Source organism: Balaenoptera musculus, chromosome 9 (assembly GCF_009873245.2).
Source record: "Balaenoptera musculus isolate JJ_BM4_2016_0621 chromosome 9, mBalMus1.pri.v3, whole genome shotgun sequence".
Taxonomy (NCBI): Eukaryota; Metazoa; Chordata; class Mammalia; order Artiodactyla; family Balaenopteridae; genus Balaenoptera; species Balaenoptera musculus.
The window spans coordinates 46,544,373-46,605,320 of record NC_045793.1 but is presented as its reverse complement, the minus strand read 5'-3'; the positions used below and the strand labels follow the sequence as shown (position 1 = coordinate 46,605,320).

Sequence of the window (60,948 nt, the reverse complement as noted above, 5' to 3'; positions counted from 1 at the left end):
CCCTCTGGCTAGGGACCTTGCAGCAAAGGGAGAACAGGTGAAGGGAAGGGGTGTGAGCAGAGGACGGCGGGTTCATTCCTGTCCACTGGCTGCCCAGGCAGAGAGGAAGGGGTGCCCAACCTGCTCACTGCCCACACCATGACATACATCCGGGACACAGAACAGAGGGCAGGGGATCCAGAGCCCAGAGAGGGACCTGGAGTATGGAAAAGGGAATAAACCTGGAAATGAAGGCTGACTCAGAGCCAAGGGTCCTCATCCGGCGGCCCGACCATTGACATTCCCAGGGACAGCTGGCCTGCTGCAGGTGACTCTGATTTCCACCCTTCCTCACACTTCATGCCTCCAACGACCCGTGCCCCATGCTCCTCTCCTGACTCAGAGATTGCCGCAGCCCCTCCTTCCCCCTCACGACGTTTCACAGTTTACAGAGCACTTTCACACACAGCATCTCATTTGATCTTCAGATACCCGGGCTGGAGACAGATGAGAGTAGGCTCCCAGGGGTCATGGCAACAATCTAGAAAGGGGTGTACCCAGGACCAGGGGGAAGTCCTGTCCATCTTGTCTGTCTGACTCCAGCAAGGCACCAGGCCCTCTTCTTTCCAGAGGGGTCTCACCCTATACTGATACAGAGAAGAACTAACATTCTCCTCCTCCAGGAAGCTTTTCTGGACTGAAAGAAATGTGATCCGTGAAGACCAACAGTGTGGTATACAGAAGGGGGCAGGGTTCACTGTGCAGTAAAGAAAAATCATCAACTCACTGAGCGGACCCAGGGAACTCCTCGCATCTTTCCAGATACTTCCTTCGTTTTCGTTATGGAGTCCTGCTCCACGCTCCAGTTCTCTCCTCCTCAGCTGGACTAGAATTCCCAAGGAAAGGCTTAAGTCTCTTTCTCTTCCCTCCTCTTCCTTGAAGCTTCCTCAACAAGGTGGCCACACCCAAAACTCAGGCCCACAGGGAAGCTGAACAATGACTTGAATAAGGAAAGACAGAGCCTGGTTGCAGAACTGTGGATGGGGGTATGGAGGGAGCCTTGGGATGCTGACACCTGGGGTAGTGACCAGAAGCTGTGAGCAGGGGCAGGTGGGAGCAATGAGTTGGCTGGTGGGAGAGGGTAACTGTCCTCTGTTGGGCTTTGGCTCCACCACCAACTGGCTACATTGCTTTGACCTGTTTAGTTCCCCACATTAAGCCTCAACTTATCCATCTGTACTAGGAGGAGGCTGAGTGGTACTACAATAACAGTAGCAATAGGTATTAACTCATTAGTGAGGAAATAAAATCAGTGAAAACCTACTTTGGGATGTGTGTACCATTCTTGTTTAATGCTGTTGTTAAGAGGTGGGGGGTAGGTACTATGATTCCCACGTACAGGGAAGAAGTTGAGGTTCAGAGATGCCCAGTCCCCTGCCCCAGCTCACAGAGCTAGCCCTGGCACAGCAGGGACTGAAGCCAGGCAGTCTGACTCCAGAGCACTGTCATCTTAAGTTGCTGTAGGCCGCCCCAGTAAGGCCCCCACCTCCCTTTTCTGGCCATAGAGGCGTTTTCTAGGGGATCACATTTGAAGACATCCAGGCAGGCATCCTGGAGCTAGCTGACTTTCCCAGGCCAGGGCTGTGTGGGCAAAGAAAATCCCAAGGGGAGTCTGGGACTTGCCCTGTAAGGAAGGCTTCCTGGAGGAGGAGGAGCTGGCTCACACAGGGAATCAGGAGGACGTGGGAGGGAGAAGGCAGAGGGTTTCTCGCTCTGGGTACCTTGGGAGGGTTGAAAGGAGGGCGGTAAGCGAAGGCCCGAAGCCGAACTACAGAGGGGAATTGTTGCCTCCTCATCCTCCCCGCCAGGTCTCTGCGCCGAAGCTCCTGCTCCCATGTGCGGCGGGCGGGGTCCCGCTCCCCTCCATCCCCGGCCTAACCCCTCCCCCGGGCGCCCATTGGCCTGTACCCCACCCCCAGCCTGAGAAGTGCGCGGGGGAAGGCGGTGGTCGGCCGCCTCCCTCCTGCCCCCGGCCTGCCTTCGCGGCGGAGGCGGCGCCTCTCCCGCAGCGCAGACCCAGCTGGGCGGGCGCGCCGCGCAGGGCGGGCGAGGGCAGGCGGGGGGCGCAGCGCTTGGGCCCCGGGCGGCGACTGACGGCGGCAGCGGCGGCTCCAGGCGAGCGCGGTCCCCGCGTGCGCACAAGCTCACTCTGCCGCGCAGGGACCCACGGATACCGGCAGCTGGCGGACACACGGACGCGGAGACCCGGGCTCGGCGCGCGCTGCTGAGCGCACACGCTCTCCGTCCTCGGGCGGCTCGGGGCGCGGACTCGCCGCTGCGCGCCCTCCGCGCGGAGTCTGCCCCGGGCCGACCCGCAGCCCGCGGCCCCGCGGCGAGGCCCCGCTGTGAGCAGGTAAGGGCCGCCCCGCAGCCCCTGCCCCTCTAAGCCCTGTCCGCCCTCCCCCGACTCCAGAACCTTCGCCCCTTGGGGACCACGGAGCCCCTCCTCCAGCTCGGCTGTCTCCGCAAGCAGCGTCCTTCACCGACGGAGAGCGGGCCAGGGCCAGAGCGGGGCCAACCTCCCGAAACCTAAATGAAGCCGTCTCCCGCCGCTGCTCCCATCCTGCGCGACTGTCTGATACCCTCCCTTTCGCCGCCCCCCCCCCCCCGCCCTCCCAATATCTGGGATCATGCTCAGGGGCGACCGATCCTTGCAGCTCGCAGGGGGTGGGGTCAGCTAGCTACCTCGTGCCCCTCTCCGTGCCAGAAGGGAGGACCAGGGGCAGGGAAGGCACTGCGGCCGGAGGGACCCACAGGGACCTGTCTCCCTACTCCCAGGGCAGACGGACGCGGCTAGGCGAAGCTGGAGGGTCCCCAGGGGGCTGGGTACCGCAGTCCTCACGGGATTTGAGGGGTGGGCAAGCGATGTGCTGTGTAGAGGGTGGAGTATGGGCCGGCGGAGAATGTCCCCCTGTAGTGACACCTTCGGGATTGTTCAAAAGCGTCGTCTCTCGGTTTCCCGCGGCGCAGAGAGGTGGGGGTCCGGATGCCTGCGCTTCTGCGGTCCCGCGAGGAAACGCCCCACGGGGGCGTGTGGGAGAAACGCGTTGGCCTCCCCTGGCTGAAGCGGGCTCGCCTGAGATGAGACCCCTGCCCGGTGCCTTAAAGGCACAGGCTCGTGCTGTAGCTGTGGGAGGCTAGGGCCCACATCCTGGGCAGGCAGGACCTTTGCAGGTTGGGTGGGGGGTGGTCCGAAGGGGCCAGGGTGCCAATGGATGGAGCTAGACGCTCAGGGGAGAGCCCAGCCAGGAGCTGATTGTATTTCACGCGGAGCTTCGAGTGGAAGCTCACCCTGGCCCGTGCTCAGAGCCCCTTTGAAAGCTGCTGGGGGAAGGATGGAGGACCCCTGCTAAATTCTCCAGATGATTTCTATGCTTTTAGTGCAGGTGCTTGTCTCCTTTATCCGCTCCCCCCGCCTTCCCACACACACCAAAAGAAAATACACAGCATTTGGCTTTTCTAGTGAGCAGCACTGCTTGGGGGGCGGCTGGGGGATGGGAGGGGGCTACACAGTCTGTGGAGGGCACCCTGCCTTGGGACCCTCTTGGGCAGAGGCAGACAAGCATTGTGAAGGTCAGGCTAGAGGCTTTGAGAGGCTGTGGGCTTCTGAAGGGGATACAAAACTATGTGTGGGCCTTAGTTGGGGGGCAGCAGCACTCAGATTTTCTCAGGGGCCCAGTCTGAGTTGGTGCTGGGTGCAGGTTGGGTTGGCAGAACCCCCAGTCCCCAGATGAATCTGGGGCTCCTGCTCTCCACTGACTTTGGGGAGGGCAAGCAGAGGTGCCAGTCTGGACACAAGTCAAAATTTGAGTGTATGAATTAGAGATAGAACACACTGGGGCAGGCCCTGTCCAGATCTTTCAAACAATTCATCAACAAGTGTGTGTGGGGTGACCAGGGAGGCGAACCCGTTGCCTTCCCTCCCCTGTGGTGGGTAGTTCATCCATGATTCTGTGTCTGGGACAAGACCGTATGATTCTGTTTGCCCCTATGTGCAGTGAGAGGGGTTATCTCTGGGGAGCTTCTTGAAGGACTCTTTCCTACATTCTAAGAACTAATCAGGCTAAAAGATTCATTAAGGTCCTGTTTTGTGTAAGGTTCAAGCTGGCAGGGCGTTGATTGGAGAAACACTTTGGAATACATCCTTTTTCTTGCGGCCACCCCTCTTTGCCATGCTCCTACTTTGGGACACTTCCTCAATTTGTGTTGAATGAACAAAACAAAACAAAATGGGTGTTTAGAGATCAGTATCTACACCTAAGAGGGTAGGAAAGACAAGAGCTAAGGCCATGAGGTGGCTTTCTTCCTGGGGATGTGGCCTCAGGTTCAGTGTCCCAGGTCTCTGGCCTCTTAGGGGTGAAGATTTCATTGACCCAGGGCTGGCAGTGTTAAGCAGAGGACACCTTGTGCTGTCTGCCAGAGGGCAGAACCAAGGTGTGCCAAGCACAGAGCACGAGCTCAGCTCAGTGCCAGGAAGGCCTTGCTTCCCCAAGAGCTACCCAGTGTGGAGCCGACACTTGGGGTGACAGTGGGTTTCCTGTCTGGGGAGGTATGTGAGCAGAGGTCCCATGCCCCAGACAGGTGGGACTAGAGGCCCTGGAAGCCTCGGCCACCTCTGAATGGAGGAATCTACAAGTCCAGGGTCTGACTGGTCTGGGCCTAGTGGTCCAGCTGCCTGGCAACATGCAGGCTGGAAACTCTTCAGCTGCGGCGTGTTTGTACTGAGCCCTGGATGCCGTCAGAGGCACATGGTGACAGCCACCTCCACAGTGACACACAGAGAGGGAGTGACACACTGCCGGGGTGGCATAAAGGTTTCCCATGACACCTGCCAGAGAGCTGGGGCAAACATACAACAGCAGAGCACGACATACATACGGACAATGGGACACACCCTCTCACACAGATCTTGACACACCTGGGGACTCAGACGTCTCCCCAACGAAGATCGCAAAGTCTTCCTTAATGAGCGCCCAGATGCACGTTGCATTGAGTGGAGAAAGCGTGTGTGTGTTGTTGCGTGAGGGTGGAACGAGGGTGGGTAGGCTTTTTCTGTAAAGGGCCAGATAGTAAATATTTTAGGCTTTGCTGACCATACACTAGGTTGCAACTGCTTCATCCTGCTGTCGTAACGTAAAAGCAGCCATAGATGATACTTATGCAAATGAGCAGGGCTATGTTCTGATCAACTTTATTTATGGACACAAATTTGAATTTCATACAATTTTCCTGTGTCATGAAGTATGAGCCTTTTAATTTTTTCCTGACCATTTGAAAATTAAAAAACATTTTTGGCTCACTGGCTGTACAAAAATAGGTGACAGGCCAGATCTGACCTGCTGGAAGGGTTTGTGAACCCCTGGGCTGTAGGTTAGCGAAGAGAAGTGGTTTAAGAGGTGGAAGAAGGGAGGGGCTTAGTCCTGGGGGCCCAAGCCGCCCTAGGGGGGGCCTTGGATGCTTCCCTTCACCCTGCCTGGAGCTCAGGGTGCCCATCTATTTAATGCCTGGCCTCAGCATCCTACCTTAGACAGGACTCTGCTGTGTTCATGTGATAAATCTCCTGCACTAAGGACACCCAGAGACAACATTCATGCCTGAAAATGAAAGGACATCGTGTCGCTGAGCTCACCAAACAGGTCCTGAGCCCCCATTCCCATTCACTCTCTTTGGCCAGGGGCATGCCCATCTCCACCAGTAGGAAAACCTCAGGGAAACCTGGACATGCCCCTTGTTCCCAGACAGGCTTCAAACTCACGAAGAGAAGGACGAGACCTGAAACAGCCCAGGCAGGAGTAAGGGGCTCCTCATCTAGGGCTGGTAGTTCTTAGAGGAGGGTGAGGCCAGTGGAGGTGGGTGCAGCTGGGGTGGGCTTCCTGGAGGTGGTGGTAGGAGGTTGGATTGGCCTTGTGGAATATCTTGACGTTCTCATCCCAGCTCCAGGCATTGCCTTAGCTGTCACCTTTCCCTCGTGAAAAATGGGCATCAGAGAAGGGTGGCTGAGACAAAAAAATAAACATACAGTTCCTTTGCGGGCACTTCCGATGTCCCAGTTTCTGATTTAAGGTCGTGTGGTGAGTCGGGTCCTGCCTTTGGTTTCTTCCTATCCCTCCTGTCTGTACTCTTCTGACACTTCTTTCCTGCCATTTCCCCGGAGGGGTGGGCCAGGGAGACTTTCTTTTCCCACTTGCCCAAGCCTCTGGATTCTGTCCCCCACTTTCCATTCCAGCTGCCCTTCCCTGCCCAGGCCCCCATCACCTCTACCCTGAATCCAGGATAGGTTTTCTGCCTGCGCTTTTCTCGTTCCACTCAGCTCACCAGCCTTCTGAGGAATACTCCCTAAATGGGAAGCTTAGCACTTCACTGCCCTGCTTAACACTCCTCAGTGCCCCCAGCCCTCTCCCGTGGAACTAGGCTGCAGTGTCCCTGGCATCCGCAGACTAGCACCAGCCTTCCACCCTCTCGTCCACCCCCAACTCCTGGTATCTTGCTGGGTTCCTTGACACCCTGCATTCACCTTCCTAAACCCGTCCACCTGGCACTCCTCAGGGTTTGAGGGTCCCCACCGCATGCTCTACCTGTGCCAGGTGCCAGGGCACCTGCCAGTCAGAGCTGGCCCACCCTTCCAGGGACTCACAGCTACTCTGGAGGGACTGCTGGCTAGCAGGGCTCAGCGCAGGTGGCAGTGCTCTCCATCCCACCTTGCCCCAGCCTCACCCCCGGCCTGGGAGGTGCTCAGTAAACTATCCACAAGCCAGAGCCTGCTTCCTGTGCCCTCCCTCCTGCCCTCTCCCCACACACCTCCCACCGCCTTCCATCACTTCCCGCCCCTCCTTTCCCCTTTCTGGTATCTTCTGTTTCCTCCTTCCCATTCTTCTCCCCTCATCCTCTTTCAGGCCCTGGGGGGCAGTCCCAGGCAGAGGACTCCCAGGACCCCTCCAGCACAGGAGATGTGCCTGAACTAGCCAGTGTGGAAGGGCTTTGCACCGTGACCTTGGGAAGGGCTCTGCGTCTCTTTGGGCCTCAAACCCTCACCTGTGAAATGGGATATTACTACCCGTGTGCATGTGTGCCCAGCCTTTTCCTACCCTGAGCCCAGGTTCCCTATGTGTAAAATGCAGGGCCTGGGTGGAATCATCGTAGGCCTTCCAGGGACCTGGCTTCTGTCACCTGCTGTGCACAGGACTCCGGGGACCAGGCTTTGAAAGGGGAACATTTGAACATCAAAGAGGAACGTCAGCGTTAATGATTAATCTGTTGATTGCCAGAACACCCCTCACTCCGGCATTGGACACTGACCTTTATCAGCTCTGACCTTATTGAGGAGGAAAGAGGTTCTTGTTTCCCAGAAAGAAGTCAGGTTCCCTCCCTTTGAGGGGTGAGTTGGAGGGGCAGTGTTTCATCTTTCAGGCTTCCCTCTCTGGTCCTCTGTACTAGGCGGGCGAGGAGGAAGTGGGAGGTGGGTGCTGCTCAGGTTTCGTTAATAAAGGGAGAGTGTGTAGAGCAAGGGAGGTGAACGACCCACCTTGCCTGGGTCATCTTCGGTGTGGTGTCCGGCTTGGCACTGCCCCACGGTGGAGAGGGATGCTGAGCGGCCAGGGGAGTCCAATAGGAGAAGCCTCAGCTCCATGAGGGCAGAAGAGGGACCCAGGGCTGTGTGGCCCCATGGAGAGGAGGAGTGAGATGCTGCGCTCCCACTGTGGGGGGCTCCCAGGAGGCAAAGGAGCCTGTGCTGCTCACGGCTGGCCTGGGAGGGTGCAGCGGAGAGACATCAAAGCTTCCCCTGAGGGCCCTGCACTAGCTGCTGGAGAGGGGTGAGCGCCCCAGCCCAGGAGCTGGACCACCCTCAGCTGGGGGGCTGCAGAAAGGGTCCTGCAGGGTGTGGGGCAGTGTGGGAGGTGGCTGCAGGGTCTCCGAGTCCCCTCCCACTCCACGCGGAAAGTCAGAGCCCGGTGAGTCACCGCCGGCTCCGGTGTGCTGACTGATGACGCCGTCTTCCTGCGTGCCTGGCGCAGTGGCTCGCCGGAGGACACAGCTGCTCTTTCTGTTCCCACCCCAGGCCAGTCGCTGGGCTTATGGGGCTTGAGGAGGGCAGGTCCTCCCAAGTCTGTAAGGGGGACACGTGCGTTCCCGCCAGGCAGGGCTCCAGGACTCTCTCCTGTGTGACCTTGGGAAGTGTCTCCCCCACCCCCCGGCCTCAGTTTCCCCACAGGAAACTCAGTACTGTGGGGGAGGTGACCTTTAAAGTCCATTTCAGGTCTGAAATGCTGTGTCTATAATTCACTCTTCTTAAGGAGGGTGCTTCAGATATAGAAGTGTGGGCAGAGGGGTAGCAGAGGGCCTGGCCAGTCCCCAGGGATGTGAGAGGGTACTAATAGGGTACCAATGGACTCTGAGCTGGTCTTCCTTTTACCAGTAACAGAGAGTGGCAGGAGCATAGGGGTGGAGTGCGCAAGCTTTGGAGCCAGGCTGCTTCGGTTCACTTCCCAGCTCTACCGCATGCTTGCTGTGTGTCCTTGGGGAAGTTGCTTAGCCTTTCTGTGCCTCAGTCGCCTCAGCTATAGAATGAGGATAATGCTAGGAACGATTGCCTGGGTTTGGGGCAGGTGAAATGAGTTAATGCATATTGATTGTTTGGAAGAGTGCCTGGCATGTACCAAGTGGTTAATAAATGTTAGCCGTTAGCAAATAAAAGTGCAGCAGGCCTGATGTTCCTATTTTGAATATGACGGAGGGCTTATGGTGGTGGAGGTGGCAGCAGGAAGGTGGAAAAACCTGAACACAAAGTGGTAAGATAATAATAATAGTTAACACATGTATAGCCCTTATTGGGAGCCAGGCTATACTCCTCTCTCCATAGTTTACTTATATCAATTGGTTGATGCCTCCCAGTAACATCTATGAAGTAGGTATTACTGTTATTCCATTTTCACATATAATTGAATTGAGGCACAGAAAAGTTAAGTGGCTTCCCTGAGGTCTTTAAGCTTAAAACCCTAGCAAAATGGTTCACAAGTCCACCACACTAAATGCCAGGAGGTAGTTTAATTGTCCTCAGATTAGTTGCACAAGCCAGTTTATCCCAGCAGAGCCTGGACCCAAGAGAGAGCACCTGGGAATATCAGTGACCAGGTCATCCAGAGCCACACGCGTGGCTGGGCTGAAAGAGCCCAGCATCCATCCTCAGGGAGGGGAGAGTCCAACCCCAGGCTGCAGTGGCCAGGCCTGGCCCTTAGGAGGGTCACTGGCAGCTTGGGGGAGTCCAGAGGAAAGAGGCAGCTGGGACAGGGCGCAGGGGACAGGGCTGGGAGTGGCTGACCCAGGGGACACATCTCAAAGTGCTTTCCTGGGACAGAGGAGCCAGGCATGTGGTCCAGAGGAGCATGAGGTTTGGGACAGGTGGCCTCAGACCGTAAGCTCTGAGCATTGTCCCGCAGGGGCTGTGCCCAGTGGCCTCGGGGCGGGGGTCAGGGGAGAAGAGCTGGGGGCTGAGATCACCATCCTGGAGAGGCTGCAGGAGGTCGTCCCTGAGGTTTCCAGCTGAGGTCGGGAGTGGGAAGGTCAAGGTCTGGGAGCTCCCAGCTTCCCTCTTTCCACCTCTTGGCTAGTGAGTGTCTGTGTCCTGTTGGGCAGAGGGTGGACTGTAGTTGGGGAAGGTGAACAAGAGGGGGCAAAAGTGGGAATCAGGAACCCGGGTCTAGTGCCAGAGGAGGCCTCGTGTTGAGAGTACCCCAACCCCTCCACCCTGGGGCACTGGGCTGGGGGCACACTGCTCTCCTGGTTCACCGCGTTGTCTGAGCAGCCTGGTGACAAAGCAGAGAACGAGGGGATGGTTAGGCGGGGACCTCTGCTTGCTCCAGCTTGTTTTTAATCCACTGCAGGGATAAGCATCCCGCAAGTCTGGGCATCGTGTGTGTGTGTGTGTGTGTGTGTGTGTGTGTGTGTGTGTGTGTGTGTGTGTCCGCGCATGCTCATATGTATGTGTACCTGCAGCCACATCTGAATCCAAATAAATCTCACTGCCGCTGAATATCTCAATGCCTTTGCAGAATGAGTGTGTGTGTGATTATATGCATCAATAATTTGATAAACATATGTGAAGATCTAAATCGCTGTGTGATGCATCTGCACATACCTTTGTGCTGTGCTCTGAGTGTGCCTCTGCATTTCTGTGAAGGTGTGTGGAGCTGTCTCTCAGTCCCTGAAGGAATCTCCACCTTTGTGTATTCCACACATGGGTGTTTGTATTGATGCCTTCAGGTGCGTGCCCTGGGGATAAATGTCTCTCTCTGTGGAGTTGACGTGTCTTTATGCTCTTCTCTGTAGACCTGTTTCTGTGTGTGTGTGTGTGTGTGTGTGTGTGTGTATGTGTGTATGTGTGTCTGAGAGAAAGAGAGAGAGCGCGCCAGTCCTCAAAACACAAACTCCTTCTCTGCTTGCCCGCTGACACCCGCTTGCCCTCCAGAGCACCCCCAGCTGGGCAAGCCACTAGCTCTTCCAGGCCAGCCCTCTTGGTTCTAATAAGTTAAGGTTAAAATGGAGGCTTTATAATCCTATCTATACATGAGAATCACCTGAAGAGCTTAAACAACACTGATACCCGGTCCCCAGCCCAAGGCATTCCGACTTAGTTGGGCAGGGGTATTTTTTTAAATTATTATTAATTAATTAATTAATTTATGGCTGTGTTGGGTCTTCGTTTCTGTGCGCGGGCTTTCTCTAGTTGCGGCGAGCGGGGGCCCCCTCTTCATCGCGGTGCGCGGGCCTCTCTTGTTGCGGAGCACAGGCTCCAGACGCGCAGGCTCAGTAGTTGTGGCTCACGGGCCTAGTCGCTCCGCGGCACGTGGGATCTTCCCAGACCAGGGCTCGAACCCGTGTCCCCTGCATTGGCAGGCAGACTCTCAACCACTGCGCCACCAGGGAAGCCCTGGCAGGGGTATTTTTAAACAGTCCTCGGTGGTTGTGCTGAGCAGCCCACGTTGAGGACTGTGTTAAGAGGTCAGAGCTCACCTTGCGTCCCGGGTCAGGGCTCGGGGGAGGAGGCCGTGAGTCTCCACTTGTGGGAACCCAGTCCTGAAGGAAGGGGGTAGTGCTCTTGCCATCTCAGGGGGCCCTGAGCACTCTTCCCTCTTCCCAGGCCTCTTCCTCCAGGAAGCTTGCTTTGTGTCCCAGGGCAGAGGTCTCTCCCAAGAGATGTGTTTCTGGTGGCACGTTGCTGGGAGTACAAGGGCGACGGCCTCCAGGAAGGAGCGCCATGTGTCCACCTGGAGACACAGGCCATTCACCCATCTCCCTCCTCTGGCTTTGTCTGGGCCCGGCTGGCTGTGAGGCAGGCCAAGGAGGGAGCTGACATGGTGAGTCCCCTTCCTCTCGGCTAAGAAGGCTGAGACCCGCAGAAGCAAAGGTCTTGACTGTGGCCAAGTGCTGAGGCCAGAACCCAGGCCCAGGCCACAGGCTGTGGCTGCTTTCTCCCCTGCCAGGAGGGTTGAGGGAGGTGCTGGGGGCACCCAGGATTGTCCTGGGTGGAAGCCTCCCTGGCCCCAGACCCCACCAGGCCTTGGCTTGACATTGTCCTATGTGCGGGAGAGTCAATCCAGGTCTCGGAGGCCTTCTGCCTTAGTAGCTTCTCTAGGCCCTCAGTCTGTAGCATCTGCTGAGAAGCTGTGGGCCCGGCCTTCCTCTCTTCCAGCCGGGTGGGTAGGGAGCACCAGCTCTCTGCAGACAGGGCCTTGGCCTCCCCAGGGATAGTGGGGATGGCCAACCCCCCTACGGACCACTGGTGTCACATCATGCCAGAGGCAGCCTGTGGCCACCAGGTGTATGGAAGGTACTGGGAGTGGGTACAGAGGCTGAAACCTGTGCTTGGGGTGCCCGGGGGTGCTGAGGCCACTGCTTCCCCAGCCTGCCCAGCCCTTCCTGACCCCTGGGGGAGAGGCTGGGCCAGCATCCCCATGGCCCCCCTGGGCTTCTCAGAGCATCTCTTGGGGATACCAAAGCGTCCCTCAGTATTTCCAAGTGGGCGCCAAAAAGGCAGAACAGTGGGTAGATAAAACGGACCCCCTTTTCCTTGAACCTTCCTTCAGCTGGTTTTCTTTCTCCTTTTCGGGTGCTCGTTTGTCGCCAGATTGAGCTTGGAGAGGCCAAGGGGAGCTTGTTGAGGCAAGGAGAGAGGGAGGGAGGCGTGGGAGGCAGCCACTGGGGGCACAAAGGGCCCCAGGGTACCGGCTGCTCTGCCCATTGATGGGGGGTGTGTAAGGACTCATGGTTGGGATGCAGCCCCCATGGGCCTCTTAAACCAGGCACCTGTGGGTTAGTGGTGGCCCTGACATGGGCCTACTCAATCTTTTTAATAATAATTTAATAGTAACAAAAAATTTTAATTACTGTATAGTATTTCATTGTATGGCTACGCAGGGGCCTATTAACAGTGCCTGCATGATGGATGGTTGGCTGCCGCATTTTTTGCTGTTGATGCTATTTTAAATGATGTTGCAGTGAATATCCTTGCATATGCTTCTTTCTGTATAAGCACAAATATCTCTCTAGGATAGATAACCAGATGCAGAATTGCTGGCTTGCAGGGAATATGTGTTAACGATCAGTTTTAGAAGCAGACTGGACTCTTCCTCTGGGCATGTGCTGGGGCTCCCTCAGGCTCCTCACTCAACTGCCCGTGCCCTTTCTGGTCCTTAGTAGCGACTCGGGCCTCAGAGCCACAGGAGCTCTGGGGGGAAGGTCCTCGAGGTCCGGGCACATCCTCCTTGGTAGTCTTTTTGTCTGTTGCATTGGTGAAGGCTTCATCCTGGAGGCCAAGTGGGCTGAGGCAGGGTGAAAGGAGGCTATGTTTGTTGGGGACCAGGCTCGGCTGCTGGAACAAAGCGGCCCTGTATGAGTGAGTGAGTTAGAGAGAAGGGCACGTAGCAGCCTGAAGCTAGGTAGGCTGTCAGGCTGGCGGGCTGGCTCAGCGCCGCGGGTGCACTCAGTCATCCTGGCTCCTTTTGGTGTGTCGCTCCCCACCTCTCGGTGTTGTCCTGGCTGCTCTGTCCAACCTGGGTCCGGCATCAGGGAGGGGGAAAGAGCAGCAGGGGTGAGTACGTGATGCCTTAGGGACAGGTGGTGCATAGGTGGCACGTGTCACTGTCACCCACGTTCCATAGGTGGGAAATTCATCATATGCCCGCACCTGAGAGCAAGAGGGACCTGGAAATGTCCTCTCCAGTTGGGCACGCATGTGCCAGCTAAAACTCTCTTCCTGTGGAGGGAGATTTGGGGACACAGTCACCTGCTGCAGAGGAGAAAGCCATTCAGACCATTCTTGTAGTCCGACGGCGCCCGACCCAGCGTGTTCCCTGCTGTATCACCAGTGCCTGGTAGTGAGTAGGCACTCGGCAGATGCTTGTGGGATAGAAGAATAAAGAACAGCACAAAGGCATGGAGGGGGGTTACCCTTGGAGGCTTTGCTGCAGGTAGGGGTGGGGGGCTGTCGCCGCCCCTCTTATGCCGCTGGACCCGCAGGATTCATGCCTTTCCTTTCTTTCTAGCCTGTAGATACCTGGGGCTGAGCAGCAGCTGCTGTGAGTGAGAGGCGGGCAGCACTGGCCTGAGCCTCCTTCTGGGCTGAGAAACATCATGGCCAGCGTCGTACAGGCCTCCCTGGCTGCCCTCCTGCTGCTGCCTATGGTAAGGGCCCAGGACCCTCCCCTCCATGACCAGCTGGAGCCCCAGGCTCACCTGAGCTCCCACCCCAGATAACCTGTGTCTTTTGTGTGCTATCAGCCAAGCTCAATTCCCATGGCTGGTATCTCTGCCAGCACCCCCCTGGACCATCTGGCGCTTTTGTGTGAACTAAAAAGGGTGTCCCTTCCTCAAGACCCTGTACTGATTTGACCAGAAATTGTTACATAATTTACAAATCTATTATGATAGTAACATATGCAGCAGCCTTTAGAGTTGTGCAGTACATAACCTGCTCAACTGTATGCAGGGGCCCTCGTCAAGGCCGCGGAAGGCTCTTGTGGTCCTGGTCCCCAGCTCACTAGTCTCTGGCAGGTTAGAGCTCAGAAGGCTGCTCTCTGCTCATGTCTCTGAGCAAGTTACTTGGTCCTACACTTAAATCCAGTATCTGCCACTAACCAGCCGTGTGACCTTGGGCAGGAGTTTCTAAACTTCTCTGAGCCTCAGTTTCCTCCTTTGTCACATGGGGCAGGAGTAGATGAGAGTGGCTACTAAGCCCCACGGAATGCTACCACTGTCCTTCACCTGCAGCTCCCGGGCCCCCAGAGGAGAGAGAGGATGAGCTCTCTCAGCCCCTCCTCTCTCTCACCCCCTGCTTGCTCCCCTAAAGTGCACTTGTAGCCTCGTGGTCTCTGGAGCTGGATTGCATGGGTTTGAATCCTGGCTGTACAGACTACTAAACTGTGTGACCCTGAGCAAGTTTCGTAACATCTCTGTGCTTAAGTGTCACATCTGTAGAATGGGAAATGGTAAAAATAGTGCCTGCTTTGTAGTACTCTTGATATATATATGCGTGCATATGACAGAGTAATGCACTCAGTTAGTACAGTGCTCTGTGTGTGCTTGCTAATGTTATTATAAGACATGGAAACTGAGACCCAGGAAGCGGGTGGGATCTGCCCAGGTCCCACACTGAGTTGGTGAAGGGGAAGAGTCCTCATGGCATCTGTGACGAAGTGGAGGCAGGGTCCCCGCTGGCTCTGAAATCTCTCTGTCACTATCGTCTTCCTGCTTCTGTTGCTCCCCTTCCCCCGCTGCCCCTGAGGCTTAGGTAGCAGGGCTTGTAGGTGAACCTCCCTGCTCCTTCTCACCGTCTATCCCCTGTGCCTCCTGCAGGCTACCGCCATGCACTCTGACTGCATGTTCAAGAAGGAGCAAGCCATGTGCCTGGAGAAGATCCAGAGGGCCAACGAGCTGCTGGGCTTGAATGACTCCTCCCCAGGTGAGGAGGGTGGCGGGGAGGGCCACCACCCCTGGCACATCCAGGCCAGCCTTAGAAGTCATGTCCCAGCCTCTGGCCAACTTATAGAAAGTAGTGGAGGGTACAGGTCCCTGGGTCCTTCAGAAAGCCCTTTGGGGTGATGGAGCCCTGGATCTGCTCTAGGCAGTGACACTGGGGTTGCCCTCCTTGGGGATGGCCTGCCCTGGATGCCTCCCTCTGGAAGGGGCTATTCCGGGTGACTGGACGTGGCCGCCTTCACTCCCATGGGAGCTGGGATAGAGCTGGTGTCTGGGCTGAGCAGTGGCTGTCAGAGAGCTCGTTAGGAGGCCGCCTGGGCCTGGTGGTGGAAGGGACACAGCTGTTGCTGGTGGCCGAGCTAGAGAGCACCTGGTCCCCCCAGAGCATGAGGTGTGGGATCATTCCCGTCTCCTTGGCTCATTCCATCAGAAGGCAGAGAACAAGGCAGCAGGAACCCCAGTCCTGTGCGTGTCTGGTGCTGCTATTCTCTTGGGGCTGCTACCAGCATGGGGGGCCGGATGCCGCTTCCTTGTGCTGGATGGTATCATGCACTGCAGGACATTTAGTGGCCTTAGGTCTCCCATTAGATACCCTTAACACCCCCTGATCGCAATGACAGTCCCAAAAGCCTCACTTTTCTAGATGTCCCAAGGGAGTGGCATGGCCCCGGCTGAGAACCAGTTGTTCTGTGTAACCCCTTTCCTCCTAACTCCCCTGCTGTGCAGATGGGACGCTGAGGCCCATAGAGCAAGGGTACCCTCAGCTTCCTGACTCCAGCAGGGCCAGGGAGAGGGTCTGTGCGGGAAGTCGGGGATTTGGGGGTAGGGGCGTCACTGGAGGACTCGCCAGATTCCCTCATGCCTCAGTCACTGGAGCTGGGGTTCTCCACCCACCCTAGAGGGGTCCACTTTTCCCCCCGATCCTCCCCATTTACAGGGAGCTCTTCTGAGCACCATCTGTTTAAATGCTTGATTAGTCTGCAGCCCAGTTAAATGCAATCGTCCCGCTGGGCTGGGCTTCCTAGCCAGTCAGCTCAGCAGGCAGTAACTGGTAATGGAGTCACTCCCAGCCATGCTGGCCTTTCCCTCCAGGTGAGCTCTTGCTCAGCTCTAACTGAGGCCAAAAGTGGATTTGAGGCCTCACCAGCCAGGGAAACCGAGGCAGGGAGCCTAGATGGGTGCACAATTGCAGGAGACTCAAAGAATATCTTTTCCAGGCCTCTTGTGTAGGGGATGGGAATGTGGAGCCTGGAGGGCAGTGACTCTTTAGAAGCATGGGAAGGGGGAGTATCAGGCTCAGGTGGGCCTGGAACCCAGGTGCCCTCCCTCCCAACCCGGGGCCATTGTTCCTGCTTTGCAGGTCTCAGATATACTTGGGATCGAGTAGTAGGAAGCGTCTGTAGGGATGGGTTGAGGTGGGATGTGGGGCCGGGACTGGGCCAGCAGGCATGTAGGCGAATTGCACCTGTGGAGCCCTGGGCAGGGAGAGGACAAGACCCCCCCGCCTTCCCCCACAGGGGCATCCAGGCGGAGGTGTGAGCACGAGTGAGGCAGATGGAAAGATGGATACCACCCCAGGAGGGGCAGACCAGTGCTGCCGGGAGGGGCTCTCACCCCCAGGCATGCTCAGGAGAGGACGATGAAAGGAATTCTCTGTGGGGAAGGATTCATGGAGAAGGTGGCGTTTACATCAGGTCCTTGGTCCTCAGACCTGGCCGTACGTCAGAGTCACCAGGGAGCTTTGAGGAAAATGCACCCAAGACACAATCCAAACAAGTTAAACCAGAACCTCACTCCATTGTAGCCACTGTGGTTTTTAGAGGCTCCCCAGGTGATTCTGATGAGAAACTAGGCTAAGAACCCCTGAGTTAGGCCCTAGGGAGGAGGAGGCACTTGATGGCAGGTGAGAGCTGAGGGATGGATGACTGGGGAGAACGTTCTGGGCTGAGGGAACCACAGCAGCAAGAGGCGGGTGGGGGAGGGGAGTGAGTCCGCCCCTAGGTCTGGAACCCTGCATTGGAGTCGGTGGGGATGGGCTAGAGGGACGCGTGGCTGAGGGCCCGGGAGCGGGTATCTGTGTGTTGCACGTCTGCCGCCACTGGAGTCGGAGGTCGGAGGGGACGGCAGTGGTAGCTTCCCCTGAGCTGCTATCCCTCCAGCTTTCCCCAGGACCCGGCCTGGACCTCCCTCTTCTAGCCCTGCCTCGGGGGCCCTGTGAGTCCGGTCACCCCCAAACCTGAACCTGGTCAAAGGACCCCAAGCCCGTGGAAGAATTTCAGTGACCCATCCACCTGCTCATTCATTCGCTCACTTATCCCCTCACGCTCTCCTGCACTCATTCAACTCACATGACGAGCTGGGATCTTAGGTGTCCAGCCCGGGCGGAGTGAGGGCAAAGCCAGGGGCGGGGCCTGCAGAGCTTCTGGGAGAACTTAAAGAGGCTGATGGCCAGGCCCTCCCCACACCAGCGTGATTGGCATTTGGACAGGGGGACTTGTTGAGAGCACGTGTTAAAAGCCTCCCGACGATTCTAAAGTGTATCCAAGTTTGAGAGCCACTGGGTTGGCCAGAGAATAGCCTCCACCAGGGTGCTTATGTCAACTTGGGCCAGAGAGCAGCCCCCAGTGTCCAGGCAAACCCGGCTGGGAGCCAAGAGTCCAATCTGACTATAAGCAAGAATCAGCATTATGGTATTAATATCTGTGCTTGGGGTGAAATGAGAGAGGCCAGCCCTCTTGCTGTACCCCTTCTCTGCGCCTCCCCTGCCCCTTCTGTCCCAAGCACATGCACCATGCACAGAACGCTGGCCAGGGGTCAGCCGATGTCCCGGAAACACACTTGAAAAAGAAAATCTGTCAGCTTGTTCCAGTGACTGTGAGTGTGTATTCACAGCAATGCTTGGATATATATTTTTATGTGTATATATATATATATATATATATATGTATATATTACTTGTATGTCCCCATGATCTTTTAAATCCCATAAAGTGAGTGCATTGGAATGAAGACACTGATCTATTAGAGGGGAGGTGTGTCTGTGGCATGTACGTGTGGTTGGGGGGATAGTGAGGGGTTCCCAGGAGGGCACCTGCATCCCCTCAAATCCATATCCCTCACTGATCCTGGGACCTCCACCGCAAAGAGAACGTGGGACCGTAATGCATATAGGGGCCTTCAGAATGGAAGCCGAGGGACAGAGGTATGCTGGGGAGGGGCACCGGAGCTCAGCAGGCAGCTGAAGGGGGTAGAAAATATAGGTAAGATAGTGGAGGGTGAAAGCAAGCTTTCTGACTGGGTGGTTTTGTCCACAGCGTCCCTGGCGGGTTTTAAAGATGTTTATTGGGACCGTTGTTGAGGTGATATATTTAGTGGTTTTGTCCCTCATTCCAAACTCCTGAGTGCTAAACAGAACTTGAGACAGCACCAAGTCCGGCTGTATCATGTGACACACGGAGAGGCTGAGGCCAGAGTTGGGTGTTGCTGGCCAAGTCACACCGAGGGCCAGAGCCAGCTCTGGGACAGGACCCAGGTCTGCTGTCCCAGCCAGGGAGGGCCCTCTGTGCTGCAGTGCTCTTGTGCCCAGAGAGAAGCAGAAAGGACTCCTGTGCGTGGGAACCAGCGCGTCCTCTCTGGAGCGTCCCCAGACCCACACAGGGCACAGGCACAGGCACTGCCTGCTGGGCTGGCCGCTTTGTTCTCTTGGCTCAGTCCGGCCAGCCTGCCTGCCCAGGGTGAGTCTTGCCAGCACGTCCTCTTTGTGGGACTGCGGGCTTGCATCAATCTGGAGGCCTTCCCTGCATCTAAGTGGGCTGGTCAGGTGTGGTCCTCCTTGGGGGTCCCACGCCCCATACTCTGGAGAAGATGGAAGAGGGAGGCCTGAAGCGGCCTTGGCAGGGGCAGGAGGGAAGTGGCTTGGAGGAGGGACAAGAAAGCCTGCACATTGCTATTCTGACCCAGCCTCTGAGGCCTGTCCAGGCTGCAGAGTGTGTATCCTAGCCCCCAGCTCCACCCTCACCAGAAGAGAGGCCTGGAGGAGGGCGGGGGAACCACTGCAAGGCTGGGCCCAGGCTCCCCATCCTCGGAGCACGATCAGCTTCTTGTCTGTGCCTCCCAGCTGCTCTGAGAGCGAACAGACCCCCAGCGTGGTGAGGGGGCGGGGTCTGTAGGGACCCTCCCTCTGTGGAACTCGCTCCCCAAATCTGACAAAGGGTTCTGTTTCTGTCCAAACCTGTTTTTCTTTGGTCCGTAGTTCTCAGGCTTAAACCTGTATCAGAACCTCCTGGAAGGCTTGTTAAAACCCAGATTACTGGGCCCAGCCCCAGTTTCTGACTCAGTGGGTTTGATGGGGCCCGAGTGTCTGTATCTCTGGCAAGCTCCCGGTGGCGCCCCTGCTCTGGGGTCCGCACTTTGAGAACCACTGACTTGCAGAGGGGAGGGCTGCATCTCTAGTCCTTCCTCCCCTCCCCCAGCACGGAATTCACAGCTGGTCCTCATTTTATGGATCAGAAACATTGGCTGTAAAGTAGATTTCAGTAAATCGAATCATTTTTTACCCGTGAATCGCATGCCGAAATGAGGGGCTTGTTCTAACAATACCCAGGCATCCTCAGGCAGCTTCTCAAAGAGAGGACTGCGCCTTTGTTTGAGTCCCCTTGGCGCCCCTGGTCTCATGAGTTTTGAACACTGTGTGGAACTGGACAGAATCATCACCATGACAACCCGAGATTAGCTCCTTATTTTGTTCCAGTCGGGGCTAATGGCTCTTGCGTTCTCTCTCCATTCAACCTGCGCAAGTGGTCTTTTCCCCTCCTGCTGTCACAAGGCACTGCCTCTCCTTGGCTGCTTTGTGTGTCAGCATCTTAGTGGGAGCAGCCCCGGAGAGTGTGCCCAGCATTCTCCCCCCGAGCAGGTATCCCCCGGTGCCTGAATTCCTCCCATCAAGTCCCATAGAGGCTTTCGGCGGGACAGACTGAGCCAGGAGGGCACAGGCAGGCTTCGTGTAGAATTGGGGCACAAGGTGGGTAGATCGGAAGGCTTGGGGTGTCAGAGTGGAGAGTTCTCCCAGGGAAGAGGGCCGGTTCTTATTTCCTCTGCACGGGGAAGAAGAGGACAGGAACTTTCTCGACCCCGCAGCCGTGTCTGATGCACTTGACCACCTCCTCCTTGAAGCAGGCTTTCCTGCTGCTGTGTCACCAGCGTCTGCTGGTTTTCCTTGTATTTCTGCCCACCCCTCCTGAGTCTTCTTTGCCGGCTCCTCTTCTGAGTGGTGGCATCTCTTCTGTTGGGGCCAGGCCCTAGTCTCTTCTCTTTTTTTCTTCTCAAATCTACGCCCTCTCACTGGACATATCATCCGGGTCCACGGCCCTACAGAGCCTCCCTGTGCCGACCACTTCCCTTTCTCTTCTTCCAGTTCCAACTTCCCCGCTGAACGCCAGAAATTTGTCTAACTGCCTATTTGAAATCTAGCTTCACTTGGCGCTTCGCATCATCTCAAGCTAAACATACCCCAGATGACACTCTTGAGTTCCAGCTTGCCAATTCCCTCCGCCACTTGCTTCTCATCCAGCCCTCCCCACTGTGGCAAGTGGCTCAGCTAGCCAGCCATCTAGACACTCAAACCCAGGTGCCATCCTTGGCCCCTCTCTCCCGTTCCGCGCATCAGTCACGGTAGCCTAGACCATGCTGCGGTAACGAATGAACCTTAACATCTCAGAGACTTAGCACCATAACATTTCTTGCTTGCACACGTCACCCGCCAGCGTGGTCAGCAGAGGTGGGAGGTGGAGTTCGACTCTGCCCGGTCCTTCAGAGATCCAGGCTCCTTTCATCTCGCAACACTGCCACCCTGGATATGCGGCCTCCAGGGATGCTGCAGAGAGGGGAGAGAGAGAGAGAGAAAGGGTATGGAGTCTGTGAGGGATGTTCTTGAGACCTGTTCGTCACTTCCCCCCACTTCCCACGGGTGAGCACTCACTCACAACGCTCCCTGGCACACTCACCGGCTGGGTCCAGCCAGTGTGTCACCAAGTCCTGTCAGTCCTGCCTACAGACTCTCCTACGCAGAACTCCTTTCTACCTTGGCTGCCATGGCTCCTAACCGAGCCCCACCGCCCTCCTCTGGACTGCTGCCATATCCTGACAGACACGTCTCCATGTTTGCTTTCCTGCTCTTGAAATGCATTACCTTCCCACACAGCTGAATCAGATCACGTGACTGCGTCTTCAAACCCATCTGTGGGAGGCAGAATAATGCCCCCACCAAAGATGCCCACGTCCTAATCCCCAAAGCCTGTGAATGTGTTGCCTTAACATGACAAAAGGGACTTGGCAGGTACAATTAAGTTAAGATGGAGTAAGTAGCCTGGATTATTCAGGTGGATCCAGTGTAGTCACAAGCATCCTTATGGGTGACAGGAGGCAGCAGGAGGGTAAGAGGAGAGAGCTTTGAGGATGCTATGCTACTGGCTTGGAAGATGGGGAGAGTGGCCGCAGGTCAAGGGATGTGGGTGGCCTCCTGAACCTGGAAAAGACAAGGAAACAGATTCTCCTCTAGAGCCTCCAGAAGGAAAGCTGACAACTTGACTTTGGCCCAGTGAGACTTCTGACCTCCAGAACTGTAAGATAAGAAGTTGTGTCATTTTAAGCCACCAAGTTTGCTTTGTTATAGCAGCAACAGGAAAGTAATACAACATCCAAGGTCTTCTCAGCATTTGGCATTAAATCCAAACTCATTCCCATGACCACAGGTTATAAGCCCTGTGCGGGCACAGACCAGGGGGGTTTATTCACCCCAGTTTTGCTCTTCAGTGTCTGACTTGTAACAGGCACTTAATATTTCTTGAATAAATGAGTGAAGAAGAGGGAAGGGAAGGGGAAAGAGAAGACACAAAAAAGGTAAAAGGAGAAGGGGGGCGGGGGAGAAAAAGCATCTTGAAATCTTCTAGCCTCAACAGAACTAAGCTTTGTTGGGACTGGAGTCTGGAGCAGATGGGGAAAGAGAAACTGGATGTGTTTTGTGGGCGTGGAAGGAAAATGAGTTGCTGTCCTTAGTTAGAAAAACCCAAGGCGCTCTCAGGAGCCCAAATCCCATCCTCATCTCCCTGGAAAACGTTCCTGGGAGGATTCAGCTCCAAGGCTCCTGAGGCCAGAGCAGACCCCATCAAGAACAGGAGAGGAGACAGACCCCACCTCTCTTCCTGTGTGGGTCAGGCCAGGAGGTGATAACTACAGGAGAAGTGTGCACAGGGCATCCTGGGAAGCCCCGAGATGGTGACCTGCGTCTCCTGTGACCCCAGTGATGCAGGCCAGAGAGGTGTGTGGATGGCTGAAAGCTCCCGATGGGGTCGGGGACATTGTCCCATAAAGCAAAACTGTTTCACAGCATTTCTGACACCAAATGTGTGGCTTTTCCATACCAAGCAATTCTCCAGTTTTCTACGGATACCCACTGGATGTCCCTACAATTCAATTCAAATCTGACACTAACTACCTGGAGTTAGCACAGACCCAACAGGTTAAGGGTCAGCTTCAGGAGACTGCTCCCCCATTTCAGATGCCAGTTGCAAGTCGTGGGTCCCCAGGTTATCCACACTTCAGTGTGTCTTGGCTACAAATCAGGAGTTCCCATGGCCTCCTCCTCAGGCTCCATAATTTGCTATAATGGCTCACAGAACTCGGGAACACATTCACCAGTTTACTATAAAAGATGTTATAAAGGATATAAATGACCAGCCAGATGAAGAGGTACATAGGGTGAGGTCCAGAAGGATCCCAAGTGCGGGAGCTTCTGTCTTTGTGGAGTTTGGAGTGTGCCACCTTCCTGGCACATGGATGTGTTCACCAACACAGAGGCTCTCCAGATCCCATTGTTTAGGGGTATATGGATGTTCCATTATGTAGGCATGATTGATTAAATCATTGGCCATTGGTGATTAACTCGATTTCCCGCCCCTCTCCCCTCCCCCAAGGTTGAGAGGTGGGGCCGAAAATTCCAATTCACTAATCACATAGTTGGTTCCTCTAGGGATCAGCCCCAATCCTCCAAGAGTCATTTCATTAGCATACACTCAGATATGGCTGAAAGGGGCTTATGAGTAACAAAAGATACTCCTCTGACACCATCACCCAGGATGTTACCAGGGTTTTAGGAGCTCTGTGCCAGGAATCCGGGATGAAGGCCAAATGCATAATTCTTATTATATCACAATATCATAGTCTCCTAAACCCAGACACTGGGATTGGGCCCTGGAGTTATGGGTTCTAGTTTCAGGCTTCATACCTGCCCTGGTGCTACAGGAATTTGCCCCTAGGATCCTTAGTCTATGGAGGGGACTCAGGCTAGGAACCAGGAGGGCTTCCAGAGTGTGGCAGGCCACAGGGCAGGGTGAGGGGACCTTGGCAGATGCCCCTTTGAGGATGTCTGTCCTGGCAGTGGGGCCAGGGAAGGCAGCCTCAGCCTCCCAGCCATCCTTCTGGGCCCCAGCATATCCTGAGTCAATCTCTTCCCGATTTGAGTTCTAATCACTGAGAGCTGGGAGTCCCCTCAGAGACACCCAGCGCTTGCTGTGCACAGAGGGAAACTGAATCAGGACAGGGGGGATGGAGACTTACCAGAATCATGCAGTGAGCCCTTGGCAGAAGGTCTGGGACTTCCCTGGTGGTCCAGTAGTTGGGACTCTGCGCTTCCAACGCAGAGGGCACGGGTTTGATCCCCATGCGTGCCACGCGGTACGGCCAAAAATAAATAAATAAATAAACTTAAAAAGAAAGAAAACAACTCAAGTCTGTGGCTGCCCTGCAGGTGTGGAGGGGACACCCTGCCCTTTCCCTCCCCCTGCCCTCAAATGCAGACTTCTCAAATTTGTTTTTTCGACCTCTGTAGCCCTGGGCCTGATGGGCCCTGGCACATTGTAGGTGCTCAGTGAATAGCTGTTAAGAGGATGGATCCCTGCCGTGCCTCCACACCTCTGACCTCTAACCTGGGAGCCTGTGTGCTCGCTCTATAACGAGTCCTAGGCCTTAGGAACGTCAGCTGGCAGAAGCAGCTGGCCGTGCCAGGGCCTAATGTTCCACATTAAGGGAACATCTGTTGACTGGGGCTCCCAGGGCATGGGCCAGACACGGCCACGCTCCATGACCATTCCACGGTCAACACGAGCCATGGCGGCCAAAGATGTACTGTTAGGTCTTTTTTCAAGGATACGTTGTTGTAACCAGCCACGTGCAGGTTGGAGTCCTGCTGTGATGGGTGGACAGGAGCCATCAGTGACAGACCTGGGACCCATCTCCCTTCATGTGGCCCCAGCATCCTCATCTTGGTTTGTTGTCCTCAGAGCTTTCTATGATGCTTCTGTCTCCCAAACTCAGGCATTCTGGGAGCAGGATACTATAGGCTAATGTGACTGGGTGTGAATTCTAAAGTAACCAGGTCTGAGTTCTGAGAGATAGGGTTTTCTGCACCTGGAAGCTTTGGGCACCTTCTGGTCCAAACAGGACCGGAAAGTCAGTCATGGACCCCAACAGAGAGGCTGTGAGCTCACAAGGCCCGCCCCGGGCCCCCATCCCTGCCCAGTGCCTGCCCAGCACCTGCCCGGGCTTCCTCTGTGTCTGTCAGTGGCCCTCCACTGGCCTTTCTTCTCACCTGGTAGGGCTGTGTTTCATCTCTCTTTCTTGGGGGAATGATCCCCAGGGACACCTAACTGAAATAATGAAATTAATGGTAATAACAATGGCAAACATGCATTGAGTGAGCCCGCCACGAGCTTTACATGTATGAACTCATTAGTCCTCCTAGCAGTCCTGTGGGGTGGGGACAAGCGCTGGCTGTCCCATACATGGCAGAGAAGCCCTCCAAAGCCCTTGTTGTAGACCGCTCAGCAGCATGTGGTCCCTTTTCTGAAAGTCTGTACTCTGCCGTTAGACACGCCACACTGCTGCCTCCCTTCTCTGCCTTTGCCCCCCCTGTCATGATTACATCTCTGCCTGCCTGGAAAATGTGGGGTTCCATGCTCCTCTCACATCACGTCCTTTCCCTGGGTGAGCTCTCATCCCAGGGCCTCACCCATGCCTCACATGCCAGAGTGAGAAGCAAGGGCCAGGCCTTAGGAACCACGTTAAGGAGCTGAGGTGATAGGACCACTGGATGGCGCTCACTGGGGGTGGCGGCTGTGTGACCCAGCCACATCTTCCTTTGGAAGAGCTCACGGTCACAGCTCTGTGCGGTTGAGTGAGGAGACCACTGGGGAGGCTGTAACCATGGTCCCAGTGAAAGGTGGTCATCCCTTAGCTAGGTGGGAGTGCAAGGATGGAGAGTAGGGCGTGGATTCCACAAATATTCGGAGGTCAAACCAGCAGGACTTGGTGACCAATCGGCTATGGAGCATGAAGGAGAAGGAGACAAAGCAAGAGTGACGCCAGGGTTCTAGCTGGGGCTGAGACAGGAAATCGGGTTTTGTAGGAGACGCTGAGTTGAGTCTTGGACACGCTGTGTGTGGATTGTCTTGGGCCTTTCAAGGTGGGGATATCCAGCAGGCCCCTAGCCATGGAAGGCAGCCCCCATGTTGTGCAGGAGTCAGGGTTGGGAGTTGTCTGTGTAATTCTCTCCTGAAGTCTTTGGGCCTGGTGGTCTCCTTTAAGGGCAGTGGGGCAAGGGGCCGAGGGCAGGGCAGACACAAGCCCCTGCATGCAGTCGGGGTGGGCAGGGTGGGGCCCACTCAGTAAGGGCGGAGAGGTCAGTAAGGGCAAGAGGCCTCTCGGTGGAGAGGAGGGCCGGAGTCAGACGAGGGGGGAAGCATGAAGGGGAGGTGAGGAGGTGGTGATGGGAGTACAGAGAACTCCACAGAGAGGCTGGCAAGGGCTGGAAGGAGAGCAGGCACAGGGGTCGGAGGGTCCACTGAGCCCCCCAGGTCTGAAAATCTGGTCGCCAAGCTCAACGTCTTCCTCCTTCTCACAGGCTCATGTCCAGCGAGTCACCCGTCTTGGCGATTCCTAAATAGCTCTGTTTGTCCTCGCTCTTCTCCAGCCCTCGGTGCCCGCCTGATCCGGGCGTGCCTCGCCACCACAGTGGCCTCTGAGGGGGTCCCTGCCTCCTGGCTCTCTGTGCTCCGAGCCCTTTCACAGTTCGGGGCCTGGGCTTTGCAGGCCTCTCCCCTCCTCCCCATCCCCCATCTGGCCAATTTGTGCTCCTCTTCAGGTCCCAGCTCCGTGTCATCTTCCTGCTCCAGGCCTGCCCTGAAAAGCGGTGGGCGACTGGGGGGGCAGGGCGTGCAGCGGCATCCTCGGGCCAGGCGGTTCCTGCCCCTCCCCTGAGGGAGAGGGAGGGCCCGCCGAGGAGGTCGATGTGAAGTGGGACCCCACCGTGATGTGGAGCCTGGGGACGTGGAAGAGCTCACGCAGGGTGATGTGTGCGTGTTACGTGTGTGTGTGTATGTGGGCGTCTGGATGCCCTCTCACCATGGTTCCCTTCCTCACAGGCTGCCCTGGGATGTGGGACAACATCACATGCTGGAAGCCTGCCCACGTGGGTGAGATGGTCCTCGTCAGTTGCCCCGAGCTCTTCCGAATCTTCAACCCAGACCAAGGTGGGTTCCCCCTGGGGGCCTCTTCAGGCCACTCTGGGTCCAGCCTGCTCCCCATATTCGGACCTCAGGCTTTTCTGAGAGACAAGCACCAGAGACATAGGGCGCCCTGCAGGTAGATATTTCCCATTCCAGAGCTCATGCGCTGGTGGGGAGATGAAATCACGGACCCTCGTGCACACAGGGACACAGAAGCACCCCTCAGACGTGGCAAGTCCACGTGGAGGTGCATCGTTGTGGCTGGGCTCTCGAACTTGGACTCCATCACTTAACCCAGCCGGGGACCTTGAGCAGGGCATTCACCCCTCTGTCCCCCATTTCCTAGTCTGTAGTCTGTCAAATGGGAATGTGGCATGGTGACTGTGGGGAACCAGGTGGAAGCTGCAGATGGAAGTCCCTTAGCGAGACTGGGCATGTCTTAATGGTCAGTGGTAAGTGTTAGCTGATGTTATCACCATTATCACTCACTCAGAGAGGCCTGGGTGACCGCCTCTCCGTGGGGAGAGGTCTGAGGGGAAGGGGTTCTGGGGAGTCTCTCCTTTGAATGTGAGTCTGGTGGTCTCTCCAGGCCTGTTCCTGTCTTTGGTGGAGGCCTCGTGGACTCCTAAAGAAGGTTGGAAGCTGATGAGTCCCCATTGACACTGGGAGGGGCCCGGAGCCAGACTGGCCCTCTACCCCAATCCTGGGGGTGTCACGGGAAGCAGGGTGGCAAGCTGAGGGGCGCCGAGTTGAGCTGGGCGGGGAGAGATGGCGGGGCTGGGCTCCAGGCCGGTGATGTACTGAGAACCACCCGTGGACCGCTGAGCCCTGGGTTGGGGCCTTGGTTTGAGGAGGACACAGGGTGGGGCTCCTGAGGAGATTAGAGAGTCTGAGACACATGTGTGCGGCCATGCTCGGGCCCCTTGAGACCTAGGTCTCAGCTTCGTCCTTCACCTGCCTAAGGCTTCAGCCAGTGTCCTTCCAGAAGTGGAGAATCTCCAAGCTCCACTTCACTACAGAATCCTGCCTGCCGCTGTCCCTAATGTGTGTGTGAGAGGCAGCGGCAAAGTCTTTCACACCTGTAAGTCCAGCAACCTAGACTGTGCCTGGAGGGGAAGGAGCTTTTGCAAGAGGTGGCGGAGGGAGGTAGTGGCATTGTATCGGGGTGCCGGGGCCCCATCTCTGCCTCCCCGCCCAGGACCAGAGGAGGCAGGGTCTAGCTGCACCGCACCCCTGCCTCGCCTCCCCACAACTTCCCCTCCGGGGCGGGGCCTGTTAGCCACACCTCCCACCTCCAGAATCTCCAGCCAGCCCAGCAGGAGGGTGGCAGTTGAACTCTTCCATCCTGACAGCGTGGGGACTGGGTGTGACCCAGGGCAGGATGGGAAGTGCTGAAGCGAGAGGCACAGTATGAATGGTGGGACGTCAGGCGAGGTGGCAGCCTGGTGATTCAGCCCAGGTTCTAATTCATTCCTATAGAACCCGACTTAATCACTTCCTCCACTCACGTACTCCTTTCGTTCAGTCGTTCATTTAAAGTTGACGGAACAGCTACTCTGGGTCAGGTACCATGGCAGGACTACTTCTTTTCAACCACAAAAAAACGTAAAATGAATCAGCAGTAAAATAAAATTTTCTAAAGATAAACTTTCCTTCAGACTCTATGCCTCCCTCTGGCAATTGCACAATGAATGTGTTATTTACCCCTGCTTCTTAATGGTTCATTAAGGCAGGGCTTTTTAGCATCTCCATTCACAAAGCTGGATTAGTGAGACTTGCCTTAAATACTTAGAAAGCTGAAGGTGGCGTTTTTTCATTTTATTTCTTGGTTCCCAGGGCTGAATCTCATGCTCATTGTAATAGTTGTTGCTCTGCAGGCTATTGGAGAGACAGGAGCGTTGATCGCTCTCCTCCTTACACATGCCTCTGATATTTCTCTTTAACTGTGTCCTGTTCCCGACGGAATCGTAGAAGTCTCCAGTGTCTGGTCCAGCCCCAGCTTGTAGTTCTCATGCCTCTGGCCACCCCCAAGCAGAGCCTCTCTCCAGAGTCTGGGAGTGGGAAAGAGGAGGAAATCATCAGCAGGGCCCAGAGAGAGCAGACCTGACTTTAGCCCCCTTGCTCACCTCTGTGTTCTCTCTCTCTCTGTCTTTCTGTCTGTCTGTCTCTCTCTCTCTCTCTGTTTCAGTCTGGGAGACGGAAACCATTGGTAAGAGGAACCTTGGAGAGGACAGACTGCTGATCATCTGTCCATCTGTCCATCCGGCAGGAGCCTGGCTCTGACTGCTGGGAGTGGGTGGTGGGGGGAATGAGAGGCTCATCAGGGGCTGGGTTCATCCCACCTCCCCCCCACCCCCTCCCTCCTTGGCCATCTGGAGGTGGGGGAGACACAGGAGGATGGAAGATGGAGCTCTTGGTCTCAGGGTGCTCATGAGCTTGTTTGGGAAGTTGAGACTTGCCTGTGGAGGGGTTAGCAAACGAGCCCACCCGTGTGCATAGGCACGTGCATATGTACACATACAGGCCTGATTGTGTGAGTGAGCCCACATGTGGAGTTGGAATGTATGGCAAGCTCCAGAGTAGAAGAGACCTAACCAGGTGGCATTCAGGCAGAATAACGATGATGTCGGGGAGGCTTCCTGGAGGAGGTGGCATGTCAGCTGAACCTTGAAAACAGAATTTTGAGAAGTAGAGGGGAAATTGGGGTTCACTGCTAACAGGAGATTCAGCCTAAAGAAAGGGTGGAGGTGGGAATAAAGAGTCAGGAGAGAAAGAGAAAGAATGTCTGAGGAGGAAGTCTTTGGAGTTCTGGGTTCCCTTTGATGGGAGTGGTTTGTGGGCTGAGATCGAGGGTTGAGCACCAAAGAAAAAATGCAAGCCCAGGACACATATTGCTATTCTTTGCCCTTTTCTTGAAAAGACCCAGTTAATTAATTTATTTACAAAACAGAAATAGACTCACAGACATAGAAAACAAACTTATGGTTACCAAAGGGGATAGCGGAGGCGGGGGCGGAGATAAAATAGGAGTTTGGCATTAACATATACACACTACTTTATATAAAATAGATAAACAACAAGGGCCTACAAAAAAAGAGGAAAGGCCCAGTTACCCTCTTCCAGTCCTCTCTCACTCCAGAGGCCCTCCCATCCTCCCGACAGTGTCCCATTTCCACTCCCTGTGGTCCAGTGCGGAGAACTGAGTCATGGGCCTCCATTAGCATCGTAGAAATACAAAGCAAATGAGATGGCATTGGAAGGTGCAGTGTGTCAGACAGGTGTGTGTGGGTGCTCTGTGTGATGCAGCCTCTTGGCTGAGATCCCACCTCCCCCCAGCCCCCATCCTTCAGGCCAGGGGCAGCCTTGGCCTTCCACGGTGCAGAGTAAGCAGTGGATAGCCCTGGCAAGCTAATGGCCAGGTGTCCCGACTCATGCTCACGCCTGTTTTGCAGGAGAGTTTGGTTTTGCTGACAGTAACTCCTTGGATCTCTCAGGTAAGGGATGAGCTGGGGTTTACCATGGACTGGCTGGAGGGAGGGCATCTGCTAACCCGTGAACTTGGGGAACCCCTCCTTCCAGGCCGGTCTATGCCTCTCTGTGGCTGTGTGATCTTTGGCAGCTCGCTTTCCTTCTCTGATAAAGCTGTGGATTTTCTCCATGGAAATTTGCACGCAAGTGCTCAGACAGAACACTGTGCATACAATTTCAGGGAAGCACAGATCTCAGGAAAGAGCTCCTTGGTTAAGTGGTCTCTGATAGCGTTGAACTCCCATATGTAGAACAGTGGTTCTCATACTTTAAAAGTCACCTAGTGGGCTTGTTAAAGCAGATTCCTGGACCTCACTCCCAGAGTCTGATTTAGCAGGCCTGGGTGGGGCCTGAGAACGTGCATTTCTAGCCAGTCTCCCAGGTGATGCTGATGGGCTGGCCTGGGGAGGGCACCCACTTTGAGAACCCCTGCCCTAAGATTCTGTGCTCCTACAAAGTTGCTGGGGCAAAACAGCCTAGTGAAGTAGGTACAGCCACTGCAGGGTGTTGACAATCTGGAGAGTACTACATCTTCCGGAGATTTCTATCAGAACAGTAGAGTGGCAGATTCATGGAATAGTTCTGAACAAAAAGGTTTATACTTTTCTGAGCCCACGCTGTATTATAAAAAGAGAAAGAAGGAAAATAAAAGAAAGGAAATGGCTTGTATCTCCAGGATACTTTTTTAAAAAAATGTTTTTCAAAGCGGCTTCCCTTTCATCTTCCCACCACCCCGATGTGGGCAAAGCAGAGAGGAGACCCAGGGAAGGGAAGGGCTTGGCCAAGGCCGTGGTCCCCTAGGACGTGCAGACTTTCTGAAAGAAGCGTTCAGAGGGACTTGGAAAGAGGTTGCCAGTAGCAGCCTGAAACAGATTTGCTGGAAGAAGGAACCATTTGGCATCAAACTGTGGGACAGAAGTGAGCCCTTCTCTCCCTGGGCCTGCCAGATGTCCTTTTTGTCCTGGGTCATAAGACTCAGAATCTGAGCAGCGATGGAGACCAGTCTCCCCGCTCTGGGCAGAGCTCTCTTTATGGCAGGATAGCCCACCCTCCGCTGCTTCCCAGAGTCCCAGGAAGCGCATTTCTGACTCCTGCCTAAAAAGAACTGGCCTTAGATCTTCCAACTCAACCAGCAGGACACGAGGTTGGAAAAGTGTAGGGGTCTCCTTTCTTGGCCTCTGCCCTTGCCCCCTTCCTGAGTGCCCCAGAGGTGGCCTTGGCCACAGAGGGGGGATTCTTCCAACAACATGGGTGTTGGAGCCTCTTCTATGCAGATGTCTCTTGTATACGATTTTCTGGCCCCTGAATCCTGAAAGGAAGAGCCAACCCCAGGTGTCCTAACACACCAGGTAAACTCCCAGGAAGCCAGTCTGGGAAGAGGGGTCAGTCTGGGGCCACACTCAGGGGCTGGGCTGGAGGCAGAGGTGGCTGCTGCCTCCTGCCTTCCCCCAGACATCCGTGGTTCACCTTTAGACAATCAGGAGCGGGGAAGATGAAACGAGCAATCATTAAAGGCCAAAAGGCACCCAGGCGGGGTGAAAACCAGACTGGACTGCACTCTGCAGCCAGTGAATGACTCCTGCCCCCTCTGGTGTCCTGCAAAATGGCCTTTAAAGTCGAGCAAAAGAAAATTAAAGTGTATTAGTGACAGGAAACAGACCTCTAAACCTGAAAAGGCAAAGTCTTTTTTTTTAAGCCTAAGTATGTATCTTAATAAGATCTGATGCTAGGTTAATGGAGGTCTGGTCCTTGTTAATTAAGCCAGCCACGTGTCCCCTTGACATGGGATATTGCAGCTGCTGGAAGGCCCAGAGCTCCCGGTAAAGGCATCACCTAGAGCTCCAGGTATGACGAGAACTCCTGCTGCACCACCACCTGAGGTGATTCCTGGGCCAGAATCTTTGGGCCTGGAATCTGCATTTGTGATCCCAGGTCATTCTTCTGCTCACTGAAGTTTGGCAAGTGCTGACCCAGGGCAGGGGCTCAGGCCTTTCCTTAGGGAGAAGGAGGCTGGATTTGTTCTGGCTCAGTCCCCTCACCCCTTGTTTAGAGATCAGCTTGCACCTTGTCCTCCTACCCTCCTCGTCCTGTGTATAAAGGGTAAGCAATTACTACTTTCCCTTGGACAGTGGAGGATCTCATGAACCTTCAGCTGCCATGCTTCTCGGATGGGCATGTGGATCTCCAGGAATTCCCACTTAAGAAGTAATTTTCGATTAAGAATTTTGGAGCCCTTTTCAATCATTTCTGTGGCTCGCTGAGTTTTTGTTCTGCTGCAGGCATGAGGGTGGTGAGCCGGAACTGCACAGAGGATGGATGGTCGGAGCCGTTCCCTCATTATTTCGATGCTTGTGGGTTTGATGAGTACGAGTCTGAGACCGGGGACCAGGTGAGTGTCTGCTCCTCACCTGGAGGTGGAGGGATGAGGCTGAGGAGGTGGGTGGAAGGGTGTGTCTACCAGAGGCCTTGACTCCTCCTGATGGACGTGCAGAAGCTCTGGTCCCCAGGCAGCATTCATGACCTGCTGCGTAGCCTGCTGTGTGAGAGGGCAGGACTTTCATTCGCTCATTCTGGGCTGAGAAACAACTGGTTTGCTGCTTGAGCTCCTCCGGCCCCCAGCCCGGATCCTCCACCTCCCTAGCTACTCTTTCAGGATACACAGCCTTTCTGTGGCCCGGCCATTGAAGGGTTAATGTGGGGCCCAGCAGGGGGCCTCCTGGCTCCTCCTCCAGGATGAGGCTGGGCCCCGTTCTGGCTGGTCAGTGCTCCTGCGCTCTGCCAGCACTCAGCTTTTGCACAGTGCGGACCCTGCAGAGGGAGGAGGTGGCTCGGGGGGGTGGGGGCTGGGGGTGTCGGGGTGGTGGAGGAACTGATGGGGGAGTGGAGGAGAGGCTATCAACAAGACAAGAGAGGAAGGAGGAGCTGGGCAGCAGGCCCTGGCCTGGGAGATCAGATGCAGTTCCGTGGGGGCCGGGGGCAGGCCCCATGTGGAGCCCTGCGTGTCCTGTGCTCTGCTCCAGGATTATTACTACCTGTCGGTGAAGGCCCTGTACACAGTTGGCTACAGCACGTCCCTCGTCACCCTCACCACTGCCATGGTCATCCTGTGTCGTTTCCGGTGAGACCCTGGGCAGCATTCGAGCGAGCGCGGCCCACCCCAGCTCAGAGCCCTTGCTCCATCCCTCCCACCTCCCACTCCTTCCCTGGATGTCAGCTCTGGAAGTCCCTTGGAAGACATTTCCCCCACCCGTAGGATAAGAGATGGGAAACCTGATCCCAGAGAGGGCAACTGACTTGTCCAGGGCCACACAGCAAGGAAGACCCTGGGCAGGTGACCTACGTTCCTCATTTTATCTTCCTGGTCTAGATAAAGGGAGGTCACAGGAGGGAGTAGGTCACGGAGTAGTGGGGCCAGGTGGCAGGGGCCTGGGAGTGAGCGAGGGTTTAGAGTCTAGGTGGGAAGAAGGGGGTGGTCTAGGTGGAGGACCCCCTTGAGACAAAGCCGTGGAGTCGGCCCAAAGCAGACCCCGAGATGGAGGGTGGAAGGCTGTGGAGTTCCTTACTTCAAAGCCTTTTGCTTCCCTGGCCTGCTGGTGTAGGAAGCTGCACTGCACCCGAAACTTCATCCATATGAACCTCTTTGTGTCGTTCATGCTGAGGGCCATCTCCGTCTTCATCAAAGACTGGATCCTCTACGCTGAGCAAGACAGCAACCACTGCTTCATCTCCACTGTGAGTGCGCGGAGCCCTGCCAGGACTGGCCCTGCCTGCGACGCCCTGCCGTCCAGGTGTTTTCCTGCAGGTTAAGGCATCGACCCCAGTGAACACGGAAACCCAGGAATGACCGTGCGGTTACTAGCAGCCAGTGAGACCCCAGCGTGACTTCACTTCCTGTCCCTTGGCCTCTGTGTGTCCTTGGCAGAGCAGTTGAGGAAGGTCGGGTGGAAATGTCAAGTCCCACTTGACTAGGTTCAGAGAGAGGGCTGGCTTGGCCGTGGGTCGTTTAACCCAAGATGGAGCCAAGGGGCTGATTGGCTGGGGTTCCCCCCAGACCACCTCCCCAGTTCTGATACATTTGGAGGTAAGCAGAAAAGATAGGTTTTGATGCGGCAGGAGGTAAAGAACAGCCCAGAGCACAAGACCTTGACCTGAAAGGGCTCACTTGGAGGGGGATCTGTGAGATATCCGGGGGGCCAGGGGTATTCCCCTAACCTATGTGATGCCTGAAACCTTTATTTTACCAAGGAGGCTCCTGCAGGGTCCTCCTTACTCGCCTCTCCTGTGGGGACTGGGGACGGGATGGGAAAGTCGGGGAGAATGAGGCTGGGGAGAAAAGGGGGTTCCATGTTTTCTGACCTGTGCAGAGCTGCCTCCATGGCAACTTCGACTCAGACTCATAGGATGCTGCAGTTTTAAACTCTGAACCCAGGAATGCTGAGTCTTTCAGACCCACGGGGTGTTTAAGCCCGAGCATGCTTCAGCTGAAGAGCCCTCAGGATCCTGTCTGGTCCTGCTGGGCTGGATTTTCAGGGTTCGGTGGGGACTCGTGCCACCCTCCCCCTCCTCACTCTCCCTGTAGGTGGAATGCAAGGCTGTGATGGTTTTCTTCCACTACTGTGTCGTATCCAACTACTTCTGGCTGTTCATTGAGGGCCTGTACCTCTTCACCCTGCTGGTGGAGACCTTCTTCCCCGAGAGGAGATACTTCTACTGGTACATCATCATTGGCTGGGGTAGGTCACTGGCTGTCGCCCAGACAGGTTCAGGCCTCACGGCCAGGGATGTCCTTGGTCCTGCCGTCCGGGAACGTCAGGTCAGAGGAGGGAGGCACTGCCCTGCCTCGCAGCCGATGGCACACTCCCGGTTCTTGGATCCTTTCTTGCTCTGCTCGTAGAAAGCCCACTGTCTGATGGAGGGGATATGCTCAAGAGTCCTCCTGAGAGGCGAGGTAGCCCAGGGTTTGGGAGAGACATGGACCCCCAGGAGACCTGGGTGTGAGGGACAGTTAGGGTCCCCAGGACTCCAGGTTTGAGAGGGAGACATGCCCCATGGGTCGGGACCCCACCTCTGAGGGGTTCATTGGCCCCCAGAAGCCCCAAGTCTGAGGGTGACACCAGGCCTATTGGTTTTCCAGTTATCACAGGGCTCCTTTTCTTGCTCTCCAGGGACCCCAACTGTGTGTGTGTCCGTGTGGGCTGTGCTGAGGCTCTACTTCGATGACACAGGGTGAGTACATGCCCGAGAGCCAGGGCCGGAGCCCCACGTAGGCTCTTACGGATGGTTGTCAGCGGCTGTCCTGATTTCCCATTAACTGTCTCAGACAAACCATCCAATGCCAGGCATGGCTGCACCCCCAGCCCTGGGCAGTGACTGTGCCCTGACCCCACTGCAGGTGGACCCACCCAGGCACATCTCAGCTGGGACTCAGTGAGGGAATGTGCAAGGTTTCAGAGTCCTGCTCTGCTTCTGGGCCCAACTCTGAGTGGCTCTTCTCCTTTTAGGGAGGGGAGGAGGAATATCAAGGGTGAGGTCGCATCCCCCAGAGCCCTAGGTCTGAGGGGGGAACATGGCCCTTGCCCAGGAGCCCATTGGTGCCCTCACTCCTGGGCTCCAATCCCTGCCTTGACAGGGGAGCAGAGGGAAGGACCAAGGCAACTTGAACCAGGGCTGGGCTTGGGTGTGCAGCCCGCCTGAGAGCTCTCCTTCCAGCCAGAGAGCTGGAAGGAAGGAGAGCTCTCCTTCCTTCCAGAGCTGCAGGAGGGGCTGGCTGGAAGGAGACGATGGTGCCCTTCCATCCCTTCCAGCCAGCCAGGAGAGATGATGCCCCCAAGCATCATCTCTCTTCTTTCTGTCTGTCTTGCAGCTGCTGGGATATGAATGACAACACGGCTCTGTGGTGGGTGATCAAAGCCCCTGTAGTTGGCTCCATAATGGTGAGTGTCCTTGGGACAAGAAGCAGGGAAGAAACAGAGGCCTGGGCTGAAAGGCAGGGGAGGAGGAGAAGTAAAGAGGTCACTACACAAAGCAACCTCCCGTGGCTGTGTTATATTCTTCAAAAAGGGCGCACAGGTTATTCAGCTCTTCCTCTAGTGTTGGACATTTATCTTTATCCTGTTTTCCCTCATTATGCAAGATGCTACTAGGAACGGTTCTGTGCATAGTTTTGAAAACTTGTGAATATTTCTTTAGAATTAATCCCTAGAAGTAGAATTGCTGGGTCACAAAGGATATTCCCATATCATTGTCTCCACTTGTAATTTCAATCATTTAAATTTTTGCCCAGCCTTGTGGGAGATAATGGGAGCTTATTGTTTTAATGTGCATTTCTCCACATTGCTAGTGCAGCAGAGCATTTTTTTTCAAATATTTATTGACAATTTGTTTTTATTCTGGTTATTATCTATTCTTTGCTCATTTTTCTAGTCCAGTTGTTATCTGTCTTACTGTTTGATAGATAGTAATGCTTCATCTGTTATACATGTTGTAAGTATACTTCCAAGATTGCATAATTTTATATAGTCAAGCCGTCAGGCTTTCTCATCATGAATTCTGAGCCTTACTTCTCGTTTATGGAAGTCTTTCCCAACCTTAAGATATAAAAGTATTCTTACTTGTTTTATAACAATTTTGTAGATTGCATTATTACACGTATGCCTTTAATCCATCTGAAATTTTATTTCTCTGTCTGATCTGAAATGATATCTAACCTAATTTTTTTTCAGTGGGTGGACATCCACCCTCTCAGTTCTTTTTATTGAATAGGTCCTTCTTTCTCTATTATGTAGAAATGCCACTTTATCGTAAACACTCAATGTACTCTACTTGTATTTAGTTCCAGACTTCCTACTCCATGTTACTAATCTATTTGGCTGTTCCTGTGGCACGTTACTGTAAACTGGCAGCATGTTTTCATATCTGGTGTGCTCATATCCCCTTCCTTATTTTTTTCCCCTTCCAAACTTTCTCGCACATTTACTTTTTCAGATGGACTTTCAAAATTGTCGAGTTGCAAATTTGTCAAGTTGCAAAAAAAGCTGGTTGAGATTTTTATAGGAACTCCATTGAATTTATAAACAAATTTGGAGAAGTGGTTTTCTTAAAATATTGAGTCTTCCTTTCCAAGAATATGGCATGGTTCTCCATTTATTCAGTCTTTCTCACAGAGTCATTTTTGACAGTTTTTTTTTAGTTGTCTTGTTAGCTTTCCCTTTATGGTGTCTTTCAGTTTGTGCTCATCTTGTGTCTAGGAATCATTCTTTCGTTACATTTTCTAGTGCGTGTATTTGTGCTGGGACTTAGGGAAGCTACTAGTTTTTGTGTATTTTTTTCTTTTCTTGGTTACCTTTTAAGCTCTTTTATTGGTTCTTATCCATTTTCAGTTGGTTCTCATGGAAAATTACATGATCTATAAATGGAAATACTCTTTACTTTTCATTTCCAATATTTATACTGTTTATTCCTTGGTTTCTTTGAGGATGGTGTTTGCTATAGTTTTGGGCAGTTGCCTTCACTGAATTAGGAAAGTTTCTATTCCTGGCTTGTTTTAGTGTTTATTTTTTAAAAATCAGGAATAGGTGTTGAATTTTATCAAATGTGTTTTGGAGACGTTAATTATCATTCCCTTAGTGATGGACATTTATAATATTCCAGTTTATCTTCATGATGGACAATGTTGTGGTGGATATATTTGTGCATATTCTTGAGTTATGTGTGAATATGCTTTAGAGTAAATCCCAGGAGTGGAATTTCTGGGGCAAAGGATGTATACATTTAACATTTTCATGGATATCAAATTGCCCTCCACAGGCAGAGTACGAAAGTGCTCATTTCTTATGTTTTTGTTGATGTTTCCATTACTGAACTGTTCACCAATCTTATGTGGGATAAAGGTAGTTCGTTGTTTTAATCTGTTAATGTAACAAATATTAGTAGACTTTTTTTTGCATTCCTGACATAAAACCTTTATGGCCGTGATCTGTTTGTTCTTTTAATGCACTGCTAAATTCTATTTGTTAATATTTTGTTTATAGTTTTTACATTGTTCTTTGTAAGTTCTCTGGTTTTAGGTGTGTGTGTGTGCGTGCGTGTGTGTGCACGCACACACTTTCTGTCCTTGTCTAGGTTTTGTACTAGAGTTTCGTTAGCCTCATAGGTAATTTGGGAGGTTTTCTTTTTTTTTTTTTTTTTTTTTTTTATATAATATTTTTTTTTTTTTTTTTTTATAGCTCCTTTATTTATTTATTTATTTATTTATTTTTGGCTGTGTTGGGTCTTCGTTTCTGTGCGAGGGCTTTCTCCAGTTGCGGCAAGTGGGGGCCACTCTTCATCGCGGTGCGGGGACCGCTCTTCATCGCGGTGCGCGGGCCTTTCACTATCGCGGCCCCTCCCGTTGCGGGGCACAGGCTCCAGACGCGCAGGCTCAGTAGTTGTGGCTCACGGGCCCAGCTGCTCCGTGGCATGTGGGATCTTCCCAGACCAGGGCTCGAACCCGTGTCCCCTGCATTAGCAGGCAGATTCTCAACCACTGCGCCACCAGGGAAGCCCGAGGTTTTCTTTTTATAAGCTTTTAAATAATGAAGTAGTATGTAAATTACATTCTCCCTAAAGGTATTATGAAAGTGGCCAGTAAAATTATCTGGGCTGGTGCCTTTTAATGCATACATCTTTGAGTACTTTTTAAATTTCTCCTGAGGTCATTGCTCTATTCTGATTTTCTACATCTTGATTTAATTTTATTAATTTATATTTTCCCATTTTGTTTGATTTTTTTCCTCGTGATGATTTAAAATATTCTATACATCTGTTGTCCTCTTTCTCATCCCTAAATGTGTTTAATTGCATTTTCTCCTTTTGGACTAACATATGCAGTTAACAGTATTTACTGTGCTAAATGCCGGGTACTGATTAGACACTGAGCATGCAGTAGAAAGCAGGACTGACATCCTGCCCTCTGGAGGATGCTTTACCATTCTACTTGATCTGTGAAAACAAGCAGAGCAAAACCAAAAAATTTTATTTTTATCTATCAAGTCTACTTTTTTTTTTTCCCAAAGAGATTGGAGTTTATTTATTTATTTATTTTTGGCTGTGTTGGGTCTTTGTTTCTGTACGAGGGCTTTCTCTAGTTGCGGCAAGCGGGGGCCACTCTTCATCACGGTGCGCGGGCCTCACTATCGCGCGCGGCCTCTCTTGTTGTGGAGCACAGGCTCCAGACGCGCAGGCTCAGTAGTTGTGGCTCACGGGCTTAGTTGCTCCGCGGCATGTGGGATTGTCCCAGACCAGGGCTCGAACCCGTGTCCCCTGCATTGGCAGGCAGATTCTCAACCACTGCGCCACCAGGGAAGCCCTGTATTTCTTTAATGAATTTTTATCTTTAACTTCTTTCTTGTATAACTTAAATTTGTGGTACTCTTTCCCTAGATTTTGATTTGAATGGTTAAGTATTTTATTTTCAATATTTATTATTTTTTCTTAAGTTAGTGTTAGGCTCTACATTTTCTCCTTGAGTGCTGCTTTGCTACAGCCAGATGTTGCTGTGTAGTCACCTTGTTTCTTTTTATTTGCTCCCCTCCCTCCTCCTTTCTCACCATACACACAGCTTCCCACTTTGTTTAGAGAGCTTTTGTCTGAAGTTAAACGCTATTGCTATTCCCAGGCAGTCCTTTAATTAATAATGCTTATGGTTGTCCATTCTGGTTTTCCATATTCAATGACTCTGGACTTGGAGTTTCTCCAGAGGACAGCTCTCACCTCTGCGATAGCCTCTTCTCTGGTTGGCATTGTAGTTTTTCCATCACCCTGACACTGTTTGCTCTTTCTTTTCCAGAAATTGCTCCCTTTTCCGGCTCACTCATGATAATCTTTGCTATTTCTCAGTACTCTTATGGAATTCTTCATCTCTCTCTTCTGTCATTTCAGTGATATGGAGGGAGGCTGGGGGGTGAATGAGTGTTCTCATGCTGCCATCTTAGATTATAAGCCTAGATGGGATCTTGACTGGATGGGAGGAGGGCCCTGTTGGGGGAATAACAGACAGTGCAGAGGCAGGGGTGTGGGAAGTCTTTGCTCAGAATCATTTTCATCTGTTTTTTCTTTGCTTTTCAGGTTAACTTTGTGCTCTTCATCGGCATCATTGTCATCCTCGTGCAGAAACTTCAGTCTCCAGACATGGGAGGCAATGAGTCCAGCATCTACTTGTAAGTACCATTAGGTGAATGCCATGGTCAAGTCCAACAGCTGTATGGGCCCTGCACACAGGACACAGGAGGAGAAGGCCTGGGTGTCGCTGACGGGGTACCCTAGCATGGGCATTGGCAAGAATTCTTTTGGGTTAAAGTACCTTTAAAATATAGTTGCCCACCTCTCCTTCAGCCATCTTCCATCTCACCCTTCTTGCTTCGTGGTCAGGAGCATGACCAGCTGGGTGTGTGTGTGCTGTGGAGGCACTTCCGGCCCCGGGGAGGCAGGTTGGTCCCCTGTGATTGGCTGGAGGGGCCAGATAGGCACAGGGAATCTGAGGACAGTCTCTGCCGTGGAAGCCGTATGTGTTGCGTCCTCGGTTTAAGAAGAGAGCAGGTTAGAAGGAGCTGAAGTGCTCTCATGGCACCAGAGGGGGCTGGTCCGGCCTCCATCAGAGGCTGCAACCTGGGGCTCAGAACCTTGACGGCTGCCCAGTGGACAAGTGGGACAGCAGAGAGACTCCAGCAGAGGGCTCCGCCACCCTGCCATTCTCCCAGAGAGAGAGAGAGGCAGGAACTGCTCAGGGACCAGCGCCAGATCCTTCCCTCAGGCTCCTTGAGGCTTCCCCAGGTCAGTGGAGATTGCCTTGGTCTCTGTTCAGCCTGGGTACCTCTCCTGTGGCAGCCCTTCCGCTGGGGGCAGGGATGAGCCTAGGGCCTGGCTCCCGTCAGGCTTGTTTCTCCCCGCGTGTAGGATGATTACATTGACCGCCCCTCCCCTCCTTCTTTTGGCTCTCCATTTATTGCCCTTTATTTTTTCATGTTTTGGCAAATGTTTACCAACCTTTGCTTATACGTGTATGTTATGTAGCTGAAAATTGTTCATCCACGTAAGTCATAAACTCTTGGAGGTCCTGCCCTGAGGGGCTGGTAGGGCCAGCTCTCTGCAAGTAACTGCCCTGGAGAGATCATTCCTGCCTTCGTCTCCAGGAGCCACAAAACAGGGCCCCGCCGCTCCCCTCACCTTTTCTGGTCCAGTGTCAGAAACCACGTCCTTAAGTCTGGCCTGCTTATCCTGCCTGAGGGTGGCTTGGTTCCCCCGCCAGCAGTCATCTCGGACCTCTGAAGCTGGTGGGTAGCAAAGTCGGCCTTGTCTCTCCTTTGAGCTCTAAGCAACCATGGTTCCCCCAGCTCGCGCCCCACCTTGCTTCCTGGTAGGATCTGTTTCTTCTTCTGAGGTCCCTGGGACTCTCCTCTGGGGCCTCTCCTAGCTTCCCCTCACTCTGCCTGTGCAGGGACACACATGGTGGCTCAGCTGCAGCTTCAGTAAGGACACTCTACCGACCCCCGGACATACTTTACCAGCTTGGACATCCCGCCCCAGGCAGCAAGAACCCCAGGGTCTGGAGGGAGGGAAGTGTGGAGCCAGGGTTTTCAAGGTAAATTGTAGACTGGAAGCTGTAGAGTCTTGTCAGGCCTTCCTAATGCATAGATAAGAACCATCTGTAATTAGCACAGGGTTTATACATTTAAGTACAAACGTTTAAAGAACCAGCTGCAGGCATGCCTCGTTTTATCACGCTTCTCTTTACTGTGCTTCGCAGATATTGCTTTTATTAAAGATTAAAGGTTTGTGACAACCCTGTGTTGAACAAGTCTGTCAGCCCCATTTTTCCAATAGCATTTGCTCACTTCGTGTCTCTGCATCACATTTTGGTAATTCTCGCAATATTTCAAACTTTTTCATTATTACAGTTGTTGTGGTGATCTGTGATCAGTGATCTTTGTTACTACTATGACTCACTGAAGGCGCAGATGATTAGCATTTTTTAGCAATGAAGTGTTTTCAAATTAAGGTATGTACATTGTTTTTTTAGACATTATGCTATTGCACACTTAACAGACTACAGGATAGTGTAAACATAACCCTTATACGCACTGGGAAACCACAAAATTGATGTGAGTTGCTTTATTGCGATATTCGCTTTATTGTGATATTCGCTTTATTGCTGTGGTCTGGAACTGAACCCACAGTATCTCAGGGGTATGGCTGTAGTTGGTTTACTTTTATCATGTAAAAAATCCCCTCAAATCTCAGCAGATTTTTTTTTAGAGAAATCTAAACTTGTGCTCGTCTCAAGCCCCAAAGATTAAACCTCAGGTGGATGTGGTCTGCAAGCCAGGTGGGAGGGCTGACACAGGACAAGGGATCAGCTTGATCCCATTAAATGCAGCAACATGTTTGAGTGTTTCCAGGGTCAAGGAGACCCTACTGGCGAAAGTGAGGGACATTCAAAGTGGCCATGCCGCTAAGAACTGCAGAGCATTTAAAAACACTTGCCATTCAGTACATGCACGTTTAATGCCCACACAGCAAATCTGGATTAAATATAATCCCCATTTTACAGCCAAGGGAACTAGTTATCAGTGAAGGTAGATGAATCCAGCAGGAAAGAGTGAAGCCATAGCCACAATGCAGGCAGACCCTTGACTTCAAACTTGACTGCACCATCATTTCTACCCTCAAAGACTTTACAGGCAAGAAGATAGTGTTAAACAAGACTTCCTGGAAGAAGAGGCCCCAGTGGGTTCCAGCCTTGTAAAAAACTGCCCCACCTGGAGTGCCTTGAGCTGGGAGGTGTCTGCTGCAGGTGGGGAGGTGGGTAGACAATGGGGGGGATTAAAAAAGGGGCATGACATGGGAGGAGAGCGAGATTTCGGGGCTGCGTCCGAGTGCCCTTGGGTCAACAGAGTTATGTGTTGGGCTGATATCCCTTCACATCTGCCCACAACAGCTTTCCGGTTTTTTCCTCTGTTTCCAGAACAAATTTAAGCCTGGGCATCCCCAAGAAAGCCCGAGAGGACCCCCTGCCTGTGCCCTCAGACCAGCATTCACTCCCCTTCCTGTAGGTTGGTTCCAGCTGCTCAGATGATAAGGGTTTGTCCTCCTCCATAGACCAAGACGGTGCTCCCGACCCAGCCGCAGAGGGACCTGTTGGGGGCTGGGGCTCCTGCAGGGGGACAGTGGCCCTGAGCCACCTCCATTCTCTCACTGGCTGGCAGAAGGAGTGGCTGGGCTCAGGACTTGGGCAGTGGCCAAGCATGGAGTTTGGGCCTGGGTCGGGGCTAATCCTGCGCTTAGGCTCGACTTGGTTTGGGGCAGAGGGTTTGGGCTCAGCCCCATTCTGGGGTCAGGGTTAGCCTGCCTTGTCTTGGGGACCAGAGTTTACCTCTGTGAGAAGCCAACTGGTTGAGAAAAAGGAGGGTGAGGTTTCAGGGCAGACACTGATTGTGCTGAGAGCATCTCAGGCCTGGCCCTGTAGGGAGCTGGCTCTATTCCCAGTGCTCTCCCTGCTGCACGATGGGCATTGGGAGCTGCCTCTTGGGTCTGGGGTCGGGGAGGGAAGCCGCATCTGTATTTCCCTCAGGCACCCCACAGAGCAGGTCCCCACGGCACCTTGGGGTAAAGGAAGGAGAACAGACACCGTGATGTATTGGGTTGGCCAAAAAGTTTGTTCAGGTTTTTCCGTAAGATGTTACCCGAACGAAATTTTTGGCCAACCCAATAGCATATAGCTCAGCAGGGCTGTGACCTACCCAGCGTCGGAGGGATGACATTCGCCTCTGAAGACAGACTCTTCCATGTCTAGGCAGAAGTGCAGCGGGGAAGCTCTCAGTCCAGGAACTCAGCCCGTAGCCTAAGGCTCCCAGTTCACATGGGGCTCTGTCTCCTTCTGAAGCACTCTCTCCCTTGTCTGGGAGCACCCTATCCTGACAGCTCCTGTTAGGGATTGGCAGTAGGGAATGTTTGCCCCCATTTTGCAGATGGAGAAACTGAAGTCCAGAGAAGGAAAGTGGCAACACCTAAAATCAGCAAGTCATTGGCCAAACAAAGCTTTGAGCTCAGGTGCCCCGACCCCCCAGGTTAGGCAAGGGGCACTGAGGGCTGGCTGGTCTTCAGTGGTGGGGGAGAAGGAGGGTGGGCAGGGAAACTCCAAGATCTGCTGAACTGGGCTGCTGGCTGGAGTACCAGTGTGGTGGGGAGTGCCTCCCTGGGGACTGGGCTGGGGCTCTGGGGGTACACAGCATCTTAGCACCAGGAGGGACCCTATGGAGAATGTTTAGCTCAGGTCACAACATTCTGTGGGCCTGCCGAGTGTCCAGTGCTATGCTGACCACTAGGATCAGGGTGAAATAGACAGGGGCGCTGCCCACAAAGGGTTCCCCTGCAGGGGTCTCTGTCTAACATCTTGGGGCTACAGCCCAGGCAGCCTTGCACGCAAAAGGCACCGCAGCATTCGTGGAGTTTAGCTTGAGACCAAAGCAGGGTCAGAAGAAACCAGGTGCTGCATCCCTGGGTTATAGATGGCAGTGTCGAGACCTGGAAATGGCTTTGACCTTCCTGCAGACACACAGCAAAGCTTTGGCAGAGTCAGGCCTGGGAGCCAGGGCTCCCTGACTTCCAGATGTGGGTGTGAGCCGTGCCCCTACTGTGGAGTTCTCCTGCCTTCCCATTCAGGCTGATGCTGCTCTCCAGGCAGCCCCCATCCGCTACCCTTGTCTGAGTTTCTTATCCTCCCTTGGATCCAAATAAGAACTGAGCTGATCAGCCAGCCTAGGTTTATCTCTTCCTCTTGATTGAATTTCTTTCCTATTTTTCACCAGCAAGTGACTTTTCAGAGATTCTGACGTCTTTCTTTCTCATGCCTGTCTCTGGCTTTTCTGCCACCCATTTTCCTTTTTGTTTCTTTTCACTGGATCCTTTTGAACAGTCACATTGGAGGTTTGGGGAAAGGGGGTCTCAGAGGAGAACAGCTGAAGCTTTAGAGTTTGGGTGTGTAGGAAGTGACATCTGAGGTTTGGGCTCTCGGGCTCCTGGACCCTGATTTCTGTGGCTCACCCAGGCCAAGGTTGAGGGGTCAGGCCACTGGCTGTAGGAGAGAGTAGTCAACCTTTCAATCTGGGCAAGGTAGAGAATAAATTTGAAGACTAGAATGGCTTCCATTCCTGAATACCCAATTAAGCTCTTTTAATTATTGAGGAAAACATACTTATATGTGTCCATCTGTCTGTTTGTATGTGTACAAAACAGACCTTTGACATTCATTGAGGCACATGAAAAACTTCTCAAATACATGACTTCCTCACAACAGTGTTCCTGGAATTTTGATTTGCAGGTGGAGCACCTAGGGATTTTGTTAAAATGCAGATTCTGAGGCAGCAGGTCTGAGCCAGCCACTGAAATTCTCACTTCTAAGAAGCTCTCAGGTGGTACTGATACTGCTGGTCTGGGTAGCAGAGCATCATAACATCCCCCATCTGTATAATGGTTCACTAGGGCCCATCTCACAGTCTGGTGTGAATTGAAGCATGTTGTTAATGAAATGAGAGAACCACAGACATAACTGAGGCAAGGATGCTGGGTGGACCTCGGCTTGCCCCATCTTTGAAGTGTGTGATTCACATGTTCGCCTCAGCAAAATGACGTGTCACTACATGTCAAGGACCTTCAGACTTACTCTTAAAGAGTGGGAATCACAGATTACGAATCCATGAATGCCAAAGGTCTGTCCTCTTTGTGCGTATCTGTTCTCATTTGCATCCGACCCCCTCAGGTTGATCAGTTCACCGGCAGCTACTAGGAGCTCGGCCACACGGTGCCTGAGGAGGGTGTGTGAAATGGGCACCTCTCCTGCAGTCTGACGAGATGACACAGCTCTCACTCCATTTCTTCCATGTTTGTCAGAGATGGAAACAAATGAGTTGGGCCAACCGAAGCATAAGCAGGACCGAGAGGGGCTAGAAGAGGTGGAGATTGAGCCTGATAGCTCTCTGAGGAGGCAGAGCTCTGTGCCTCGCCCAGTGCCAGGTAGAGCTGGACGAGCATCCTGGGCCCACCTGTGGGTGGCTCCTTAAGGTGACTTGTTTCTGCAGGCGGCGGGGCAGAGCCCGAAAGGTGCTCTCTCAGCCTTCAGCCCCTGCCCTCTGGACTTTTATCGAGAAGTCTAGCCGGCACTGTGCAGTAGAACTCTCGGCAGTGTTGGAAATGCCCCAGATCTGTGCTGTCCAGCACAGGAACCACTAGCTACCTGTGGCTGTTGAGCCCTTGTAGTGTGGCTCAGGCAACCCAGGAAGTGGATTTTTCACTTAGTTTTAACTTACATGGTGGATGTGTAGTGTTTCATGGGTCTGCTCCATCCATCCTACCTCTGCTCCCCTTAGGCCCACACTGAGGTACCAGGGGGCTCAGTCAGAGGAAGGTGCGGGAGGGGAGGGAGGAGGGGAAGACCAGTGGACGCTCCAGTTGGTTTTCACAAGCAAGTGCAGAAATGGCCTGATTCCAGGGCTGGGCCAGCGTGAGGTCCATGGCGTGAGTCTCCAGCTGCCCATCTTGCTGAGGGATCTCCATCAAGGCCATGCTCTGTGCCTGGAGCTGACTCTGGAGACAGTTCCTGGTCCCCTGCGTGAGCCCCAGTCAGGCCCCACCTTCCAAACACATGTGTTCCCCCGCTCCCGAACCCCACCACCTGTCGGTTTCCCAGTGTGAGGGCTCACATGTGCCTGTGTGTCCGTGCACACACGTATATGTGTAGAGGTGTGTATTTCTATGTCCAGAGCTGACCACGTCTCGGCCCTTGGCTTCCCCCTTCTCCTTCACGTGATGCCCCGGCCCTGTCTCTACACCCTGGGCCTCTCCGCCCGCCCTGTGAGCCGTGTCACCCTAAGTCCCACCTCAGTTTCTCGTTGCCCAGTGCCCCCAGTTGACAGAAATGCCCATCTTGTCACACCCAGCAGCTGCGTGCAGAAATGCTACTGCAGGCCACAGCGGGCTCAGCAGCACTCTTGCAAGATGTCAGAACTGTCCACCATTACTCTGTAAGTGTGCGTGGCGTGGCTGTGGCGTGGCTGTTCCGGACGGGAGGGGGACGCATGCTGCTGCTGCCACCGCCCGGAGCTTGCGTCCGCCCAGGCTGGAGGAGAGCAGGGAGCGAGCCTGTGCCTCCAGCCCCAAGCCCTTTCCCAGCTGTTGCATGCTGACATCTGTGTGTCTTGTGAGTTCTCTGCAACCTCGTGGCCTGGGGCAGGAGGGGAGGTTGCGGGCATGGGGCTGTGGCCACTGTGGGGCAGCTGGGACACGGCCGGTGCTGAGCGGGAAGCAGCTTTGAAGCCTCCGCCGCTGCTGCTGTCGTGATGTGTGGTCCTCCGCAAATCCCCACTTCTCTGGGTTTCAATCTTTGCAACTGCCAAATTATTTCTAAGGGCCTTGAGCTTGAGTTCATTTAGACCGTCCTCCTGCAGGGGGCGGGACCCTCACCCCATGCACCTCACTCCCACCGAACGTGCTGAGTGACTGACTCCCCACACGAGCCTATTAGGTGGGTACTTGTATTATCCTCATTTTACGGGTGAGGAGACTGAAGCCCAGAGAGGTGAAATGACTCGCTCAAGGCCACACAGTTGGCAGGGTGAGGATTTGGACCCAGGGAGTCCTAAGCACTAGTCCCTGGGGCATCTATCTCTTGCTGGAACCTCAGCTCCAACTTGGACATCCCTTTAAGTGGGGGAGCCCACTGGAATTTGGGGGGCTCTGACCGTTGGAGCTCTTCTTTGTATTCTTTAGGCCTCTTCTGCCCAGTGATGCCTGCTTGGGGCAGGAAGACAGAGGCTAAGGCCCTGTGCCGCGGTCTCTCTGGGTTAATCAGATCGTAGCGTGAGTCTGTGACTCCTCAATGCGGGGTTCCAAGGTTCACACCATATGTTCCCATTCCAAGGCCTCTGAAGGACAGAGGTCCTCGGACTCTGAGACCTAGTGACTTCCTCACCTGCCTCCACTGTCCCATCTACCAAAAGGAGTCATGGGGATGCCCTGGGTCCCTGGCAGAAGTCCCTGATTATTCCTGGGCGGCACTGGGGCCACAGGGGAGGGAAGGCGTTGCCCTTGGACTATACTGTGGGATGCCCTGCTGCATTTGCCACATCTGCCTGGGGCTGGGAAGGGCCTGAAAGGTTGTGTTTCTCACGTACCAAACCCGTCCCATCCACCACCACCACGAAAGCTGGAGAAGTTTGGCCTTTTGGTTTCCAGGGCACTTTTCAAACTTCAGGGGCAGATCCCTGGAAACAGATCCATTCTGGGGAGAGGAGGCAAGAAGGCAGGGACCGCAGGCACATCCCAGGGCTGCCTTCCCTCCTCAGCTTCTTCAGTTAAGCTGCTCTTTTAAAGTAACCCCTTTAGGCAGGGTCACAGAGGCACCCCCAAGATGTCCACATGCCTGCGTTTCCAGGCCACTTTCCTCTTCTTTTTGGACTTTCATTCTCCAGCCAACACTTCCTGCTGCCCTCTGGGTGCCTGGAGATGAGCATGAGCAGGACCTGGGCTCCCAGGCCATGCTCAGTGTCAAGGGCTCCAAGGTGTTCATCCCGGGCCCGTGTGGTTATCCCTTCATGGACGCGCACTTTGCGAGTGTGAGCCCTGTGCATGGCATGTGCTGGCCAGGGCAGATGACAGTTAAGTAAGGTACCATGCCTGCCTTCAAAGAGCCACATCCGAGAGAGGACAGACAGATGAGAGGCTAGACCACTCCGAAACTCAGCTGGGCTCTGAGTAGGACCCGCTCTGGTCCAGGCACCCCCAGGTCCTGTAGAATGGGCAGTCTGTGAGCACGGGGAGGATTGGTGGGCACTGGGCACTCGAGGGGCTTTTTCCTTCCAGGACTGAGCCTTGGTCCACCTGAAGGTCTCCCCAGGCTATTCCGTCCCCTTCCGCTGTGTCCCCTCCCCTGCTTTTCTTTCTTCCCCTTCCCCATCCTTTCCTTTTCAGTAGATGCCGGTAAGCCAAGGGCATCACTCAGACTCCATGGATTCTACTTCTCCTGAAATCCGGAGGCCCCACATTCAGTAGAACATTCTCTCCCAGAAAGGCTGGGATGGGGAGGAGGGAGGGAGGGGCACACGGTGTGACTGCCCCAAGTCAAACGGCCACCTCCATACCCCGCTGCCCACCCTGGTGGGCCAAGCTCTGCTAGGAGGGCCCAGGGGGCAGACTGCACCTGTAGGGCGGAGCTGGCTCTTCCAGGAGATCCAAAGGGAGCCAGTCTGCTGGGGTGGGCAGAGACGGGGTTCCCCTCTTGGAGACCCTCTGGGAGCCGCCCTCCCCCCAGAGCAGGACCCACAAGAGCACATGTCGCCATGCCTACTCCTGATGTTTTCCCGTGGCTTCTGTGCCCCACCCTCTCAGACCAGAGCCCCACCCCACTGGGCCTAGGAGCCAGTTGCAGTCAGAGGAACCTCAGAAGAGGTGGCCTCAGGGAGTACTGAGGTCCTTTGGGCCGCTTCTCCCTTGCCCCTTCTACTCCCACCTGAGCAGACAGCCTTCCCTCCCCCGACTTAGTTTCCCAGGTGGCAGGTTCCTCCTGCTAGATGGTGATTGTTTATGCTCGGAGTCAGTAAATCCTTCCTAGGACCCCTCCCAAGTCTCTCCTTCTGTGGTCTACCCAGTGTTCCCCACCCGCCTCCCTGTCATCAGCGCCTCTCCCTCACTCTCCACGAGCGTGCCTGGCTAGCCCCAGACTCAGGAAAGCCGACTGTCTCTGTGGTCCCCTAGGGGCTGCTCTTTCCAGGCACAGGGAGCTTCTTTTCAGAGCAGGAGAATGCTTGTTTTGCTTGAGGACACATCATGTTGTCCTTCCAAATCCCATCCCAGGGTTTTGCCCTGACTCCGCTTTTCCCAAAGGTTTCGCACCTCCCAAAAAGGGTCTGTGTAAATCACATACTCACATGTGCATGTTTAGTGGTTCTACAGGATACCGGCATGGCCTAGAGGGATGGGTGCCCTGCAGACAGGGGGATGTCTCCCCAGCACTTCCCAGGGAGCTCTGGAAGCCTGGGCTCTGTTGGCTACCATCTCCCCCTGGCCCAAGCACCGGGAGAGAATCCTGAGGGAGCCCATGGATAGGGGCCCCAGCTCGGGGAGAGTAGGGGCGGGGCCTGGGCTTCTCTGCCCTCCAGGGCTCTGGCCTCAAGCCCCGGCGGCCCCCGGAGCAGATGTCTTGCTCTTTCCCCACAGACGGCTCGCCCGGTCCACCCTGCTGCTCATCCCACTCTTTGGAATCCACTACACGGTCTTTGCTTTCTCCCCAGAGGACGTCAGCAAGAGGGAGAGACTTGTGTTTGAGCTGGGGCTGGGCTCCTTCCAGGTAGGCGTGGTGTGTGTGGAGGGCAGAACTCACGGGGAGCCAGGGCCCTGGCCTCTACCTTGTTGGTGGTTCTACGTCTTTAACCTATTCTAGGTTCCACCTCTGGAATAATAGTACTAGATTAGAAGGGAGCTGGGAGAGCCCTTTCTACTGTCCACCCTCTAGGCTCCCACGAGAAGACATGCTGATATTTTCATGTTGCTGCTGCGTCTGGGTGCCCTGAGCCAGGCCTCCCTTGGGCAATCAAAGGCGGCAGCTCCCCGCCCCTCACCATCGGCCCCGGGGGTGGGCGGAGTGGCCTCAAGAGACCTCTCTGTCCACTTCTGACTTCAGCCTATAGAACATGCACCCCATGAGTGCTGGAGCTTTGTCTTACCCAAGTAAGACAGATCCCCAGCACAGGATCTGGTCACAGGGAGCTGAATGAGCTGAACAGAGGGGATGAGCGAACAGATACGTAAATAAGTGATCCAGGGAATGAGAGAGCCAGAGACTAGTAAGTCCGTGCCTGAAGGAATCAGTAAACGGGGCTGTAAATGAGTGAGTGAAGGGGTGAGTGAGTCAGTGCGAGGATGCATAGTGAGTAAATGAACAGGTGGGCGCATGAGTGGGGCAGTGAAGGCGGTGGGTGGCTCCCTTGAAAGTCCCCAGGATAGAGCGCCTCTCCCTAGCCCAGCTGTTTAGAGGAGTATTTGACCTCGATGGTCACAAAGTTATTCTGTGTATCTGACCGGACTCTCTCCCTTCCCCCATTTTAATTCAAAGCCATTTTACCTGTTCGGGTTCTTAGCCTGGGAAGGCTGGGAGGTTTGTTGACAAAGCCCCAGCCTGGGAGTCAGAGCCTGGGGTTCCTGTCTCAGCACGAGAATTCTAAATGCACAGAATATAAGTCAAGAATATGTGTAGAAGAGCCGAACACCTACTCTGCCCCAGGCACTTCCGTGATGTTCTGTGTGTTCTGCGTACAAGGGTGTCTGGCCGAGGGAGGGTGGAGTGGGGAGGTGGTGGTGGATACAGACAGGTCTGCTCTGTCCTGTAGGAGTGCTGCCCTCAGGGGGCCTGCGGGCTGGCTGGGGAGCCCAGAGGACACTCTGGGGCATGCAGGGAAGGCCTCCTCTAGGAAGTGGGTTAGAGCTGGCCCATGGGAAGGATTTGACCAAGGGGACGTGAGATCCAAAGCCAGGGTTGTCGGTGGGAGGGAATGCCCCCACCAGCCACTTGGCTTCATGGGTGTGGCCATCTTGGTGGAACAGAACTTTTCCCATCTTACCGCAGATTCCCAGGCAGGTGCCTGCATTCAGATCATCTTATTTTTCTGCTTCCTGGTGTCACTCCCTGCTGCTGCGGCCTCCCACGCACCCCGGGGGGAGGGCTCCTTGCTGGCATTCTCAAGTTTTGTTTGTCTTCTCTCCCTAGGGCTTTGTGGTGGCTGTTCTCTACTGTTTTCTGAATGGGGAGGTAAGATCCTGGCCTTCTTAGCAGTGGAGGTACAGCTTGCTGGGGAGCAGACAGGGCTGTGGCCTGCTGGGCGCACAGGGCTGATCCTCCCGACCCGGACTCTGCCAGACTCCCAGCACCTACAGGAGGGGGGCGGCAGCCGTGCTGGCGTCTCCTGACGGCCTCCACCCTGTGCCAGATTCTCTCCCGCTTTGCCTGCTGTGCAGCTGAGGCCCAGCCTCCGGAGCCGAGCTCCCTCCATAAAGGCACCAACTGTTGAGTGCAGACCCACCTGGGGGGGCTCTCACCATAAGACACACCTTAGTCAGGGCGAACTGAAAGTGAGGAAGGACAAGGCACAGGAAATGGTACATACAGTTTCTGAGGCTGTTGATGGGCAGGGGTGCTGAGTGGGGAACTATCCAAAGTTCAGCACTGCCCCCAGCAGGCCAGCCTGCCTGTCCAAACCCATCCCCTGTAAGAGTGGGACTTGAGGGACCCTGGGGAGCGGCTTGGAACCTTCTAGTAATGCTCCATTTCCAGGCCTGTTAGGGTGAGGCTTTTGAGCAGAGTGCAGAACAGATGCTGAGATGGGGATGGGGGCTGAATGGGTGGATGGCTTTGGAGAGCGGGCAGAAGTCATTGCACCAAGTGCTTGGGCCTTGGCTGGGTGACCATGGCAGGCTTCCTCCTCTTTTTGCGTCTGAGAAATAAGATTAGCTCAGACCACCTACAAAAGGGTCAGATAAGGGTAGATATGAAGAGGCAGACCGGGCCCTGCAGGGAGTGGCTGGGAGTACAAGTAGCTTGTCAGGACCGACGGTGGAAGTGGGAGCTGGAACTGGAGGTGGAGGGTGCCTGCACCGCACGAAGGTGCTGGCGAAGGGGGTGGGTAGGTGGACGCTGAAACTGGGCATGCCCTGCGCGCACCATGCTAAGAGCAACACGGGGGGGGTCTTCGCCCAGAAGGGTGCTTTATTTAGTGATCCTCAACCCTAACGGCGTATTGGAATCCCCTGGGAAGCTTTAAAACATATGGGTGCTCTACCCCAGAGATTTGGATGTCATTGTTCCGGGGTATGGTCTGGGCATCTGGGTTGTTAAAGCTCTCCAGGTGATCCTCATCTGCAGCCACTGTTAATGGGAGCGCCCGCCTGGGAGGGGCCCCAGGGCAGGCAGGCGGGCAGGTGAGGTGTGAGAGGGTGTCCGCCCAGAAGTGACCGCCCGAGTTGCCCCCCGCAGGTGCAGGCGGAGATCAAGCGGAAGTGGCGGAGCTGGAAGGTGAACCGCTACTTCACCATGGACTTCAAGCACCGGCACCCGTCCTTGGCCAGCAGCGGGGTGAACGGGGGCACCCAGCTCTCCATCCTGAGCAAGAGCAGCTCCCAGATCCGCATGTCTGGCCTCCCAGCCGACAACCTGGCCACCTGAGCCCACCCCGCCCCCTCCTCTCCTCGGAACAGCGGCTGGGGCTGCGGGTGGGTGGGCGCCGGCCCACGCGTGTTGTGCCTCTTCTCTCCCTTCGGGCCGGCCCTGGGCTGGGAGCCCAGCTCCCCGAGGTGGGAGAAGGATGCAGGGCGCAGATGGGTATTTCCCCTCCCCGTTTTGGCATTGGCCCCGCCCACCGTGGGCCCCTGGGCGTTGACCCCAGACATGTAAATACTCCTTAATTTCGGGAAAGTCATCCCATCCCTACCCCTCTACCTTGTGTCCCTGCTCACCTCAGGCAGGTCCCCAGCTCCACCCCACCCCGTCCCCACCAGCCTCAGTGATCACCTGACCCTGTGTGGGAGGCCTTCTGAGCTGAGGCTGGTGACCTTGCTTTGGCGGATGTGGGGTGGGCCCTGCCCGACAGCCCCCCTGCAGTGTCTGACTCTCGGTGTGGACTCTTTGAGTCTACTCGCCACCCCGCGGCCCTTTTTAGGCCCGGCCCAGTCCCTGAGGCTGCCAGAGGTCCAGCTTGGAGTGCTTTTCGGTGCAGGCGAGACCCGTGCTCACCCACCATCTTGGTGTCCAGGTGCCCAGTTCCTGGGTATCAGACAGTGGGAAAGCTCCAGGGCGCTTCCAGTCAGAGACTTCAGTTTGGATGTGGGGCTAAGGCCAGAGAAAGTTCTGGTGCTTTTCACTTGGCCCAAGAAATATTGCCAGGAGCCAGAAAAGTGGATGTGATTGGAATGGAGATGGAAAGAGTTTGGAGGGACCCATGGAAGAAGACCTTCACCACCTCCATTATTTTACCCCTGACTCAAGGTAGGCGGGGGTTCATCTGGTGGCCTCCCTTCTGTCCCTCCTCTCCCCAGGCATCAGTTGCAGAACGTTGAGAGGTGGATACCTCAGAGAAACTCTTCCCCAACTACACTCACCATATAGAGCCCCTAAGCCCTCCCCCTTCCCAGTTCCCCTTGAAGTCAAAGCCACGACTGGGATGAACCAGCCACCTTTCTGTGATATCAGTGAATCGCGAAGCACCTTACACCTCCGTGTGCCCAGGGCCCAGGGCTCCCCTTCATCCCCCGCCCCCATGGACCACGAGGAGCCCCAGTCACCAGCTTTCTCTGGCTTGGGCTCAGCTACTGAAATCGGAGACCTCTGCAAAGACTTCCCTCTGTGTGCTTTAGACATTGAGTCAGCATGGATGCCAGGGTGTCCTAGGGTTTGGGAGGGGAAGCCACACCTGCCGTGCTTGTTAGCAGGGACTGCTGATGGGAGGAGCGGCTGCACCCCAACTCCTGTCCTGGCTGCCCAGCCACAAGTTACCAGACCACACCCTAAGAATTTAAAACGGGGCAGAACCAGGTTCAGGGCAGGTGGAGGAAAGTGCTAGAATGCCGTGGCCCATGTGCGGGGCCCACCTCATTTGTGTCAGCTTGTGGTGTTTCCAAGTGTATTTGTGGGCTTGTTTCACGGGCACGTTCTGGAACACTTGGAGAGTTTGGGAGGATGGGGAATGTTGCTTTGCTTGGTTTTATAAAGAGGAAGAGGCCCAGGGGACTTAGGGACGTGTTCCTGGAGAGGCCTTCGAAGTGGCTGGAGAAGGGCCTAGTGCTTGGTTTAGAGATAAGCCCCGTGTCCAGTGAAGCACTGTGGACCCTGGGTCTTGGCTAAGCCAGAGAAGGACAGGGCCTGCTTTCCCTGCTCCAGGCACACACGGCGACTCAGGCTGGCCATGGAGTGTGTGGCGGCCTTCCCACCCTACACCTACCTGCCTCATGATCTCCTTCCCTCTGTCTGGGAGCCACGTGTGTTGCATTTGAGGTCACACTACCTTGCACACGTGGCTTGCATTTGAGGTCCTTGCATTTGAGGTCCTGTTGGGAGACCTGAGTTGCTTGGAAGGACTCACAGGCTTGGATTGAGAGACACACAATCTGCCCCAGTTGGGCTCAGACTGCTGAGATAGTGGACACAGTGCTCCCTGTTCTGGGCCTCAGTTTCCCCATTCGTGACATGAGGCGACTTCTAGTGCTTCTCCAGGCTCTGTGCTTCAGTAATTCTCCAGTTCAAAGCCAAGGCGGGTAAAAGGGCGTGCATCATTGTTATGTGTATCATCTACGGTTCTGAAACATCTGTGTTTGTGTATGAGTGGAGGGAGGTTGGATGCTGTGTATTTTCCCTTTCTTAGAAATGGGACATCTGTCTCTTCCATTTGGACACCACAGTGAGAGAGAAGGCTCAGGCCAGGGACAGTTGGACAGGGCATGATGTGCAGACCCAGCTGTGTCCCGGCTGGGGCAGGGTGCCCCGTCTGGGTGGGCAATGGCTACCCCCAGATCCTAGGAGCGGTACCCTGAGTTTGGACCCTGTTTCTTCATCCTCGCCCCACCAGCAGGTGTGCTTCACTGTGGAAGAAGAGGGTTTGATTTTATACATATATCATCACAAAATAGCAAAAGCAAAATCTACCCCGAATCCCCATGCCATGCTGCCCCCTGAGCTGTGGGCCTGCATCCTCGTAGAGGTTCCAGGTTCCTGTTGGTTGCCCTTTGTCTCTGAACAAATTATTGCCAGCCTTGTGAGCAGATGCACCCGATGTATTTTGAATGCTCCAGGAGGTTAGGCAGCTGTCCTTCAGGGTCGCAGGCAGTGGGGGGACAGTATAAGGTCTGGGTACCACCCTTCCCTCTCTGACCTGTTTTTTCAAATCTGTAAAATGGGCAATAAGGCTAGCTAGCTTTTAGAGCCCACTGTATCTCTGAGATTCTCGTCTAAACATCAGCCATCTGCTGGGAATGGGCCCCAGGCAAGGATTGCAGTATTCACCTGGACCAGGAACAGGTAGGAAATCATGCTGAGTAAGGAGGGGCCGAAGGGCCTTGGGAACGGTTGGGCTGGAGAGGAGCAGAGTTATCGGACTCCGTGTCTCTAGAAAGGGGTTGTTTTTGTTCTGTGCAGTCCTAAGGGACAGAACCCACCCAGGGGAGGCCGAGTGTTCCTTGGGATGAAGAAATCTCTCATCCTCTGTCATGACTGTCCTGTCACGCAGTGTCAAGAGAGAGACTCTAGCCCTGGGGGAAATGGGACTCCGAGTCAAAGATGCTGAGCCTGTCAGGGAAACTGTGAGGGGTCAGAGTGTGGGAATCGGGGTTCAGGGGCTCTCTGGCGGTCCCCAGCACAACAGACTTCATGACTTCCCACCGTGCCTGAGGCCAGGCCACGTTCTCTGTCTCAGTGGGCAGCTCCGTGACCCTCCTTGACATATCCAGGGGCCTGCAGTGATTCCTTCTCTAACCCACACCCCTCCCTGAACCGGCTTCTCTAGGGCATAGGGCCAGAGAGCTGGAGCCGGGGCCCAAGCCTTGAAGTACCCTCAAGTCCATTATCACCCACCTCCTTCATCTGACCCTCTCCCTTCCCAGAAGGAAAGCTACAAGAGGCTTCTTTGTAATTCTGTGAGTACCCTTGATCCACTCAAGGCCACTTCAGAGTGAAAGCAAGGAGTGCTTCGTCATCGTAAGTTCCTACTTGGGCCCAGTGACCATGGATGCCTCTGGAAGAGCCCTGAGCTGGGAGCAGGGGACCTGGGCGTCTTCCAGCTTTGCCACTGATCTGTTGTTTGGCCTGGACTCCTTCGTGTATCTTTAGGGAAACTCACAAAGTACTAGAGCTGGGAGGAAACTTGGAGATCTGCAGGTCAAACCTCCCCATCCGGCTGATGAGAAAACACAGACAGGTGGCCTTAGCACAGTGCCTGCACCATCTGGGGACCCAGTATGCTTTACAAACCTGAATGGGGAAATGGGCCTGCCAATATGTGCCCCCCTGCACGTGAGCCAGAACAAGACACCCAATAAAGCTTCCGACCAGAAAACATTCAGCCTTGCGCAGGAGAAGGGCTCTGGTTACGGAGGTTGTCAGGACTCCGGACTGCAGGAGGAACAGTGGAGTCAGTGTGGTGAGGGGAGACCTCCGTTCTAGACTGACTTCACCACCTGCTCTGTGCTCCAAGGCACAGAACCTCTCTGGGCCTCTGCTTCCTAATCTGAGAAATGGGTGGACGTGATTTTCAGTCTGCCCCACAGGTCAGGGGTAAGGTTGAGGTGAGATGCCCTTGTATGTGAAAGGGCTTTGGAAACTACACAGGTGTGAGCTGGTTACTGGGGTGAAGACCTCTGAAAGGGGGACCCCATGCTGTTTGTCAACTGCTTTGAGCCCTCTTGGGTTAACCTTTGCCCCATTTGTAAAACCACCAGCACTGGGGGGTGGAGGGGGAGGCCTGTGGGCTCTGATGGACACAGAATTCCAGGTTTATTCCCATTAGTTGGGCTTTTGTTTTTGGGATAGAATGAGGAGACTTCCATGTGGGTAATGTTAGTGTTTCCATGCCACCCCCATGGGAATCCTTCAAGAATCTGGGACACCCCTCAAGTGGGCTGTGTGCCCATCTTTCTCCTTTTCCTGAACTCAATGTCCTGGGATGTGTCTGTGCTTGGCCATGTGTGTCTTGTCTTATGTCTGTCTTCTGTAGCTTTGCCCCCGTGAGGGCTGGAGTGGGGACACCCCTGGCATCCCAGACGTGGTCCAGGCTCGCTGTGGGAGCCGGGCCCACCTGGGTCTCATCTCCCACAATAAAGATAAGCCCCACAGACCTCACTGCTACCGCTGTGCTCACAACCTTGTCCGGGATTTTAAGAATGTCAAACTGCTATAGGTGATTCAATAAATGTCTTATCATTTTTTCCTGGTGGCTGTAACTTGGCAGAAGTGGAGGGCAGGGAGGAGAGGAGGTGGAAGGGGAGGAAATCTGATCCCCCAGTGTAATCCAGTCTACAAGGTACTGTGGCCTTTTCGAGTCCAAGGGAAAGGTATGAGAATGGGCCTGAGTGACCTTAGAATGGACTTGGAAGAGTAAAGTCCTGACCTCAAAAGGACCTGCAAGGATCATGCAACCTGAGTGGAATCGAGGTCACTTGGATGTTTTGGGTTCCTAGAAATGGAAGCAGCTCACCTCATAGTCTTTGTTGCTTCATGGCCTTTATACTGTTTTCTGAGAGTGGCCACCGGCTATCCCCAAAGCTTGCCTGCAGTGAGCATTTCATTCCACAGGTAACCACAGGCTGCCAGAGTCCCATCCCCTAATTCTTCTGGACATTCCGAGTCATCAGCCCCTGCCAGACCAGATAACCAATTCCAGGTAACCCCCATTTCCTTGAGGTTCTATTGATTTTTTTCACAACTTCCAATACCCATATTTATATTAGAATTTTTAGTTGCTAGCTACAGAAGATCATTTTGGCTGATGAATCAGAAAATAAGTTTAGAAACGAAGAGATTGGGCAGCTCATAGAATTCTTTTGAGGCTGGAGGAACCAGAAAAGGGGTCTCAAGCCTTATGATGTCATGGAACTGACGCAAAGCTGCTGCCTGCTGCTGCTGCCAGCCCAGGGATGTCTCCTCTGTGCCAGGGACCCAGCCTCACAATTACCATTTTTGAAAGCAAATAGCTTTGCTGTCTTTGTCACCAGCAAGCCCAATTCCACATGCAGCCCCTTTCTTCCACTTGCTCACTTCTGAATCAAAGTCTCACATGAGTCCATCAGATTGACCGTGTTCTAGCTGCAATGAGGCTGGAAATTTGACTTTTCTGGATTCTACCTTGGGGAGGTCAGGCTCATACATCTGGAGAATTTCTAGATTTAACATTGGTGTTGTTAAAACAGTCCTGAAATAAATGCCTACCACCGCAGGCCTGAGGTCCACAGCAGTTGCAGAGCCAGCTCCCTTCAGTGTTCAGGTGGGCCACTCTGAGGAAGTCAAGTCAATGGAAAGATGAGTCCCAGCCCAACTGCACGTGATCCCTACAAGCAGCTAGACCACTCGCCGAAAGCTCCTAGGTATCCGGTGCGGGTGTTCCCCAGCTGGGAGGCTGTCTGAGGTCACCCCTGCTCTTTCCTCTCCAGGTCCACCTCTTTTTTCCACTCCTAAGGGAAATTATCAGGCTATGTCATATGACTTACCTGACAGATATCTTGAGCTGCTTCCAAAATGGAACCTACCCTCGAAGGGTGAAAATTAGGCTCCTTGTGTGTCAGACTATGCTGACCGCTCACAAAGATGACTTCCCTAGTGCTCAGAAAAATATTCTTACTGGTGTGACCGTGATAAATTGAGGTTCTATATGTTTCATTCGCAGAGAGAGGTCACACTCAACAAGCAAAGATAAAGAACCAAAGGTAAATGGAAAGCCTTGAATTCCATCCCAGTCTTGAATTTCTTGGCAACTGTGAAGATCAACCAAAGACTTAGTCCAGATGAGCACTTATTAAATCCTGTTTCCTCTATCCATTCCTCCCAATTCATCAACTATTCCAGCTCTCTTTTGTCCCAAACCCCATAAAAGAATGCCTTCAACCCTGGTTATTTCTGATGATGCCCTTTCCTCCGGGTAGTGTGAGCAGTTCCTCTTGGGTACCCAGTGGTCCTCAGGCTTTAGCATGCATCAGAATCATCTGAGGGCTTGGTAAAATACAGATTGCTGGGCCCGCCCCCAGAATTTCTGATCCAGGTCTGAGGTAGGGCATGATAATTTGCAGTTCTAAGAAGTTTCTAGGTGTTGCTGCTCCTGACCTGCAGACAATGTTTTAGGAACCATTGTTCTAGACGTTCTACCCAAGGGCACTGGCTGGGTATCACAGTCCCTTTTTGGGAACCTTGGGGCTTGACAGTGATTAACTTCCCAGCATAGGGAGGACAAGCAGGGACATCAACAACATGAACTTTCATTGACTTTTCTTCCCAGGCCACTGTGTAGGGGCAGGAAGCAGAAAGTTCCAAGAGAAAATCAGCCCATGGATGTCATTTATTTTCAATCAAAGTAAGTATTAGACCATCTCTGAATCAACTAGGATCAAGTTCAGTGGGCTATAAAAGAACAACCCCAGTGAAAAGTGACTTAAAGAAGATAGAAGTTAATTTTTCTCACATTAAAGAAGTCCAGAGGTAGGCACTCCAGAATTGGTAGGGTGGCTGTATGGTCTCTCTAAGGACTCAAGCTTCTCCGTTTCTGCTCCTCCATCCTTAGCGTGTGACTTCCCGTCTCAAGGTCACCTCATGGTCCAAGAAGGGCTCCCAGAGGTCTGGATGTCACCAGACTCAGGGGAAAGTGAGAGAAGGCAAAAGGTCCCTCCTCCTAGTTTTTAAATTTTCTTTTTAGAAGAAGCCTCAGATCTGCTTACATCTCATTGGCCAACAGTTAATCACAAGGCTACACTTCAAGGCAGGTGATGTTATGTAAAAATAGAAGAGAGAATGGATACTGGCTGGCAAACAGTAGTTTGTGCCATAGTCTCAAAACCTCAAATCTTTCAGGGTTTAGGTGATGGTCACTGAGCTCATCCACACCTGTGAAAACCCAGAGCCTAACTGATCCTACTGATGTCCCACTCTACACCTGGAAACAAACTGGGGGATGCAGTCTCCAACCTGGACCAAAGAATAACTTGAGATGGTCCCCAGTCAGAATTGAGGGAGCTGCTTATGTCCACCCACAGGAACCTACTCTGGTGTGAGGTGTGAGGTGTGAGGGCGTGTTTGCCTCACTTCTGGT

At 54.0% G+C, this 60,948-nt stretch overlaps 1 protein-coding gene across 4 annotated transcripts; it reads left to right on the top strand.

Annotated features, from left to right (window-relative positions):
* Positions 1-1,937: 1,937 nt before the first annotated feature.
* On the top strand, positions 1,938-58,081 carry ADCYAP1R1 (ADCYAP receptor type I). 4 transcript variants are annotated; one of them, XM_036864193.1, is made up of 17 exons: positions 1,938-2,392; positions 13,578-13,716; positions 14,887-14,992; positions 26,483-26,590; positions 28,755-28,775; positions 30,019-30,060; positions 32,374-32,483; positions 33,115-33,212; positions 33,694-33,826; positions 34,674-34,827; positions 35,260-35,320; positions 35,958-36,027; positions 40,199-40,290; positions 47,065-47,148; positions 50,339-50,468; positions 51,885-51,926; positions 53,148-58,081. In XM_036864193.1, exons 2-17 carry the CDS (start codon positions 13,666-13,668, stop codon positions 53,334-53,336), a joined length of 1,491 nt encoding a protein of 496 aa, XP_036720088.1. In that variant the 5' UTR covers positions 1,938-2,392; positions 13,578-13,665; the 3' UTR covers positions 53,337-58,081. The 4 variants fall into 4 exon arrangements, with proteins under 4 accessions (XP_036720088.1, XP_036720089.1, XP_036720090.1 ...); XM_036864194.1 differs by having other exon boundaries at positions 2,112-2,392; positions 47,068-47,148; XM_036864195.1 differs by lacking the exon at positions 47,065-47,148 and having other exon boundaries at positions 2,112-2,392.
* Positions 58,082-60,948: the final 2,867 nt, after the last annotated feature.

Excerpts from the sequence above, each read along its gene's own strand:
- ADCYAP1R1 (XM_036864193.1), top strand. The coding sequence starts at position 13,666 with ATGGCCAGCGTCGTACAGGCCTCCCTGGCTGCCCTCCTGCTGCTGCCT. Across the intron at positions 50,469-51,884 it reads TGGGGCTGGGCTCCTTCCAG|GGCTTTGTGGTGGCTGTTCT; the intron begins GTAGGCGTGGTG and ends TTCTCTCCCTAG. Across the intron at positions 51,927-53,147 it reads ACTGTTTTCTGAATGGGGAG|GTGCAGGCGGAGATCAAGCG; the intron begins GTAAGATCCTGG and ends TGCCCCCCGCAG.